At 37.6% G+C, this 71,877-nt stretch overlaps 6 protein-coding genes across 8 annotated transcripts in view; 3 read left to right on the forward strand and 3 right to left on the reverse strand.

Annotated features, from left to right (window-relative positions):
• The window catches only part of LOC121795766 (VIN3-like protein 2), a 3,947-nt gene extending 1,393 nt beyond the window's left edge, over positions 1–2,554 (forward strand). For all 3 annotated transcript variants that reach the window (XM_042194360.1, XM_042194361.1, XM_042194363.1), the window contains 3 exons: positions 1–658; positions 847–1,151; positions 1,242–2,554. The exon at positions 1–658 is cut by the window's left edge and continues 21 nt beyond it. In XM_042194360.1, the coding sequence (XP_042050294.1) occupies positions 1–658; positions 847–1,151; positions 1,242–2,407 (2,129 nt within the window). In that variant the 3' untranslated portion in view covers positions 2,408–2,554. The remainder of the gene's footprint in view (positions 659–846; positions 1,152–1,241) is intronic.
• A 5,624-nt stretch (positions 2,555–8,178) lies between these two features.
• LOC121794087 lies at positions 8,179–9,781 on the forward strand. The gene is made up of 3 exons (XM_042192088.1): positions 8,179–8,315; positions 8,953–9,104; positions 9,204–9,781. Exons 2-3 carry the CDS (start codon positions 8,955–8,957, stop codon positions 9,546–9,548), a joined length of 495 nt encoding a protein of 164 aa, XP_042048022.1. The 5' UTR covers positions 8,179–8,315; positions 8,953–8,954; the 3' UTR covers positions 9,549–9,781.
• Positions 9,782–21,242: 11,461 nt separating this feature from the next.
• LOC121793531 (peroxidase 16-like) lies at positions 21,243–23,070 on the reverse strand. The gene is made up of 4 exons (XM_042191554.1): positions 22,735–23,070; positions 22,475–22,672; positions 22,228–22,393; positions 21,243–21,814 (listed from the first exon to the last, which is right to left on the reverse strand). The coding sequence occupies exons 1-4, from the start codon at positions 22,942–22,944 to the stop codon at positions 21,423–21,425; spliced, it is 966 nt and encodes a 321-aa protein (XP_042047488.1). The 5' UTR covers positions 22,945–23,070; the 3' UTR covers positions 21,243–21,422.
• A 1,786-nt stretch (positions 23,071–24,856) lies between these two features.
• On the reverse strand, positions 24,857–29,975 carry LOC121797367 (putative glucose-6-phosphate 1-epimerase). The gene is made up of 9 exons (XM_042196122.1): positions 29,675–29,975; positions 28,947–29,021; positions 27,188–27,244; positions 26,953–27,113; positions 26,716–26,856; positions 26,012–26,114; positions 25,844–25,943; positions 25,221–25,459; positions 24,857–25,133 (listed from the first exon to the last, which is right to left on the reverse strand). Exons 1-8 carry the CDS (start codon positions 29,801–29,803, stop codon positions 25,245–25,247), a joined length of 981 nt encoding a protein of 326 aa, XP_042052056.1. The 5' UTR covers positions 29,804–29,975; the 3' UTR covers positions 24,857–25,133; positions 25,221–25,244.
• Positions 29,976–39,579: 9,604 nt separating this feature from the next.
• LOC121795768 lies at positions 39,580–41,087 on the forward strand. The gene is made up of 3 exons (XM_042194365.1): positions 39,580–39,796; positions 39,873–40,043; positions 40,698–41,087. The coding sequence occupies exons 1-3, from the start codon at positions 39,657–39,659 to the stop codon at positions 40,939–40,941; spliced, it is 555 nt and encodes a 184-aa protein (XP_042050299.1). The 5' UTR covers positions 39,580–39,656; the 3' UTR covers positions 40,942–41,087.
• Positions 41,088–41,146: 59 nt separating this feature from the next.
• Positions 41,147–48,734, reverse strand: LOC121795767 (plasma membrane ATPase 4-like). Its single transcript, XM_042194364.1, has 16 exons — positions 48,570–48,734; positions 45,320–45,439; positions 45,004–45,240; positions 44,161–44,922; positions 43,939–44,061; positions 43,759–43,863; positions 43,513–43,657; positions 43,256–43,420; positions 42,920–43,158; positions 42,799–42,831; positions 42,620–42,701; positions 42,366–42,526; positions 42,100–42,273; positions 41,839–42,021; positions 41,572–41,753; positions 41,147–41,477 (listed from the first exon to the last, which is right to left on the reverse strand). The coding sequence occupies exons 1-16, from the start codon at positions 48,624–48,626 to the stop codon at positions 41,381–41,383; spliced, it is 2,865 nt and encodes a 954-aa protein (XP_042050298.1). The 5' UTR covers positions 48,627–48,734; the 3' UTR covers positions 41,147–41,380.
• Between the last annotated feature and the right edge of the window lie 23,143 nt (positions 48,735–71,877).

Here is a 71,877-nt window from a genome sequence, read left to right on the forward strand (position 1 = left end):
AATGCAGTAAGTTGAGTATGGAACAAAAGAGGGAACTTGTGTATGAAGTGTCCGAGTGGTCAGATGGTGCCACAGAAGTGCTGCACAGCTGGACTCGCCAGGAGATATTGCAGGTCCTCTGTGCCGAGCTGGGAAAGGAAAGGAAGTACACCGGCTTAACCAAGTCGAAAATAATAGAAAATCTTCTAAAGATTGTGTATGATAAGAAAGCTATGGAACGTGGAGCTGCAAGCGTTTCAGAATCACATCCTACCTCAGAAAACGGTGAGAGGACTCCAAAAAGGCTAAGGAAATCGGATCACCCAAACCGTCTGCATATCACAGCAGGTTTCCCTGTTACTAGCGCGCCAGATGCTGAGCAAGGTAATACAGTGTATTGCAAAAACTCGGCTTGCAAGGCTAAAATAAATCGCGAGGATTTATTCTGCAAAAGGTGCTCGTGCTGCATTTGTCGACAATATGATGATAATAAGGACCCTAGCCTATGGTTGAATTGCAGTTCGGACCCTCCCTTTCTTGGTATGTCATGTGGCATGTCATGCCACCTTGAGTGTGCGTTACGGAATGAAAATTCCAGCATATCAAAAGAATGGCAGGATAAAGAGCTTGATGCGAGTTTCTCTTGCATGTCTTGTGGAAAAGTGAATGATTTACTAAGGTACTGCCTGATTTTGCTCATAGATTTAAGTTCATACACTTCATATCTGAAAGTGATAAACTAAGCCTGCATTATCAAAATCCCTACATTGTGCGAAATACCGACTTGCTCATGATGTTCTCTTGAGGTACTTACTTTTTTATGGATATTCATGGTAAATAGCTCGAATTTTCTGTTGAATTATACAGCTCATGGAGGAAGCAACTGGTTGTCGCAAGGGACACCAGGCGGGTTGATATACTGTGCTATAGGCTATCGTTATGCCAAAAGATCCTTGCTGGTTCCAAGCTTTACCATAATCTTTGTGCATACGTAGATGAGGCAGTGTCTAAGCTTGAAGAAGATGTTGGCCCTCTCACGGGTTTACCTGTAAAGAAGGCTAGAGGTATTGTTAACAGGCTCTCTTCGGGCCAAGAAATTCAAAAACTTTGTGCCTCAGCTGTGGAGTCTCTCGATTTAATGCTTTCTGAAAGAGCATCTGTTACACCTTCTAGTACGCTCTCTCTCTTTCGATCGATGCTCGTTTTAAATTACTCTACCTGGCATATTTGTTGCTCTTATTAATGTGATCTGAATCGCCTAGATTGCGTTGCACTTGCTGGGAACTTGTTGCAGTTTCAAGAAACACGCTCGTCGTCTGTTGCATTGACACTGAATTCTGATGATTCCAGCATGAGAAACATAGTTGGTTATATGCTGTGGCATCGGAAAGCAGAAGATAAGGACTATCCATCGGAGCCTACCTGCAGGCTGTTTGCACCTGATACAAAGCTGCTGCTTTCCAATCTAATCCCGGCTACAGAGTATTTCCTCAAGGTCGCTGTACTCGAGAAAGAAAGACAAATCGGGTCCCTTGAGTTTCAATTCAGAACAGAGAGCTCCGAAGATGAGACGCAGAATTTGAATTCCAAGAGTTTAGAAGAAGAAAGAAGTCAAAGTACGGCCACCAACTGCAGCAGTCTCTCAAATCCTTCCTCAGTTGAGGACGAGAACATCGCAGTCTTACCCTGCAGAAATGAGGATAGCAACAGAAGAGATAATTATCTTCGTTTTACCAGTAACGCTGATAAGCTTGCTGCTTCAAAGTTGTTTGGTAAGGATAACGACAACGATTTCTTGGATCCATGCCCGAAGGAGGGCAATGGAGATATTATCTCTTTGTCGGATGAAGAACATAATGCGGTGAATTTCAGAAATAAAGAGAAGGAGTCGTCAACCGGTCAGATGGTTGAGGAAACGAGCACCGACGATGGATCCAACACTCCCCGGACAGGCTTGGAGTGTGTCCCCTACGTCGACAGCTTGCAGATCACTCCCTGCAAGATGGACAACATGAAGGACGGATGTGGTAGGAAGAAGAGGTGCAAAATCAACGGGAAGGGTATCGACATTGTGTCCAAGAGAGACGAGGAGCCTCAAGCAGGCAGCTCATCGAAGAAGAGGAGTGGAGAGAGGCACGATGAGGATTGCCCTGGCATCGGGGACAAGGATTTTGAGTACTACGTGAAGGTGGTCCGGTGGTTGGAATGCGATGGTCACATTGACACTGCATTTAGGCAGAAATTCTTGACGTGGTACAGCTTGAGGGCCACTCCTCAAGAGGTAAGGGTTGTGAAAGTATTTATTGATACGTTCATTGAAGAGCCGGCGTCACTTGCAGGTCAGCTCGTCGACAGCTTCACGGACGTTATATCAAACAAGCGATGCTCGACGGTGCGTTCAGGGTTTTGTTTGAAGCTCTGGCACTAAGAGGTTGGAGGTTTATTGTTTTATTATAGGATTGAATTCATGCAGATATTTGCCAGCTTCATTCTTTGAATTTGAAATGTGATTGATTGATCAATCTCCATTGAAATAGCTTCTTAATCATTTATGAAGAAAATATGTTGACAGTAAGGATTTCGTTCATTTTACAAGTGCAGTAGCGCATTGCAATGGACATATATAGGCATTTGTTATGTTTACATTTGGGAGTGGGAGCGTCTGCTAAGGTCGCGGTCGACGCCGATTCTTTTCCGATCACGATCTCGGTCCCTGTCTCTATATGCGATGTACTCAAAATCCACCTTTATGTTATTTTCTCTACATATTATAATTTCATTTATAATTATATAATATAATATAATATAATATAATGAAATTCACACAAATTAATTTTAATTTAATATATAAATTAAATTCACATATAACATTATTTAAATTAAATCCACATCATAACAAAAATAAGCATGCTATTAGAAAAAAGAGTCCAAAAAAGGATGTTATAAAATAAAAACAAATTATAAAAAAAATATGGAATTAGGCTTTAAATTTATAATTTTTTATTCTAATAAAGATATTTTAATAAATAAAAAAACTATATATAAATATCAATTTTTAATTAACTATCTATTTATAAATATATACTCCCGCTGTCCGGGAATATGAGTCCCATTTTTCCAATTAAAAACTTGAGATGTTCCAGGTAGTTGACCCACCGGGTGAGGTAAGCTCGACAAACCACTCATTCGGGTGAAAAGCGGTTGGCAATCCAGAGGACTAGATTCGACCGAGTGAATCACGAGCAACAGTCGGTACCCAAACGGGTAGAGTTGTGTTGTTTTGGCAACCGATCAGGTAAAATGGCGCAAGATGGCCTAGACATGTAACTTTAAGCCTTATGGCTACTCGGTTAGGTGGAATTGAGGAAATAGAAATAGAAATAGAAATAGAAATAGAAATAGAAATAGAAATAGAAATAGAATAGAACATGTTTAGTCTAACAAAAAACTATAAAAACATATAAGAAATAATATTGTTTTATTTAACCTCCCTTAAATTCTTTGCTCATTGGTCTACTTCCCAAAGTTAAAATATAAAAGTGGAGTAAAAGTTAATTTTGGTCATAAACATACGACCAAAATATGAATTTGGTCCAAAACATTCACTTTTTGGAAAACAGGTTCATAACAAATGAAATTCTTATCAGAGTGGTCCTTTTTTACGGTTCCGTCAAAAAACTAACGGTCATACCACTGTGCAATTAGCGTTGACCATTATTTTTTTTATGGAACCTTCAAAAAAAGAATTACTTCGGCGGCATTTTTATTTGTTATGGACCTATTTTTCAAAAAGTGAATGTTTTGGACCAAATTCGTATTTTAGTCATATGTCTAGGATTTAAATTGAACTTTACTCTATAAAGTACTCCCTTTGTCCCACTCTTAAGGAGAATTTCTTATTTCATACCGGATTTATATAGTGTTGTTTTGTAGGTAAGTGAAAAGAGAATAAATTAAGAGAAGATATAGAAAGAGTGATGTTTCTATTTTAATTTATATTTTCACAATAAACACAACAAATAAAATACATAATTTTATGAGGAATCTAACAAAATCTAAATTGCATTTGTTCAAATAAAAATTTTTTGAAAATATTGTAGCATTATTTTCATATTATATTTTTTTAAAACAGCCAAATACATCCCCCTAAAAAAAACCGGACACATTTTGCTATTTCGATTTTTCTGCCATTTAAAGACGCTTAACTTTTTTCATTTTTAGCAAACGAGCTTCAATCTTCATACTCCACTAACTAATTACACTCACATTTTACTAGATAAAATTAAAATATAAAAATAGAACTCATATTCCAATAACTATTTTATTCATAGTATCTATACTAATATAAAGGTTGAGTTTTGAGGGCAATTTGGTAAATGAGAGATGTTTTTTAGGACAATTTAGGTAGCTGAGAAATATTAATGGAATTTGGATTGAAAGTAATCGATAATAAAACGGCGTTTTCAAAGCATCAATATGATAATTGTATTGGTTTCATTTCCTTAATGACATCATTATATACTAATCTGGCGTTTTAAAAAATAACCGCAATTGTCGTTACTTTTTATAAATAATAACTATGGCTACTATGTGCAAATAAGTAGTACTATAAATATAATTATCTCCACTTTAGAATTTGCATTAAATATTTGTTCAACTCTTGCTATTCAATCAACTCAAAAGTTTTGAAAAAAAAAACAGCAACACCCTAATAATAAGAAAATTGTGGCCCGTACATTAATTCTCACAATTATTATTCATTTAAATGCACAATTCTCATCCCAAATATTGACGACACTTAATATTCAGCCATCCCTATAAATCTTTTTTCTCTTGAATCCCTCGGCACTCACCATGCTTGATGTTTGAGAGCTATCCGTCATCACAATGGTATAAATCATTCGTTCTTTAATTTCCGTTTCTCAATTTTAATATTCTATGTTTATGTATGCTACTTTAGCATTTTATCTGTTTTTTATGGATTATGCTTAAACTGCAGAAGTTGTAAACCCAAAGCATTTCCGTCAATTGTCCATAACAATTCTTGATTTAGTTCACCAAGCTGCCAATTTACATGCAGCATAAAAAGGGTGCTAATGAAGGTGTGGTGTTTTTATGTGTTGTTTCTCAACACTAATAGGATTCTAATAGTGTATTCATGGTCCATGAAATCAATATGGTGTTTGTGTTTTATTGAGTATGCGATTTCTTATCATTTCTTTATAGTATATTTTTGGTAATCTTAAAACATATTTTATTCCTGTGTTGAGACATCATACATAATACTATTTGGTTTTCTTGCTGTTTTAGAGTTGAGTTTCCATAATTTTCTATATCCATTAAATAGAAAAATTAGTATTTGGCTCGATTATTTAATGCTACAAAATTATTGTATGACTACTAGCCATTTTAGGGTTTTGAATTTCCATAATGTTCTATATTGATTTTAGATTTTGTATTTTAGCCATCTGGGATTCGATTATAATAATGATAAATCAGTTTGGCTATTGAAATTCATTGGCTTCTTTTAATAAATGAAATATTTTGGAAAATTATGACATTGTATTTAGTTTTGGTTAAAATTATTTTACTATTTAATCTGTATCTATTTTTAGGCTTGGGTTTAGAGAGTTTTAAGTGTCGGGCTTAGTCTTAAAAATAATTTTCATGTACCATTATTGCAAGCAATATATATATACTAGGTTGATGATATTTGTGATTTCACTATTAATATTTTTTACAAAGAACTTTTCCAAAATTTATGAATTATTATATTATTATCATCTTATAAACTTTTTTTACGTCTTGCATACTTAGCTACTCTATATCCATATTTCAATGACTCTTTATTAATGATGATTATTATTATTGTATGTTAATATTTTTTATATGAATGATTTGAGAGTGTTTATAATGTCCATTAATATAAGAAAGTGGTCATTCAAAGTAAAAATGAACTGGGGCGGAGAGAGAATTTTATTGATATTTGACTCATTTGTAGGTCACGATGAGTATATTTTAAAGTTAAGAGTTTATGATTTAGGTTTCAAGGTTTGAGTTTTTAGTGTATAGGGTCACTATATTGCAATGAAATGAAGCTCGACTAGGAAGTGTCTCACCAATGCAATCTTAAATTATTGCAAAGTAAACTTGCTCCTGCAGTTATAACTCAACGGTTAATTCATATTTTCACAGAATTAAAATGCTTTTTAATTTTAAGTTTGATATTTAAATGTCAAGACAGTTTATTAAAATGTCAACACAAATATGTGTTGACATTTTAATGTGATCGTATTGACATTTTTAAGAAAAGTTAGCATTTAAATGCATTCTTCGGCCATGTGGGGTTAATGTGATTGAAAAAGTATAATCCAAAGTAAGAGGATGTCGAGTATTCTTTTGTTTATCATTTCACAAATTTTATTTCGCATAATGAAATAAATACGAAGAAATTAAAATTACCCGTGCATCGCACGGGCGTGATACTAGTTCTTTATAAAGTCAAACTCTTAAAACATGTGCCGAGTCAAGATGTGTTTTTAATTGGCGGACGGATGGAGTATTATGTGAAATATGATCTCCTTCAAATCTTTCAAATCTTTGCTTTACATATACCTAAAGAATCTAATTGAATGAATGAAAGAACAGATATGGATTTTTCTTTAATCCAGTCACTCCAATTCTAAGTCTTGCATCAGAACTTCAACGCCACGCTTTGTAATAAATGGAAAAATATATCATATATATTCTTAAATTTTAACAAATAGTAGTATTATTATTCAATGTATATATATCACCAAACTTAGCAGATTACAGATATATAATCCCCACGTCCACACCAAAACCAGGAGAGATACGATTATATAGCTATTCCCTATAGTAGGATTAGCTATCAAATCCGTATTAAGTTGCTACAATTTTAAAAAACAAAAGTTGATTAAAAGATATGTTACTAGCATGTGGAATGCCAAAAATATAAGTCATTATTGGGTTTTATAATATTAGAGAGACAGTTTTGATTTGGAACTTTAGCTTTTGGAGGAAAGCGGATGAATGGGAAGTTTCTCATCCCCTAATCTCAAATCTCGATGATAAATATTCTTTACTTTAATTTTATATTATTTCCTATCTCCAATCACACCCTTGATCATTTATCATGATTCCATTATCTGTTGTCCAACTCTTATTTTAATCCTTCTTTATTAAAATATTAATCACAAGGTTGGCTAAGATTGATTTAATCTATCAGACGAAAACCTGAAATTCTATATGATTATTTCAAAAATCAACTTATTTCATTTTCATTGACTGAAATAATTACTCCTTATTTATAATCATATTAAGATGTGTTTGTGACGGTGTGAATTTCGGACAATTTACAAGAAATGATTAACAATATTGTTTTAAATTTATTCATAATATGTTATTATGCTACTATTTAGAATATTAAATAATTAATCACCAATCTATAGAAATCTGAAAAGTGGTAAGGAATCCCACATTATTGAGAACGTCATTTTCACTTGATTTAAACATTGTATTAAAATAGCAACAATTAATCAGACCACTAAAAACTCTTCAGTTGCCAAAAAAATGGAAGGGATTTATACTGTCTGCAAAAAGAAAAACCAACTTTTCTCTTTCTTCTATTCGTTAATCAACCTTTATTATAATCATTATTATCACTTTCCATTTTAAATTTTTGCAGCAGCTTTTTTTAGCAAAGAAGAACTTGCCTGGCATATTTACTTCAATTGCTTAAATAGCTGAAATATAGTAATAAAAACAGAAATAGTGTATGTATATGGAGTGGGGTCGTCCTAACACAACACCTCTAAATACAATGCACAGATTAAATTAAAGAAATATAATTAATATTAGTATATGACTAGCAACAGCTAACTCATCTCTTCTTTTCTTTCTCACACACAACACATGCTCATACACAAATCCAGCCTGTCCACCTTAATTATTTTATGAAATCCCCAAGATTTTTATTTGATTTCTTGTTTCTCCAAAGAAAGAGGCATAGGACTTTGTATCCTGCCCTCTGTGCTTGGATTATTCAAACAACACCATATACATATCTTGTCATAACCCCTTAGATTTTCATTTGTTCTTTTTTTTGAAGTTGAGTTGTATTGTTCAACATTCGACGTGGGGTTGCCATTTGTATGAAATCTGGAGCATGATGATCATCAGCTGGCTGGCTTGTTTGCTTGTGGGATTCATTTCATTTTCTTGAGAATAAAAAGAAGAAAATCTTGTTCAGTTTTTGAATGTTTGTTTGAAGATATGCAATGAAATTCATACCCGAATTCGACGTTCATTTCCAGGTAATAGATGTTTACCTCCATTCTGATCTCGCACTTTGTTGAATTGAAGATGAATGCATCACGTAGTACTGTTTTTCCTTCTTCTTTTCTTTCTATTATTATTGATTTTTTTCTATATAAGGCAAAAAAAAGACAGATCTATTTTTCTTATTCAAGAATTATAAACTTGTGTTTGAAAATATAGTTTTCCTAATCAAGAATAGATGGCATTAGATCACTACTGGAATCCATTCATGAAAAAGAATTCTAAGCCTCTCTTTTTGACTTTAATTTTTCATGTGTGCAACAACTTCAAAAGGCATCTAATTTTTAACATAAAACCACTGATTTTAATACATTATCTTCTCCTCACACTATCTCAAAGTCCCAAGAAAGGAATCGATGATGTTAACAAGCATAGTTAGGCGAAGAAAAATCCTTTCTTGAAAGGACACAACCCAAATTAAAATATATCTGCATGAGGTTGTAATAGTATTGTTTTAGTACACTATTTAATCCTCAAATATAAGCAAAGAATCAATAATATTTAGGGCCCCTCTCTCTCTTTTGGCAATATGTACCACTAATGATTTGGTTTTTTGAGATAGTTTTTCCCTTGTTGAAATCTAAGTGGCCACAAACTTTTTTCTATCTTCAGGCATGACAACCAAATTTGAGCATTCCATAATAAACAACACTCCCCACTTATATTATCCAAAGCCATCTCTCATGGATAGGTTTCTTGAATCCCAAAAAATTGAATCTATGAGAAAGAAGATGCTGATGCAGGAACAACTCTTCAAGCACCAGGTACACCTCTCCCTATATATATATATATATAATACAACTTCACAAAAAAAAAAACTATAGTTAGTAGTAGCAAAAAGTGATCTAATAAATTAAATTCAGGTGCAAGAGCTGCATAGGCTATACAATCAGCAGAGGACGGTGATGCAAGAAATCGAAAACGGGCTAAAACAGCAAAAGGAGACGAGAGACGTAGCTGAACCCGAGGGCACTCCATCATCGAGCACGCATCGATTTGAAGACGATCATGGGTTGAAAAGGAGAGATGGTGGTGATGAGGTGGAGGTGGAGCTAACGCTGAGCATCGGGCATTGCACGAGGAAACGAAGATCAAAGAGCGCAGAGATTCAAGGTTCCGACGTTGCTTCTTCGTCCTCCACCAGTGTGTATCAAGAAACAAGGCGGCCGCATTGGCTGCTGCAGGATCTCAGCTTGAATAGAACATGATCGATCACTTTTTCTTTCTTTCTTAACTTACAAATTAACAGATGCTGAGATTCAGTTGGTGTTTTTAGATGATGCAATTATTTGTACAAACTGTCTAACACTTAGTAATTTATGTCTAGTTTTAAAAAAAGTGTTATGATTATTGGATAAGCACTGCGTTTTCATTTGGCAAAACTAAGAACAGATTCCCACTGTAATAATCTAATGGAATATAGAATAGTTATACATTGAAATTCGAGCATTGGAGTCAATCTGCTCAAGTTGAATTTGATGTCTTACTTCTTTTTTGCCCCATATCTACAACAAACACATCCTTTTAAAGTTATTTCCACATGGAAAGATTTAATATAATTAGATCAACAAATTTGATGCATATTAATTGGTCATGTGATTTAGTTTTATGTTATTGTTTGAATACATGCAAAATACGCATAGGGATATATTCATATCCTTTTTCTATATTTTATTCTATTGTTTTTTTAATCTCATCCATTCAATTTCAAGATCTGATGACCCAAAATAATGCCACATGAATTTAAATTAAATCATTAAAAATTTTGAAAAGGGTAAACTAGGGATACACAACTGTGTTTGTTATAGTAACTTCCTTGATTTTCTCTTCCACATATCTTAGCGGTTATTCTATAAGATTACACGCTATAATCTGTCTTCTCTCCCTAAAATTTCAACGTCTATTCTCCATTGAACACATTAAGGTCCTAAATTCGTTTATGTTTTGCAATATCGAACAAAATCGTCTATTTATTTTGTCTCCAACAACACCGATTTGTTGAAGGCCTCCGTCATTGCTTGCGTTTTACTGAACAATGGAAGAAGGTACTTATTTATTTGGCGGCACTGATTTTTACTCCTACTTGTTAACTGAATTTCCGATTTGGTGGAGTAATCGAGCATATGTTATGTTTTGTGTTGTTATACAAAGTCATGAGTAATATATTATTTGTCAAGTTTGATTGTTCGACGCACCTTTCTTGTTTCCCCAAAGGGTTTAGCAATCCTTGGGGCTAGGGTGTAGTATGTAGTAAGTATTAAATTCGTCGTCAAAGTACATGAGTTTCAGTCATTCATCTAGGGTTTAGAAATCATATCTACTAGGTAGTAGTTTTTAACTGATACACATAATGTACATATTATATGGTATAATGGTTGTTTTAGTTTCTGTAATGCACGATTTGTGATCTGTAATGTAAATGTTTACTGACCAGTTTAATTTAAGTTTGGTCGTGTATGGTTGTTCGACGCACGTTTCTTGTTTTCCCCAAGGGTTTAACAATCCTTGGGGCTAGGGTGTAGTATGTACTAAGTATTAAAACCGTCGTCAAAGTACACGAGTTTTAGTCATTCATCTAGGGTTTAGAAACCATATCGGCTAGGTAGTAGTTTTTAACTAATGCACATAATGAACATATATTATTATGTAATGGTTGTTTTAGTTTCTGTAATAGACGATTTGTGATCTATAATGTAAATGTTTGTTGACCAGTTTAATTTAGGTTTGGCCGTGTTTGATTGTTCGGTGCACGTTTTTTGTTTTTCCCAATGGTTTAGCAATCCTTGGGGCTAGGGTGTAGTATGTAGTAAGTATTAAAACCGTCGTCAAAGTCCACGAGTTTCAGTCATTCATCTAGGTTTAGAAATCAAATCGGCTATGTAGTAGTTTTTAACTGATACACATAATGAACATATATAATTATGTAATGGTTGTTTTAGTTTCTATAATTGATGATTTGTGATTTGTAATGTAAAAGTTTGCTGACCATTTTAATTTAAGTTTGGCCGTGCTTGATTGTTCGGCGCACATTTCTTGTTTTCCCCAAGGATTTAGCAATCCTTGGGGCTAGGGTGTAGGATGTAATAAGTAACAAAATCATAACCAAAGTCTACGAGTTTCAGTCATTCAACGAGGGTTTAGATATCATCTCGGCTATGGAGTAGTTTTAACTGATTTACATAATGTACATATATTACTCAATAATGGTTGTTTTAGTTCCAGTAATGGACGAGTTATGAGTTGTAATGTATATGTTTGCTGAGCCGTTTTTATTTTGCTTTTATGCAGTCGTGGTTGTACCTGAATGTTCTCCTGATTTGAAGCCCGTCGTCGGTCAGAAATTCCAATCCCTAGATTTCGCTTTTGCGTTCTACGATGTATATGCCCGCGCTGTTGGTTTTGATACGCACAAACAAAGGATGAGGAAGACGGACGATGTTACAACCTGGTATTATGTTGTAAGCAATAGGGAAGGCAAGAAGAAGTCGAACGAGGATGACCAATTGAATGCACGAGTTTCACTCATTCATCTAGGGTTCAGATATTATCTCGGCTAGGGAGTAGTTTTTAACGATACACATAATGTACATATATTACTCTGTAATGGCTTTTTTATTTTCAGTAATGGACGATTTATGATCTGTAATGTAAATGTTTGCTGAGCACGTTTCATGTATTCCCCAAGGGATTAGCAATCCTTGGGGCTAGGGTGTAGTATGTATTAAGTTACAAAACTGCTGCCAAAGTCCACGTGTTTCAGTCATTCATCTAGGGTTTAGATATCATCTCGAGTAGGGAGTAGTTTTTACTGATACACATAATGTACATATATTACTCTATAATGGTTATTTTAGTTTCTGTAATGGACCATTTATGATATGTAATGTAAATGTTGGCTGAGACGTTTTTTTGGTGATTTTATACAGTGGTGGTTGTACCCATGTACACAAGCAGTCAATTAATGCATAATACTTGGTAAATAATGTATAATACTTGATAAATAGTGTATAGAAGCAATGAAATAATGCACAAAAAAATATGACTTTCACACATTCACTTATGTACACAGCAGTCAAATAATGCATAATATTTGATACATAATGTATACTACTAGTTTAATAATGTACATATTCTTCTTCATCCATCTGCTTTCACAGTATTTATCTGGTTTTTTTTTCACTTCATTGTTCTTGAACCTCAGCTGCTTCGCTGTTGTCCAACATACGACATCAGAACATTATTTAAATGGGAAGCTATCAATATTGTGTCGCATTTTCATTAAATAATGCACCATTCACCCATGTACACAAGCAGTCAATTAATGCATAATACTTGGTAAATAATGTATAATACTTGATAAATAGTATATAGAAGCAATGAAATAATGCACAAAGAAATATGACTTTCACCCATTCACCTATGTACATAGCAGTCAAATAATGCATAATATTTGATACATAATGTATACTACTAGTTTAATAATGTACAGATTCAATCAAATAATGCACTAAGAAATATTATACAAGCAGATTCAGGAGTTCTGGTTTTCACCCATTCACTCATGTACACAACAGTCACATAATGCCTTATACTTGATAAATAACGTATAATACTTGATAACTAGTGTACAGAAGCAATCAAATAATGCACAAAGGAATATGACTTTCACCATTCACCTATGTACACAAGCAGTCACATAATGCCTATTACTTGATAAATAATGTAAACTACTAGGTACATAATGTACAGATTCAATAAAAAAATGCACAGAGGAATATTGCATTCACCCAATCACCCACGTCCCCCACAAAGCTGTCAAATAGTGTCTAATAATTGATAAATAATGTATACTACTAGATAAACAATGTACAAATTCAATCAAATAATGCGCACATGTATACTGCACTTACTAAATCTCCAATGTACACAAGCAGTCAAATAATGGATACTACATGATAAATAATGTGTAACCATTATTTAATAATGTACCCAAGCAATCAAATAATGCACAGAAGAATTTTACATTCGCCCATCCACCAATTTACAAGATCTGTCGAATAATGCACAAAGGAAGACTAATTGATGTACAACTACTCTAGGAATTTTACATGCAAATGAAATAGATTGGTGACCTGCAGCCTGTGTAGGTTGATATCTTGACGGTCGGCCTCTTTTCGACATGTTAAATCTGTGAGACGAACCACAAATCAAATCCATAAAACATTTCATCTAAATAATCGCACAATACACAATTGTAAACCAGTAAATAATTACACATTCCATATACGACAAAACCCTAACCAAAACGAAAACCCATTTGTGATTACATAAAATCGCGACTAAGGCGCCAGGTTAAAAACATTGAATTTTTGGATGAAAATTCGGGAATCGACTTGTAGACTATGAATATCGGCGTTTAACGGTTGCTATTACTAAAAAATAACTTTTTTCAACCCTACCTTGTCGACGTCTTCAACAATATGGTCGCGCGCTACGGGAGTTCGATTTGGACAGTGAATCCGACGAAAAACGATCAATTTCTGGAGATACCCAGTTGCTTCCAGTGGCGGCTAGGGATTGGAGAGTGGGTGGAATTTGGGGAGACGATTTGCAGAGATGTGAATTGAGGGATAGACGTTTGGAGTGAGAGAGAGAGAGAGTGAGTAGATGAAAGGTTGTATCAAAATCCAGCATAAATCTCGCTCCTTCCGTTTTCGACGGTTTTCAATTTTGATGTTTTACTAGTTTACCCTTATAATGCACAGAATCCCCCCTATAATGCAACACGGGATCAAAAAATGAGATTTCATCTGGTCCCTCCATCAACCTAATCTAACACTCCAAATTAAGAAGAAACTTAAATGGAGCAATTGGAGATTAATGCTCCCCTACATTTTATATATATATATATATATGGAGTACTTAATAATTTGTAAATCTAACTGGATTACATAATACGATAAAAACAAAACCTACATATACATGATAATTAAAATATATAGGTATGCTAATAATTAGTGAATCTAACTGAATTACATAATATACACTAATTGTTCAAATACAAAAAGTAATTTACAAACAATTGGCGTTTAATTCATTCTTCTCTGCGTTTTGAGCACAGCAGCAAATGCCGTGTTTTGTTACACTGCAGAGGATCCCACTCCGTATCAATGCAAAGCCAAAAAGGCCAATATAAGGGTAATTTGGTCAAACTCTAAATACGCGCACCGTCTATTTTTGTGATTTTAGAATTAATAGAGATCCCATCCTAATTTCATGGGATAGATTAATTATGTTAATGATACACTCATTTCATAATGTCGATTAGGGCTGGGAAAACATATCGAAATACCGAAATACCGGTCTTATCATACCGAAAAAATATCGAAAAATACCGAATTTTTGGTATACCGTGATTTTCGGTACGGTATGATACCTTACCCAAAGATTTCGGTAAGGTAACGGTATAAATTTTCATATACCGCAGTATACCGCTTTATACCGAAATTCGGTATATACCGTAAATTAAGGTATATACCGTAAAATATAAATATAATTATATATAAAATATAATTTATATATTTTTAAATAATAAATTTTATTGTGAAATATAAATATAATTATGAATATAATATATTCATATTTTTTAATTATAAAATATAAATAATATTCTAAAAACTCAAATTATTTATTTTCATTGATGTTGAAAGTATGGTATACCGCAAACGTACGGTATACCGAACTTTGGTACAGTATATCGAAAATGAGGTACGGCATCGGTATGCAAATTGGTCATACCGGAAATAAGGTATACCGAAGTTCGGTATACCGAAAATTTTGATAAGGTAAAGATATGATTTTTTCAGGTACCGAAATTACGGTAAGGTATACGGTATGGTGGTTTCGGTAAGGTATACCGTACCTACCGTGTGTTGATATTTTTAATAAACTATGTTGATATTGTTTATTACATCAACGGGAGAAAGTTTATATTGCATGTTTTTACTGAATACTGATATAGGGGTAACTCTTTATGGATATACTAGTGTTATTACAGTGGTGGAGGGAGAATATAATAGGGGGTACAACTGTACCCCCATACTGAACAAATAATACCTTAGGGTGTCCACTATAATGAGGCGCGGCTATAGCCGCGTTTGGGGAAAAAGCGGGGCGGAAGCGGGGCGGGTTATAGTGGGAAGGGTGTCCGCCGCGGGGGTGGACGCGGCGAGTGGGGCGAGATGCGGCGGACGCGCGATAGCCGTGTGCGCGGCGAGGACGCGGCAGGGGTGCTATAGCCGCGCCTATAGGCGCGGCGCCTATAGTGGAGACATTAGCCGCGGCGGTTGCATGCGATTTTTTATTTTTTTTTTTCACTTCAATTCACCTATAAATACACCCCACTCCATTCATTATTTTCACACCATTCAAACACAACATCTATACAAATTTCTCTCACTACAATTTGGGGTCGGAAATGAACAATTTGTGGAGAGACAACTGGAATGCTCTGATTCAACAGGTGCAACACCAGGCCGCCCAGGAGGTAGCGGCCCATTTGGCGGAGGAGGCGGAGGATGCGGAGGATCCGATCCCTCGCACCATTACTCATCGGCGGACAATCCCACGAGACCACGTCGGTGCTCACCAACGTTTAATGGATGATTACTTCGTGGATAACCCCCGTTATCCACCCGAGATATTCCGCCGGAGATTCAGGATGTCGCAGCGGCTGTTCAATTATATAGCGACGAATTTGGCGGAGCGTTACCGGTGCTTCACCCTCCGGCGTGATGCGGCTGGCCGGATCGGGCTGTCCACACAACAGAAGTGCACCGCTGCAATCTGACACCTTGCCTACGCTGGACCAGCGGACATGTTCGATGAATACCTACAGATGGGTGAGACTACTGGCCTCACGGTGCTTAGGCAGTTCTGTAAGGGGATCCGGGAAATTTTCGGTGGGGAGTTTCTACGGAAGCCCAACCCGGATGAGTGTCAGCGCCTACTTGATATGCACGGGTCGGTGCACGGCTTCCCAGGAATGTTAGGAAGCATCGATTGCATGCATTGGGAGTGGAGGAACTGCCCCGTGGCATGGAAAGGCCAGTTCACTACTGGATTCAAAAGCAAACATCCAACGATGATACTGGAAGCCGTTGCGGACTACCGACTGAAGATCTGGCATGCGTATTTTGGCGTGGCAGGTTCGAACAACGACATCAATGTTCTTCAGTCGTCGCCTCTCTTCAACGAGGAGTGCCGGGGGGGGGGGCCAGAAATCAGCTTCGTAGCCAACGGTACGCAGTACAATAGGGGCTACTATTTGGCAGATGGAATATATCCGCGGTGGCCCGTATTCGTGAAGACTGTCCGCCAACCGGTAGGACCGAAGAAACAATATTTTGCGCACAAACAAGAGAGTGCTAGGAAGGACGTTGAGCGGGCTTTTGGTGTCCTCCAATCGCGGTGGGCTATTATACGGTGTCCGGCACGAGTTTGGCACGAAGATGATGTCGCGAATATTATGTTAGCCTGCATCATATTGCATAATATGATAATAGAAGATGAAGGATTTGCGGCAGAGCGATGGGCGCCGGAAGAGGGTGCAAGTACAAGTCACGGTGTCGCCTCCGCGCCGATCCAGATGGGCGTACCACGGAGCAATGAATATTTGATCCAACGCTTCGCTGATATGCGCAGGACCACATCACATAACACAATGCAGGCCGATTTGATTGAAGAAGTGTGGGCACGTAGGGGAGGTGGTGGCGTTGTGTAAACTTGATAGTGATTTGTACTAGATTCAATGTAGTGTGTGATTTTAATTTTAAATATAATTTAGTGTGTAATCCTAATTTTAATTTTAATTTGTATTTTATTTTTATTTTTATTTTTATTTTTATTTTTATTTTTAATTCGTATAGTCGGCTTCTTCTAATTACGTATAGCCCGATAAAGTTGTTCATAATTACTTGAAATATTATAAAATAAAAGTTGATTATAAAATTTTGGGGCTATTGGAGGTGTCCACCATAGTGGCGGACACAAAATTTTGGGGCTATGGACAACAAAATTGGGGCTATTGACAAAAACTGGGGCGGGGCTATTGGGCGTGTCCGCCTTATAGTGGACACTCTTACCGAGATGATTTTAGGACTAAGATATGTTTGTGGTCTAGCGGTAACATGCATTTTTTGTCAGAAATTGACCCATATATGTTCGAATCCTTCTCACGTCATACATGCATAATTATGGTAAATGTGTAGGAAATGAATCCCATGTCGTGCACAACAGATGTTGTGCCATTTCCTACACACATAAGGAAGTAGGTAGGGGTGAGCAAAAAAATCAGAAACTGAATATCCGAACCAAACCGAAATTTTGAAATTTGGTTCGATTTTTTCAGTTTTCGGTTCGGTTCAGTTTGAAAATACAAAAATTTCGGTTTTTCAGTTCAGGTGAAAAAAAATCGAAAAACCGAATTACTATATTTTAAATATAATATTATATATATATATAGAGTTTTAATCTATGAAAAACTAGATTTAAATACAAAAACGCAGAACAATATCATTTGTAAGATATTTTTAGGTCATTGTTAGTCCATTATTAGGTCATTCTTTGTAACTCTAAACTCAAATCTTATAATATGACCTAAAACTGTTTAATTATGACCTTCCATATTTTTGGTTAGCAGATTTGAATTTTGAATTAAGTTGTAAGTCTATATATTGAGGCTCTTAAGTGGTGAAAACCATCTTGGAGAGATCAATAGTCTGGGCGGTTTTTGTCGTGGCCTCTTGCGTGAGGATTGGCCTCCTTGTGAGGATTATTTTCTTGTTTTTGTTTCATTAGGTTGATTCCATCCATTAAGTTATTTTATGTACTTTCAATTCTTTATTTCTAGTATATGTTCTTGTTCTTCATTCTCTAGCCTTTACTCTTATCAATTTGGTGCGGTGAACGTATTCAACCATGGTGAACACTCTCAATGGATTGGAGTATATATATTCTATTAATTTAATATATTATAATATATATTCTTTTACTAATATATTATACTATATAATATATATTATATATATTATTAATTCTATATTATACATATATTCTATTAGTATATATAAAATAAATAAATTACATATATATGTATGCGCTTTTTTTGGTTTTTTAGGTTTTTCGGTTTACTCGGTTTTGTTCGGTTTTCGGTCTTTCGGTTTCGTTTTTCGGGTTCGGTTCGGTTTGGATTTTGAACTAAATTCGGTTTTCGGTTTTGGTTCGGTTTGGGCAAAAAACTGAACCGAAACCCAAATGCTCACCCCTAGAAGTAGGGGTGGGTAAATGGTTCTCGGTTATTCGGTTGACCGAGAATCGAACCGGAACCGGTCGGTTATCAGTTAATCAATAACCGAAAATCATGGTGTTCGGGTTGGTACCGGTTTGACATTTTTCCCTAAGTCGGTTATCGGTTATAACTGATAACCGAAATTAAATTCAATTTTAATTTCAATTATATTTTTAATTAATAAACTTCTATAATATTTTATACTTTTAAAATATCATATCTATATTAAATTTATTTTGCACTGCTTTATGTGGCGCCACAATAGAAAAAAGGTAATTTACTTTCAAATTTTGTCAATGTCTATTTTAATTTGTGTCACTATCATTTATAATATCTCAAAGACAGTAAAGTGCCTAAACATTATTTTAAAAATATGATACCCCTTCACTTAATTATCGAAAAAAAGTTTTTAGATCATTTAAAATTTAAACTTTTAAAGTGCCTAAACAAATTTATGTATTACTAGGAAATAGGAATAATAATATACTCTCACCGTCCCAAAAGAATATGCACTTTGGGTTAGACACGGGTTTTAATACACAATTGATAAAGAAGAGAGAGATAGAATGAGTCCTACCTCAACAGAGATAAAAGAGTTTCCAAATTTGGAAAATGCATATTCTTGGGGGCGGACTAAGAAGGAAAGAGTGCATATTCTTGTGGGACGGAGGGAGTAATAATAATAAAAGTAGATGAAAAGTGAAAAATTAAAAGTTGAAGTGTTGGTTCGGTTATTTCAGTTATAACCAATAACCAGTCCATGTCGGTTAGTTAAGTAACTGAACTAGAGATTATGTCGGTTCCGATTAATTTTTTGACCAATTTTTAGTGTCTATTAACTAACAAGTCGGTTCGGTTATTAACCATACCGATTGTTTACCCACCTCTACAAGGAAGCATACCTTATTTCCTACACACCCAATTAAATAAAAGAAAAGAAAAAAGAAAAAGGATAAAAGGAAGCATGCGTCATTTCCTACACACACAATTAAATAAAAGAAAAGGAAAAAGAAAAAGGATAAAAAGAAGCATATATGTGTTTCATTCATAAAAATGTTGTGTTTTAAAGCACAGCCCCTACAGCTGTGCAAGAGGGGATCCTTCCCCAAATGTGTAACATATTTTAACTTTACTTTTTTTTCTAATCTTTTTATTACCTTTTAATAGTATTGGATACTATAGGTTGAATGAGGAGTATAATATATAACGTTCTCTTTTTTCTAATCTTTTCTTACCTCTCATAATGAAAATTTTATGTTCAAAATTAAAATTCCAAAATTGTCATTTTTGTTCAAGAAATTGTTTGTCTAATTCCACCACCCCTTTAAATTTGTCTAATTTCTTTTCTTGATCTTTTGTGTCTCTCATGTTGAAGAATTTATGTTCGTAACTATCATACTTAAAATTCTTCTTTTAATTCTCTCTCCAATTATTTAACAACCAACTCCTCTTAACTTTTGGAAAAAGTTGTCATCCTCGTTCAAAAATACTCCCTCCGTCCCGGACTACTCGAACGTTTCCTTTTCGGCACGGAGATTAAGGAATGAGTGATAGACAAAGTCAAATATTACGGCTGTAGGTGATAATTTTTACTAAAAATTGAAAGAGTGCAAATAACTTGGGACGTCCAGAAAGAAAATAAGTGCAAGTAGTCCGGGACGGAGGGAGTATGTTCTTATTCTACTATCACATTTATTGTCTAAAATCTTTTCTTTCATTTTTTCACTTTGTTCTCCTTTAAATGTTACTCACTATATAAGATGCAACCTACAACTAAAAGGACATGTGTTGAATCTTCAAGTCAATGGTAATTATTTATCGTACCCCCGAACTAAAAATCCTGGATCTGCCACTACTGGTGTAATAGTGTGTTTGTGTTGACATACCGGTGGGATTGTGTTGATATCAGTTAGAGATGCCTAAGGTTTAGTGAGCTGTTGATTAATCATGAAACCAGATATTTTGATCCGCGGGCTGGTTCAAGTTCAAAAAATTCAAAACCGAAACCGCAACGAAACCGCCGGTTCCAGGAAATTCTAAATCTGAACCGTGAAAAACCGTCGAAAAACCATGAAACCAAATCGGAGTGAAAACCGCCATAAAATCGAAACCGGAACCGGCGGTTTTCGAACCGTAACCGCGAAATACGCTCATTTGGTTTTATTTCGAGATTTTCTGAAACCATAAATGGCGGTTCCTGAACCTTGAGTATGTCTATTATCAATTAGAATGAGAAGGTAATTAAATCCATGAATTTGTTTGTAAATGTAAGTCATTAGGAATTTCAATTAGATTCATATATAAATTTGGACCTTACTGGTTAAAGCTCTCAATTGACTGGCCCACAAATTCTCATTGTTTTTCTTTATTTTTCGTTTCCCAGGCCACTCGAAAAGCTCTTTAAATTGCTTAAAAGTGAGATTGTGTACGAGGTATTTGATCAAATTATGATTGAAAATAAAATTCCTAAATATTTTTGGTTGTTTCACAATATAGTTGGTGACATATTTAACTATAATAACTTGGGTATTTGAGTGTAGCTATGAACACAATATTTGTTAGAACTCGAAAATCACATTCTTCATTCTTCACTCTTCACTTTTCACTCTTCACTCTTCACATTATTACAAGCTCAGTACAGTAAGGCACTCCAACAAATTCACCAAATACATGACTACTTATTTGCAAATATGAAACATTCAATAAAAATTAAATTTGGTATGAAAAAAAAATTTTAATTAGGCCTTGTGCAATCAATCCTAATCTCACCCTGGTTGCCGGTGAGCACCCCAACCCTGCCGAGCTTGGTCATGGCGGTGGCGAAGGCTTGGGTGAAGGCGGTGTTGCTGTTGGCGAACTGGTTCACGGTGTTCCTGGACCTGCCGTCGGTGAAGAGCACCTGATCGGAGGTGAAGAGCCCCCTCCCTCCCTGCAGGTTTTTGAAGTAGGCGTTGTCGAACGTGTTGGGCGATGCCGGGTCCATGTTGATCGCGATGCGCGGGTCTACGTTGACCGGGCACATCTGCCTCAGCTGTGCAGCATACTGCGGATTCAGCGTCGGGTCCCCCCGCCCCTGCACCCGGCTCGAGAACCGGCTGCAGTGAGAGAACCCGATCGTGTGTGCCCCTGCTCGGACGACAAAAATTTTAATGTGAAATTGATCAAGTACGGAAAGGAATAAAATTGACTGAGCATTGTTAGTAAAGGAATATTTGGACCCCACCTTATAATTGAAAAAAACTTGTCAAAATGCAAGTGGACTGGTTTTTGGACTGGTTTTTTAGAATAGACCAAAATGATAAAAGGGAACTATTGTTTTTAGAATAAGGTAGTTCGTTTAACTCGTCTTAAACTACTTACACTATTTCTATTGTAAGTAAGAATTAGAGTATTTAATTAATATATTACCGTTAATTAAATATCCCCTTATTAAGTGATTTTCATTAAACTTAAAATACTAATTTAATTTTACTAAAAAATCAATCACAAATTTACAACCGAAATAGAAAAGTGCAGGTAACATGGGACGAAGGGAGTACCTGATAATGCCACGAGATCGGTCATGTCCAGACCGTGCTCGGCGAACAACGCCCGGAGCTGGTCCAGGTTGAAGCCCGGACCGGGTAGACGGCGTTGTACGCTGGCCATGGTAGAAATTCTACCATCTCTTCTTCCTAATTCAACTGGGTAGTTTGGACCTCCAGCCTTAATTTATGAAAGAAACCATTAATTAATGCTTTAGAAAACGATGAATTATGATTTTATAGTACTAGTTAGAATGTATACCAAGTTGACAACATCTCTTGTAGCCAATGCTAATATATCGGCACATGAAACTCTGTTCCGGCACTGAGGGTTGCTGTCCACGGCAGCCTTGGCCTTAACAACAGTATCGAAGCCATCCCCGGCAAGCGAAAGGTTGTCGGGATGGTCCTTCTCTGCCTGCCCGTTAGGCGACGCGATCATAATGGAAGCGTCGCATCCCTGTAAAAAAAAATAAACTTCAAATATTTGAGACGGATGGGTGGGAATTTATTCGTACGTACCCTGACAAGGCAGTCGTGGAAGAAGAGGCGAAGGGTGGCCGGAGCAGTCACGAAAGTCTGCCGGAACTTCGCCTGCACGGCTCCGCGGACGAGGGACTCGACGTTGGGGCATGTGCTTCTGTAGAAGTCAGTTCTCAGTTGAGCATTGGCAGAGGTGGTTAGGATGGCAAGGGTAAGAGTAAGCAACACTAATGCTTTTTGATTCTCCATATTGTTGTTTTTACAATTTGGTGATTGTGGTGTGAGATGGAGAGGCCTATTTATAACTGACACATTCTAAGAATGAAAATCTTTGTTGTGACTTTTTTTACACTTAGACTATTGCAACTTGTTGAGTTGGGTTGGATTGAGGTAGGGTTGTCCTCTATTTATAAGATTAGTTAAAAGGTTGAATTATATTTTAGAGCTGACTAATTAGATGATTAATCGTTCTAAATGATTGGATCAAGCTGTGATTGTATTTACTCAGTCATTATGCATGCTTTTGTGCTAGTTCTTGCTGCAACGTGTGCTGCAATCTGTGTAAATGCACATGGACTGCTTGAATGTAAAAACCTGTGGGTTGACTGAAGGTTTTAACAAGGGAAATTATGTAAAACTCGAGAAAAATTAGGCAAAAAGAAGTGAGAAACTGTTTAATTATGTGTAAATTTTGATCAAGAGGTGAGTTGATTAATTGGCAAAGTCCTGATTTGTATAGATATCCAGACAAAATATATATGTTTCATCTTTCAATATGCTTACCTTTATAACTGTAAGAAAATATGAAACGACCTATGAATTGCTGAAATAAGACAGCTGGAGCTGCATATTCAAACTATGTTATACAATAATTATACAAACAGTAGACTTGCAATGCTAATAATTAACACATATAGTAGATGAAATATTAAGTGGACCAACTGGGACAACGATTTTATTTAATTCACTATTGAACATGATAGCGTCATTAAGGACTTCATATTTTTCCTTTTCTAAAAAAAGGAATCTTTATAAATTAGTAAAGGATAGTTGGTCTAATAACAAGTAGAAAACTCGGGACTATAACGTTGCAACTCCCACGTAGAAATTTCCATCTACACATCTTTTCAATTGAGTTAGCAAAATAGATTTGAACTAAATGTTGCTTTGATTAAAGTACAAATCAATAAATAATAATCACAAAAATTAGCATCACATGCTCGCGTGAAAACAAAAAAGAACTGTGATAAAGGTAGAAGCCAAGTTTGTACATAAGAGACCATTCCGCTCTTCAATTTCTAAAAAGAAGAAGAGAAAAAGCTATAGGCCAAATTTGTGTTGGCCGCATATAATTGGTTAAGCGAGCGAGGGAGTGACGATCTGGCCCGTGATTATATCATAATTATTATTAAAGTTATCCAATCAAATTTCGTCTAAATTATTGTTGATAAAATGCTTAATTGGACGTTTATCCCAATCGACCTAACCTCACATGCTTGACAGTGCTAAACAAAGCAAAGATTCGCTGTTGCCCATCGTTCAACCTTCTCCTTTACAAATTATTGTGATTGTGTCACTCTTTCAAACATATAACACTACTCCCTCCCTCTGTCTCACCTTCCTTTTTGGTTTGTCTCAATCAAGATGATCCATTACTTAACACACAAAATATAACTACATAAAATCCTGACACCCAAGGAATGGATCATCTTCCTTGGGACGGAGGGAGTAATATATATTTTTTAAGTTCCTACTTTGTAATAGCCATACATATATGGATAAATCGAACCAAGTGTATAATTCGAACAGCACCGACTTTTATAGGCGATGATAAAGAAAGAGAAAATTGGGCCACCACTTAAGCACCCCCCACACAAAATTAAAAATAAAAATATATATGCAGATTATAGTAATAAAAAGTGAAAACAACCCAATACAACAATTTACCGCCAGAATAAAATCAATGGGCTGATTTGCCACATTCCATCAATCAAGATAGAAGCCAATATCCACTATTCCTTACTGCTATTGGGTAGATAGATCACTAGGGGAATGAAATAATCCTAAGCACATATCAAACCAAATTTATGCTACCAATTAGCAATTATAGAAATATAAGATGGATAGAGGTGGTAGATGTAAGAACTCAGACGAGTTATAGTTAAATCAATACCTAGAGGATTCCTTTGTATATAACTTTAGCAAAGAATCATTTCAACACTCAAAATCATCTGGTTTTATGTAGGCATGCTTCCTGATTACATTTGATATGGCATTGCATGCCCAGCCAAAGCGATAGTTTTTACTTGACAAGTATATGCCCAAACAGTCCCAGTTTATCAAGTGATAAAATCAGATAGCATACTGTATTAAGGACAAGACGATAAAAGAGGTCTTGAACAGATATCGATGGCACCTTATACCTTCCGGTCAAGCACCTGCACCAACAAAATCAAGTCATTTATATGAAAATGGACTAAAGAGGATTATTAAGCATACTATCACGGAGAGTATACTAAAGATACCTGTACATAAGCAAATTAGAACTTTTAGCTGCCTTGGAGGACTCTTCGAGGATCAAGCTGCCCACTGCAATAACTTGAAGGCACAGCAGAAAGTTCTTGCCTTCCTTTCCACTCTTCACCAGGCTTCAAAGTGATAGGTTTCTCGATTGCAGCTGCCTCAATGCACAGCATATGCTTATATTCATCATCTCCAAAGTCAGCCATTGATTTTGCCTTCTTATCCCAAGGGTTCCAGACAACTTACAAACAAAACAAAACTCTCTGTCAAAACACAAAACTACGGAAAACCATATTAATGACAACAGTCTAGCCAGCTTGACGGAGAAGAAAATAATAGTAGCATTTTTTAGCAAGGCAAAGTTCTTTAGGTTTCTTCTCATAGATAGAAATCTCAAGTTTTACTACATGATCGCAAAGTCACTAGCCTGAAATTCTCTTAAAGCAATGCTATTAATCATCATTCCCCTCCAGTTTCTTAAAGCAATTGCATTGCAGATCATATAGGTAGGATCATACTAGAGTCACTGTATAAATGTATTCAAACAAAAAAAAACAATGGAGTTTTCAAAACTGGAGAAAATGCATAAAACTATAAGTATGCAAAGAGATAAAAACAACTATACCAGCATCAGAAAGACCATCTTTACGAATAACAAAAGTTCGCTTCTTCTCGTGGTCCAAAATTGCAATCTTTGTAGGTGTGCTCAGATATATTTTGTCAACCTAAGCAATATTGAATAGTAGAAAATGGTTATATTAGCCAACACATTTAGCAACAAACAGATACCTACTTCTGACTCAAAAGTGATTGCATCCCCTTGTTCAGTGAAACGCTGTCTGTTTTGCAAATTATCCAGATAATCCAGTGTCTCCAATCCTTCAACACGTACTTCACTGCAATGAATTCAACAAAATGATATATTCAGCATAGTTGAAAATTAAATGCTATGCATGTTTTACTTTTCTTGCCGGTATATATTTGGAACATATTACCATATTAACAACAATGCAAATAGCTATTCAGGGGCATACATAAATAAAAAGAAAGGGCAGTGGGCACCAAATCACAGTTCTCACTTCTCCAGAATTAAAGTACCACGAACTAGATTCACTACTACTGATCATAACTTCATATGCAATCAAAGTATCTTCGTGTAACATTAACTTATCATATTACAAAGTACATTTAATTTAATAACAAAAGAACTATAAGCATATCCATATACATAAGTGCACACTGTAACAGTGAACTTTGATGTGAAGGTTTTGGTGCCTTAAATGCCTTTGCTTCAGTAACTCCAGGCAGTGATGCATTACAAGTGTCCCCAGTCAATAGTAAAAAAGGCAGGATACAATTTCTTTACATAGTTGCATGCAAACTTTAGTTATAAGCAAATAAAATAACATAATATGAAAAGGTAACTGCATACAGTGTAAAAATCACCACTTTAGAAATAATTCATAGCTCAAATCTAAAACAAAATGGTAAAACTACCTAATATCAGAAACAGAGAAGTAAGTATGATAGGCAAATGTGAATGTGAAAGGTTTTCCATCAGGGTTGGTGTTTCTGATGCGGGAAGTCAACATCAGATCTCCAGCAGGTCCCAGAGTTACCCGTAGGCGAAACTCAAAACTGCACAAGAACCAGAGACCAAAACATGAGAGCGTCTCTAGGGGATCATAACCTAAATGTCCCACCAATAAATAAAGCATACAGTCCACAATTTACCTATGAGGCCAGATTTTCATGTCCTCTTCAGTGCTCTTCAGAAGCAAGTCTACATATGTCTTGTTGGAAGAATTGACAGGGAATGGAGGTGGAGAAGGGTCAATGGACCAGAACCTGTTCCTAGCAAATCCATGAGCCTCAAGTTGTCCAAGGTTAGAGAACTGAAAAACAGAGAGCTCTATAGGTCAGGAGCATGAACAGGAAGAGGAAGGAAGCATATTGAAGATCACATTACCTGCGGGAAGCATATAGGGATGCCTCCACGAATCGCCTTTGGAGGTTTGAAGATGGCCTGAGTAAAAAAAATCAAAATGTAGGTTAGGAGACTTGAATACACATCATGACATAGCATTGTTCACCACCATGTACAAGTAAAGCAAGTTGAAAGCAAAGAAAAAAGAAAGTTAGGATTTCTCATATAACTGACAACAACTAGCTAACATACATCAAAATGTTCCACAAATTACTTAAATCAAACTGATAGTTTAAGGGATAAACTCTGTAGTTACATCCTGCATAGAGGGGAAATGGCTTTTGAGAGCAAAATAGACCTGAAATCCACTCCCCTGAACCATTGATTAGTAATAGTACCTTCTCCAACACAAAAGCATTAAGAAGTAGGGAGAGAGGGAAATCAGACACTTCCACCAGTTAATAGTATCTGCCTCAAATTACTTAAATTGGCATGTAGGAAAAATTTTGATACATAGTGAGTTCATGTACCAAAAAGGAAAGAGCAAGAAGGCCTAAATAGCAGAAATTGCAGGTCCACAAAAAAATATTCCCTATTGTGATCAGTATTCAATAAGCTAAGCAGTGCAAGAGTTCTACAAGGTCAATCTCACCGCATCCACCAAAGCAAGAGCATTTAGTCAAACTATCATATAACTTCATCAGAAAGGCTTTAATATGCACTATAGCAAAAGAAACTTTAACTCAGCTAGTTACCAATTTGGAGTATCTTCTGTACGGAGAAATAAGATGTGCATGACAGTTTTGGTTGCAATAGCTAGTGTAGCAAAGAGCACGCAATACAAGAAAAAGCATGAAAGGGGTAGTATTGGTTTCTAGCTGTTTTATAGTATGCAGTTTGCAAAGAAGAATGTTCGATTCCTATGGTACACTAACCCTCAAAGATAATAGAATCAAACCTCAACCAGAAGGAATAAAAATTTTGGAATTTTAACTGAAGTTATCTATTTTAAAAAGCATTTTTTCTGGAGAGACGATTTTCTGAAACTTAATGCTAGGGACCAGCTAATCTGTTAAGTAATGGAGTAAGTAAAATTTAACTTATTTAGGAGCAGACATGTTACTTTCAGCAATGAAAGGATAATAATTTGTAAACGATTGTCTCTCTCATGCTCTTATTATCTCATTAAAAGCATCTGTATTAGTTAACCAGTGCACACTATAACTCACAAACAGGATAATTAATCCTAGCTAATTCTTCTCACTAATAACACAAACTAAATTAAAGTTAAAGATCCTCAAAAACATTATACAGGAACAGCAAAGCATTTTCTTGATTCTAGATTACTCTACTAACCTGAGCTGCAAAATGTGGGCTTAATATTAGACATTTTAAACGCTTATATGAAAGGCATAAATGATTTTCCGAAGTGAAATGAGATATGCAAGCAGAAAAATGGTCACTGTACAAGCACACTTTCTCACTCAGAACTCTCTGTCGAGTGCAAAAATAAGTTGCAGCAACCATATTAAGGTATGACCAAAATACATCTCAAGATATGGTAGGACAGCATAACACCATTGCATGAGTAGTCTGCACATAACAATTCTGAATAAAAAATACCAGCATTTAAGATTGAAATATAAGAATCCATAATAGTACAATTTAAGGACTTTTATAACCAGCAAGCTAAATCAAATTTCTTATCCCTTCAAGAACCTTAAATACACAAAGTAATACCAGCCAAAGTTGCCAATAGTAAATAATGCAACAAAAGTCAATAACAAGCCAAGGAGAATACCTTACTACTAACAAAAAGCAACTCTTCTCCATGCTCGTTCTTCCAAGATGTTACATGAGCACCATAAAGATATACCTATAGAGAGAAGAATTCATAAAAGCTCGAAGACATAGTAAATAAAGAACATTCAACACATATAGCCCCTGAAATAAACAAAATTCTGTTATAGCAAATTACCAAAGGAGCAGTGAGATATTTGAATGGTACATAACAATGTCTTCTCCAAGAGTAAGATACGAATCCACGAGATCATGATACGAAGAAAAATTGCTGCTACTACATTTATTTTCTTCGTTATAATCAAAAGTGAGTCCAAACTACTTTAAAATCCTCTCAGATTAAGCAATCAACTCAGTTTAAATAGATGCGCAACAATATAAACATTTGATCCAAACAATGACAGATACTGGAAACAATATAAGCACTGAAATGCATAAACCCTCCACATTGCCCTAAACCCCTACCGAATCACACTGTTATCCAAAAATGGCACTGTATAGGCACCAAAGCACAACGTAATAGTGCATCACATTTAGGAATTCACCTAAATCCGCACACACCTCATCACATAAATGTTACAGATCAAGCGAAGGTAGACCGAGATCAATCAACTCCCACTCTAACCTCACTACATCACTGGCCATTTACTCCGAATTTAATAAACACACAGCAGAAACCGCACGGAGACGTAACGGCCGAAAAAACAAAGATTAATTCAACGGCAGTACCTCGACGGAGCTGCCGCGGAAGTCGCGGAGGACGACCTTGTCGAGGCCGTTGATTCCCTTGCTTATCCGCACCGTAGGATTGTCGTTCACCGCTGGAGCCACAACCGGCGACGGCGCTGCCGAAGACATATCGTGACGTCACTGATGAAGCTCCGCGGAAAAGTGAGGTGGAATATTAATTCAATTGAATTCTCTGGATTTTGGTTGAGCAGCAAATCCTCAGTTATTAGCGAAGAAATTTATGTGACGGAAAATGGAAGTTTTTATATTTATGAATTTGCACATTCGCTTTTTGAGAGAGTGGGGCACCGCTTTATCGGTAGCCAACTCTTATTCACTTGTCTTTTACTTTTTCGATTTTTCAATTCGACTAGATTCTTGCTAATATTGCAATAATAAATAGGAGTAGTATTTAACAAAATTTATAAGTTTAGATATGTTTGCAATTTTCGACTATGTTAGTATATATTTTTCTTTTGTAATGGAGACATCATTTCATTTTTTATCGGCGATGATAATTCTTCGCTACTATATCAAATTGTACGATTTAACAATATTTTTTATTCGTTGGATAGTTACTAATAAATTTAAAATACACAACTTTTAGACTAATTTATAAATTTAAGGAATAGATCAACACTTGACTAAATATTATTGCTTTTCTCACATTTTGCTATTTCTTAAATAACCATTTTTGTCCCTTAAACCCACCATAAACTACCTTATACGGATTACTATTCCCTTTCTCAGTAAGCATTTTTTATTCATCACAAGGTTTTATATAGTTTGTGAATAAGTAATTCTTTTTTTTGCACTCAGCTTAGAATATTACTCCTTTATGTCACTGAAAAATATGAACTCTTTTCTTTCTAATCATTTCCTGAAAAGTATAAACTTTTTAATTTTAAAAAACTATTTTCTCTCTAATGAGGTGAGACTCATTCTTCATTGGCAATACTTTAAAAAATTTTTTTCTATTTCTCTTATTTTTCCAATTATATATTAAAACCCGCGCTGAATCAAATATTCTTACTTTTCGGGGACGGGGGAGTATTGATTTTCCCACCTTTATTCTTGGGCACGGGTTTTTGTCAAGAAACGAAAAAGGAATGTCCTACACACCAAGAAAGGAAAGGAGAATAAACCACTCTATTTTAGGTAGAAGAATCAAATTAATAGGGAATTGATACAATTAGGGCTGAATTGATTTTTCCTTATTTATCATACGTCTATACCTATATAAAGTGATGTATTGTACACAAATGATATACAAGAAAAGAAATACAAACCAATGACTTATGCTATCAATCTCTCCTCTCTCGATTACCATCTTTAAGATGGTATCAGAGCAGGCTATCCTCCTTCCTTCCAACGATTAAAACCCCAGCCCTGGAAAAAACCAGAAAAAAACCATGTCAGATATAGAAAACTCCGATACATAATCACCTCCAAAAATGCCAAAAACCAATCCAACAAACACCACAAGCTTCCCAATGGAATTTGCTGCCCAGTTTGCAGAATTTCTCAAACAAAGTCTCAGAATTCCCGAAAATTCGGACTAATCATCGACCTCCCAACCACCAAATTCAAACCAACCTGAATCCTTTGGAGAAATCTCCATCAAAACCAAACTTAATGGGGATAATTACCCCCTATGGGTTAATCTCATGGAACGAGCAATTGGGGGGAAGGGATTGACCTCTCATATTGCTGGAGTTTCAAAACCCCCCAACCTGCGATCCCGGCTACACGAAATGGCAGCAACAGGATCACTGCGTGTTCAACTGGATTATCAACAACCTCGAAACAGAACTTGTGAACGAAGTGTCAAGGTACGCGACAGCCAGAGACCTCTGGGAAGGTCTGGCTGTCACTTACGGAAGTGGGTCTGATTCATTTCAGATCTACGATTTGCACAGACAAGCCATGACAATCAAACAGGGCAACATGACCTTGGAAGGCCTATGGAACAAGATGCAAGACTTGTGGATATCAATTGATACTCGAGACCCCAGCCCAACAGATGTGGAAAACTACAACAAACGAGAACAGCGCCATCGTCTATACCAGTTCCTAAGTGCCCTAGACGACAGATATGCGAGCATCAAGAGGGAAATAATGGATAAAGACTCGTTACCATCAGTCCGGAAGGCGTACGGAATGGTACGAAGGCAGGCAATTAACGACGGTGTTCTCGGAGTCACAGAGCCATCAAACAATGGAATAGGCTCCGGACTCGCTGCCATTGACCGAAGCCGGCCATCACCGCAGCCCAATCAACCTTCACACACATCCAATCGGCCGTGGAACAACCGGAAGCCAGAAGTAGACAAAAGTAAGCTTACCTGCACCCATTGTGGGGGAAAGAGGCACACCCGAGAAGGATGCTTCCTCCGAATCGGCTACCCAGAATGGTGGGATGAGATGAAGAAGGCGAGGGCTGCTAGAAATCGAAATCAAGGGGGACGGGCTGCCGTCTTCACCAGCGACCAGCCGTGGGGTCACGGCGGAGAAGCGGCGACACAAGGAGGACCGACTACCGGCATCCGAACAGCCGGGAATCAATTCTGGAATCAAGGATCACCGACGGCAGCCGCAATTGGAGCCTGGAATGGGGAGACCCGTGCTACCAGCGCCGGTACCACCGGTGCAGCACCGACGAGCAATAGCGGCACGCAGCCAGCGAGGACCCAGCCGGGAGAAGAAGGGGGTGCGGCGATGTCGATTAGGGCGTCTGGAGGTAATGGGGGGTTAATCAAGTTTAACCCCTCAGTTTTTCGCAATTCCCTATTCTACCCCATAACTCCCATTTATTACATTTTAGTCCTCCTAACCTCCCAGATTTATATAATCAGCCCCATTCTACCCACTTATTAACCCATACACCCACATACTCAAAAAAATTCGAAAATAAACCGAAAAAAACTCACATGATGAAGCCCAAGGCCCAAAATAATACATACCTTGATATTGAGCCCAGTATAGAATGTACAAATTCCTTCCAATCTTTAGCTCTCTCATCTACCTTCACTGAAACCTAAGAAAAAGACTATCATTGGATTTTTTATTGTGGGGCCACGGATACCATGTCGTTCGATATCTCTGATTTTAAGGATGTCTCTAGTACTCGGAAAAAATACATTCGAACTGCTAGTGGGGAAGTTGCACATGTTCAAGGGGCGGGGACTATTACCATCTCGCCTAAATTGAGTCTTTCAAATTGTTTATATGTCTCTTCCTTGTCCCATAAGTTGGTGTCTGTTAGTCAAGCGACGAGGGAACTTCACTGTAACCTACTAATGAAGCCTGGCTTTTGCGTTTTACAGGATACGAGGACGGGGGAGATAGTTGGGCGTGGCACTGAACACCAAGGACACTACTATGTGGATAGGATGGCTCAACAGGGTACCGCGATGCTGACTCAAGGACTGACTGACAGACAGACCTGGCTTTGGCACCGTCGATTAGGACATCCATCCATAGGATATTTACGTTTGCTTTTTCCTGATTTAGCCACTTCACATCCTTTAAATTGTGAGACATGTTTTTTGGCCAAAAGCCATCGACATTCATATAAACTCAATAATACTCGAGCAAACTTTGTTTTCTCTTTAATCCACTCTGATGTCTGGGACCCGCACCTGTCACTAGTGATAATGGCTTTCGATATTTTTTGCTATTCGTTGATGATTGTTCTAGAATGACATGGGTATATTTTTTAAACTCTAAATCCGAGGTTTTTGACAAATATACCTAATTCTATAACCTCATACACACCCAATACAAACAAAATATCCAAATTCTTAGAACAGATAATGGTGGAGAATATGTAAACACCAAAATGAAAAATTTCTTCACTGAAAAAGGCCTAGTCCACCAAACCACATGTGCTTATACACCCGAACAAAATGGGGTAGCAGAAAGGAAGAATAGGATACTCTTAGAAATGACCCGGGCCCTACTCATCGAATCCCATATCCCAAACTCCTTCTGGCCCGAGGCCGTATCTACTGCAGTTTATCTCCTCAACCGACTCCCAACCCATGCCTTACACTTTAAAACTCCCTTAGACTATCTCTCCGCCTATACGAGTATCCCATATTCTCTTACCCTCGAACCAAAGGTGTTTGGATGCTCAGTGTTTGTCCACATTCCAAAAACAAAACAGATTCAAAATTTCCCCAAATGCTGTTAAGTGTGTGTTTTTGGGGTACGAAAAAAACCAAAAGGGATACCGATGTTATGACCCCAAAACACGATACCTCCATACCACCCTGAATTGTGACTTTGTTGAGACCGAATACTTTTACCACCAACTTAGCAGTCAGGGGGAGAAAAGGACACAGACTCGCTAAGTTGGCTCCATACTCCATCATCCCTACCTATCCCAAACCAACAAATCCCTACACCCAGTCCTACCTCCAGTCCAATGCCTACACCCAGTCCTACCTCCAGTCCAATGCCAGAATCTGCGCAAGATGTCGGTCCACTAGAGGATGTTAGCATACCCGTCGAGCCGACCTCATCCGCCCATGTACAGCCCGAGAGGTTCAATGCTTCTACCCTGTTAACTCCGTCTTCAAGTCCTGAGGTAAGCCCCGGTACTCATAACAGTTCCCAAGTTAGCACTGACAGTGTAAGACAGGAATACAGTGAGGCTCAACAGGAGGAGTCAAGCACGAGCAGATCGGCTCGTTACTTACCACCCAGAAGTACGAGAGGTGTACCACCAAAACGGTACTCTCCAGATTGGCAGGGGCGGAAACCTAGATACTCAATAGCAAACACTGTGAATGGACAATACACGGAGATGGCCCGGGCTTTTGAAGCAGCACTTTACGAAGAAGTCGATATTCCTCAGTCATGGCAAGAGGCGATGGAACACAAACACTGGAGAGAGGCCATGAAAAAAGAAATGGACGCTCTAATGAAAAATGGCACATGGGAACAATGTAGCTTGCCAAATGGAAAGAAACCTGTAGGTTGCAAATGGGTGTTTACTATCAAACGGCGAGCAGATGGATCAATCGAGAGATACAAAGCGAGATTGGTGGCGAAAAGATACACCCAGACCTATGGGATAGACTACGATGAAACTTTTTCTCCAGTGGCCAAAATGAGTACAGTTCGCACCTTGTTAGCCATAGCAGCTTGTAAAGACTGGCCACTACACCAGTTTGATGTAACGAACGCCTTTCTACATGGAGAGTTGAAGAAGAACGAGGAAGTGTATATGGAGGTTCCCCCAGGGTTCTTGGGAGAGTTTGGAAGAGGGCAAATATCCAAGCTAAAGAAGACTCTCTACGGGCTGAAGCAGTCACCTAGAGTGTGGTTTGGGCGATTCTGCCAGGCCATGACAAAATATGGCTATAAACAGAGTAATGCAGATCATATCTTGTTCTTGAAGAAAAGAGAAGGAAAGATAACATGTCTAATCATCTATGTTGACGACATGATCATTACGGGCGATGACATCGAGGAAATTGAAGAGCTGAAGAAGAGTCTGTCACAGGAATTCGAGATGAAAAACCTTGGGGCAATGAAGTACTTTCTGGGGATCGAAGTCCTGAGATCAAAGAGGGGAATCTTTCTAAGACAGAAAAAATATGTCTTAGACTTACTCGCAGAAACAGAACTACTCGAATGTAAGCCAGCTGAGACTCCAATCGTGATGAATCACGGTCTGAAGATCACTGAAGGTGCCACTATGACTGATCGATAAAGGTATCAACGCCTTGTGGGGAAACTGATCTACCTCGCCCATACAAGGCCGGACATTGCATATGCTGTAAGGGTGGTGAGTCAGTTCATGCATAAGCCGCAGGAAGAACATATGGAAGCTGCCCTCAGGATTGTACGGTACTTAAAGGGAACAGCAGGATATGGCGTACTGCTCGAAAGGAAAGAGAATCTGGAAGTAGAGGGGTACACGGATGCTGATTGGGCCAGTAACCCGAACGTTAGAAGGTCTACAGCAGGATATTTCACCTTCGTTGGTGGAAACTTGGTTACTTAGAGAAGTAAGAAGCAGAAAGTGGTGGCATTGTCTAGTGCCGAAGCAGAGTTCCGTGGAGTAAAGAGTGGAATCACGGAGATCTTATGGTTGCGAAGATTACTCACAGAAATTGGTTTCCCTCCGAAAGGAAAAAGCCGACTTTTTTGTGACAATAAAGCAGCCATTATTATCTCGGAAAATCCGGTCCAACATGATAGGACCAAGCACGTGGAAGTTGATCGTCACTTTATCAAAGAAAAGTAGATGGGGGTATCATCGAACTTCCATTCGTTCGGTCCGAAGAACAACTGGCGGATATTCTAACTAAGGCGGTACATGCCAAGGTGTTCAAGGAAGTTCTGACCAAGTTGAGTATCGGAGATGTCGTTACTCAACTTGAGGGGGAGTGTCAAGAAAGGAAAAAGTAATGTCCTACACAACCAAGAAAGGAAAGGAGAATAAACCACTCTATTTTAGGTAGAAGAATCAAATTAATAGGAAATTGATACAATTAGGGCTGAATTGATTTTTCCTTATTTATCATACGTCTATACCTATATAAAGTGATGTATTGTACACAAATGATATACAAGAAAAGAAATACAAACCAATGACTTATGCTATCAATCTCTCCTCTCTCGATTACCATCTTTAAGAGTTTTAGTCTTCAATAGCATAAATCCTTTTAATTTAATGCGAATTTCAAATTCATACTCCCTCCGTGCCGCGGTAATGGAAGCATTTTTTTCGGCACGTGATTTAAGAAAATTTATGTTAAATGAGTTAAGTAAAAGAAAAATAAAGTAGAAAGTGAAAAAGATAGAGAGATTAAAGGGTAAAGCAATTGAGAGGAAATGTGTTGACTTTTATTAAAAAGGGAAATGACCCCACTGCGATAGAAAGTATCGAAATGATAAAAATGACTGCACAATTATAGAACAAATAGAGTACAAGACTAGCTCAAGACTAAAACTAAAAATTACATAAAACATAGAACAAAATATTTAAATATTACACTAAAAATGATATGGAGTTCACCCCACAAAAATATTAGTACACTTAAAAGGATTTAGGTTTCATCCCACAAAAAAGATAGAACAAATTATAGACCAAGAACCTCTACAAAAAAATGATGGCAAGGCACACCTTCACAAAGCGACTAACCTCAGGTTAAGCCACAAAGCAACCATACCTCTAGGGACAGACCTAGTTCAGGCCAAGCCGCCGCTCCAGCGGGGGCTTGGGACTCCGTAACCCCACGTTGTTGTCCGTTGTTCGCCCAGATGTGTTCTCGATTGTTATATGAGATTTTCAGAAATAGAGAGATAAAGCATTGAAGAAGTAGCATTAATTGTAATTTGTTTTTGAGAGATTGTTTGATTAAAAGTGTTAAATTAGATTTAAATTTTAGTACTAGTATGTAATTAATAATTTTATATGGAGTATCAAAACTAGTTGAAATAAATAAGTAAAAACTAATCTTTTACAAAAATTATTATCCAATGAACTTCTATACGTGTATTAGAAGGAGGGTGTATTGATTTTATGTGTAGCATCATTAGTAATAATTTTTCTTTATTATGATAACATGTTTTTAAATTTCAATAAAAATATTAATTTTCTAAACTTAGTTCCACTTTTTTTATGTGATTTGATATTTTTACAAACCAAACAAATAACAAACTGAATTATATTTTTATATTTTTTTATTATTATTTTAAAAAAAATTATCCCCGGCTACTTAAGTTTTCTGGTTCCGTCCCTGCATACCTCCACTATGGGATCCAGACATTATCAACCGAAATGGAGAGGAATACTTTCAAAACTAACTCTAGAATCAAATCTAACTATCATAAAAACTAGGGGTGCTTATTCGGCTGGTTCCGGTTAGAACCGGACCGGTTGACCGGTTAACCGGTTACAAAATCTTCTAAATTCAAGAACCGGAACCAGAACTGATCGGTTCCGGTCTGGAACCAAAGAACCGGTTTGCCATCAAATTTTAATTAAATTTTTACTTGAATAAAAATTTAAATAATTCAATACCAAAAAAATTAATAATCCTACATCTAAAAATATAAATTTTCATGAATTTTATAGCTAAAAATACAAATAAACATAAGTCCAATACAAACTAACAAAGCAAAAATATTCATCATCCAATACATAAAAATTTAAGCAATTAAATACCTTATTAAAGTCCAAGATCTAAAAGTATTCGATAAGTCAATATCTTAATTATAAAATAGGGTTAAGAAACCTGAATAATAGTATTAGTATATTAAGTGATTAATAGTATTAGTATATTAAGTTATATTCTCATGAAATTATAAAATATAAATTAAAAATTAAATTAAAATTTAATCTGGTTCCTCATTAGGAACTGATCGGTTCCGGTTCTAACCGGAACCGGCTTTATCAAAAAATTAGGAACCGGTACCGGAAGTTCCTCAATTAACCGATCGGTTCCGATTCTGATTCCAGTTAACCGAGAACCGATTAAGCACCCTTAATAAAAACATCTAAAACATTTTATATTAAAAATGACATTTTACTAAATACTATAAAATTTAAATGACAATCAAATTCCATAATTAAAATACTAAAATTTCAATTTATTAAAAGCCATAAAATACGTAATGTTTATAGAATTGGCTATTCTTTGTCAAATCTTGTCCAAATGTATTAATTTAGATCTTCCTGGAGTTGGATGTGGACTTGGGCATCGCGCGTCGTTGCCCGAAGGAGTATGTGCTCGCGAAATGACTTCGGTGCACCCCGGTGTTAATTGAAGTGAAGAGAAAATGAAGAGACGAGATGCGGTAAGATTTGGGGTAGAGATGTCAAGTGGGCCGGCCCGGCCCAAGCCCGCCAAGGCCTGCCTATATTGAGACCCGGGCCCATGTCTGAGGCGGGCTGGGCCGGGCTTTTTCTAATTTTGCTAAGCCCGGCCCAGCCCGGGCCCACTTGTCATGTGGGCCCTGGGCCGGGCTGGGCTTTGTTTAAATTTTTTGTTTAAGTATTTTAAAGATATCCTAAATGTATTATATGCAAAAATAAAACATATAACTTGTATTTTTATATCTCATTAACTAAATCTAAATTTAATAATGTGTTTAAGTTCATTTATTGACTTTGTATCAATAACATTTTTCATCTTCTATATTCTATTTAAAAGTAAGTGTATAACTAAAAGAATAACTAATATTATTAGTTTTGTCAGTAGATGATGACATATGAGTTGATGTTGTATTTTAAAAGCTACAAGTATATGAACTAACTAACAAATTTAAAAAATTCTATAATTATCATCGTTTGAATACGTAATATTCTTAAACTTAAACTTCACAATCATCTTTTTTACATCTTGGATAAAAAAATTATTAACAAAAAGTAGATGTAATCAAGGTTGAATGTTTCACTCATGATTTAGTTGGAAACTTATGTTGATATTAAACTATTACTGTTTGAGTCCATTCGGAGGCACCCAAAATATTGGAATGATATAAACAAAATTAACATCTCTCGTGCACAAGATGACATGCATAAATAGAGAAATATACTACTATTAGTGATTAATCACCTAATTACATTAAAAAAACTAATTATAGAAGGTGGGCTTCTGATGGGCCCGGGTCTGGACTGGGCTTCGGATGGTCCTGGGCCTGGGTTTACAAAATGGCCCAATTGGAGCTCATCTCAACTGATGAGCCCAGCCCACGCTTCGTTTCACTGGTGGGCCGGGCCTTGGCCGAGCTGACCCAGGCCAGTTGACAACTCTAATTTGGGATTAGGATAATTGAATTGATTAAATGATAGGGGTTAATTATATTTGGAAATCCTTGTGAGTCCACGTGTCAGCATTCAGGATCGTGAGTTAGCAATTGAAGAGCCCCAAAAAATCAGTAATCCTCGGAGTCTGCTAGAAGAGGAATAGGAAGAGTTTATTCCAAATCCACACACAGTCTAACTGATAGCTGCCCAACGATGTCAGTTGCTTTAATCTCCCTCTCAAACCCTTTCACACTGAGACCAGCAACACCAATCATCCTCCCAGCTGCCGGAAATCACTTTTCCATATCCTGTCGGCACGCTGAAGGAGACCGCACCAATAATGATTCCACAAGGTAGTAATTACTAATTCCACACACTTGAATTTCTTTTCTTCCATCATCTACTTCTTCAATCTTATCATACTGGCAGGATAAGTGAGAATCAGCTCTCCAAGCTGGCTTTGGCTGCCATGGCGGCTGGGGTATTGACACTCGGATCTGTTGATCCCGCCGCCGCCGCTAAAACTGGTGGCAGGGTTGGTGGCCAAGCTTTCCGCCCATCGGCGCCACGAGCATCGGCCCCAAGACCCAACACTTCAAGGTAATTTATCCGTTCTTGATCGTAGTATTATCTCCATCCCAAGATAGTTAAGCTGCTTCTTTGCACACAAGTATTGAAAAATTGATGTTTAAAGTGTTAAAGTAGGAAAGAAAATGAAGTAGAGAAAACGGAATTGTAATAAGTTGCTAACTATTCATTCGTTGTTAACTGCTAATTATGTCAAAAGTCTTGTTATTAATGTCACGCAAAAGCATTTGTATGTCAATCAAATTTTGTTGAAATACTTGTTGACATTTATTTTTACATGTCAACAAGAAGACGGTTGACATATATAGTAAGACTGTTGACATAGTTAGCAGTTAGCAACCTAATATGACCCGCAGAAAATAGCTCTCTACTAACGAAAAAGAATACTTATGACTAAACTACCTTGGAAGGAAGAGAGTAATTTATTTTGCTTCTGACTTACTTTTGGATAGCTAACTTTTTTAGGTACAAATGATGCTTACGAAATTTGGAATTTTTTCGTTATACTCGCACAATACCTTCTCTTGATGTGCTAGCTAGGTCTTGCAGATATTTAGCTTCTTTTAACCTTGTGAGTCGCCATTATTATCAATGTACACAACGTTTATAGAACGGAGGAGCAATGCGCTATGATGGCTGGCCGACTTAAAACTTTAATGGTTGCAGGACGAATATATACGTGAACCCTCCAGTTGCGCCTCCTCTAGTGGGTGGGTATGGCTACGGCTTTGGTGTGCCATATTATGGCGGATGGGGCTGGTCTCCCTTCTCATTCTTCGCCCCAGCTCCAGGCATTGCTGTTGGCATTGGAGGGGGTTTCAATCTTTTCCTTCTCTTCATTGTTCTTGGGGCAGCTTCTGCATTTATTAGGAGATTGTTCAGATCAAGACAAGACGACGATGAATACTAAAACCACCAACTGAACCTAGATGTGGCTTGATTGTCGCAATACTTTGTCTGATCTTGGTGTTCCTATGTACATATTTCACTCTTAAAGAGACTACTACGACTGAAACTTCTTGTTTCATTGAAACAACATTCTTGAATCTTACAACATGCACATGAGTGAAGGACCATTTTATATATTAGCAAAGATAAATATGAAAGCTAGAGAGTGAAGATGGAAAAATAGAAGAACCTTAGTTATGAAAGAGTTGAAGATCAGCCCATTTTCTAGGGCAGCTTAACTGACATTACATTAAGAAACAAGAAACAGAAGAAATAATGAGGAAGCAGGCATCATGTTCTCCTCTCAAGAACAGTTTTATCTAAAAGGTTATCGTCTGTTCTTCGAAAATACTCTCTTGCCCCCGGAACAGCTCCTCGCGGTGATTTCATTAGGCTTCTGTCTAGACAGTGTAATGCTGCTGGATTGTCTCAATGTCGAGCCCCTTCAGCTTCACAACAGATTCAACGTGGCCCTTTAGTGTATGCAGCTCGCGCAGCCTGTGGAATAATGGCATACAAATTAGCCCATTTTCAAGTTTGGGCGGAAAACCATATGAATAATACATTCAACTAAAAGTTCAGTTTTTAGTACCTTGCAATCTCGGCTCTCCTCTTAGCCTGTTCTGCGATTTCTGACAACTCACGGTAGCTGCTCTTCTCGTTCAAGATATTGTTAGATTCTGGTGTTTGAAGTCCATGCAGAGTTCTTTGAGCATGAGCCCATTGAGCTTCTCTCTCTTCTTTTCCAAAATCTTTCTTGGTCGTGAACGCAGTCTGATTCAACGAGATCAGCATTAATTTTATACAATGAAGGGAATATAAATTACTTTCAGACTGCACACAAGAAATATATGCATACCTTGTTGTCAAACAGGTTTTGCCACGCCTTTCCACTCAAGACGTAACGGATGGCGAACTTCATCAAGTCGAGGGGCACGTAAAAGACAATGCTGTAAATCCAGATAACACCAGCCCATCCCCAACCACATCCTTTAATTCTTGCAAAGCCCCAGTTGGCATACACAGCTATCAGAGTTGCAATCTGGGAAAAGGCAAAGTTTTTAGAGGAGGGATAAAAGAAGGATGCAACGATTTAATGAGAAAGGTTAACGTATTTTACCAGTTGAGCAATCGCGAAAGCAGTCAAGAGAAGAAATCCAGGGCGTTCCACAAATGACCAGCTGCGAGATCTGGTCACGAAGATAAGGGCTTGGCTAACAATACTCACTTGCAAGTATACGGCAGCCATCATTTCTTCCTCGTTATCTCTGATAGTTCTGACTCCAAATTTGTCCTGCAAATTAGTTTAGGTGGTGAGGTTTGGTTGCAAAATCTTGATAAAGAGGAGATAAAGAATAGAACTAAGTTCCTTGGTTGGATACATACTGGGAAAAAGTCGGTTTTGTAGATCAGCCAAAAGAAAATGACAGTCATTAGAGCAAGATAGCCTCCAAGAACTATGCCAGTGGCAAAAATCTCTTTCAACTTCCAGCTATCAGGCAATGGAGATGGCTTCACTCTATCCTTAGAGATGGTCATAATTGTACCTGTATCCATGGGAACCATACATTCATTACACTATGAAAAGTGGGAATGTAAATTGTAAATGCAAAATTATAAAGAAATGGACTGAATCTTACCATCATTCAGAATGGCAATGATCAAAACCATGAAGGGGGAGAAATCAAACTTCCAAATTAATGCAAGGAACATGAAGCCAAACTGCAAAGAAAGAAAGAAAGAATAACTCAAGGAATTAATCTCTGCGAAGAATGAAGGCAAAAGAATTTTCTGTGTTTAAGTAGCACAATCAACGTACCACAATACGGATGGTGATGGACACGGCATATATCTGGCAAACAGAAAACGTAACGCCTTAACTACAGCTTAACTTAAAAGGTGCAGTGAAAAGGTAGGCAATATGTGAATAATAAACTCACTGTATAGTTCTTCATTCTCTGGAAGATAGCTCTGCTGGTCAGCACTGCACTAATGATAACACTAAGCCCAGGTTCAGTTAGCACAATGTCAGATGCACTTCTTGCAGCATCAGTAGCGTCAGCAACAGCAATTCCGATATCTGCCTTCTTCAAAGCAGGGGCATCGTTGACACCATCGCCTGTCATTCCAACAATATGCTTTCTCTCCTGCAGTTTCTTCACGATTTCGTATTTGTGCTCTGTATGGCAACAAAAAAAGAATGTGAATTTTCATCCCCTATCGAAAAAGCTAGAGAACTATGATACAATATGATGTAAATGGGAAAAAAAACCCACCTGGGAAGACCCCGGCAAAACCATCTGCCTTCTCAATCAGTTCTTCAACAGGAAGGTGGGCTATAGACTCATCCTTGTGATTACCCAGTAAAGAAGCAGATGGATACATGTTTACTCCCATACCAAGTCTACGGCCAGTCTCCTTACCAATGGCAAGTTGGTCACCTAGAATTTGAAAAAAACAAGAAAGTATATTATATGATGAACTCAGAAGTGTCATTTGTTTTAAGGCCACCATATCATGATGGTAAATTTACCTGTAATCATTTTAACATTAACACCGAGGTTAAGAGCTCTGCGGATGGTCTCAGCACTGTCATGTCTGGGAGGATCAAAAAGGGATAAGAGTCCAATAAATTGCCATGGACCACCCGGGGCATCCTTCGATTTCTCTGGAACTTCCTGAAAACACGAGACAATCATTGAGAAACCGGGAGTCTTGATAGGGTTGACATGTAAATGAAGGAAAAGGAAAGTCTGAATGAACTCTATTGATATCGGACCTGTCTGGCAACAGCCAAAGACCGAAGTCCACGCTCAGCAAATTTATCTATAACACTGTGAACCTTTTTCTTTAAGTCTTCTCTGCAGTTGCATAGGGTCAAAATCTGATAGCAGGGAAGAGCAGTTAGTACTGTTACAAGATTATATATAAGTTATTGGAGATGAATTATCAAGCAGACCTGTTCGGGAGCTCCCTTGCTAGCTCTGTGCCAGTTCCCTTGGTTGTCAATGTATGTCAAAGCAGTCCTTTTGTCCACCGGGTTGAAAGGGAAGAAGTGAACCTCTTTGATACCAGCTCTCGCCTAATAATCAAGTTCGTATAAAATATGAACTTTATGGACTTTAACATTTACGTTTATATGTGAAGAAATAAAGAAATGAAATGAAGAAATTTAGATTACCTCTTTTGGATCAGCAAGTGTACCAACAATGGCAGCATCAATAGCATCTTGGTTTTCAGTTCTGGATGCCCTTGCAGCAAGGAGTAGCACGTGCTCGGGATCCACACCCTTTGCAAAGACCTCGATCAAGGATTTATCAACAGTCAATTTGTTTAGGGTCAAAGTTCCAGTCTTGTCACTACACAAGACATCCATTCCAGCCATTTCCTCAATAGCAGTCATCCTCTTGGTGATAGCACCCTGCTGCGATAGCCTGTGGGATCCAATAGCCATGGTGACAGACAAGACAGTGGGCATAGCAATGGGAATACCTCCAATCAAAAGAACAAGGAGGTTATCTATCCCCTTTCTGTATGGTCTGCGCTGGATTGGGTACATCACTATGATCTCGGCCACCATACCAACAGCAATGGAGCAGATACAGAAGTTACCGATTGCAGTGAGCACTTTCTGAAAGTGTCCCACCTGGTTGGTGCTGTCCACTAGATGTGCCGCCTTTCCAAAGAAAGTGTGAACACCGGTGGCAATAACTACTGCTTCTAGTTCACCCTGTTTGCAAGTCGAGCCAGAGAAAACTTCATCATACGCGTTCTTGGTCACTGGAAGGGATTCTCCTGTGAGAGCAGACTGGTCAATCTTTAAAGGATCGCCTTCAAGAAGACGAGCATCAGCAGGGACAATATCTCCCAGCTTAATGCTGATAATGTCTCCAGGTACCAGAATAGCAGCTTCCTGCTCACTCCATCGACCATCCCTGAGAACCTGGTTTTAAACATATACGTATTGTTAATCACAAGAAACTGTAACTTAGACTAGGTGTTATGTTCATGTATATTATTATACCTTTGTTTTGGGAGCAAGACCAGCCATAAGGGCTGCAGCAGCATTTCCTGCGTTGTTCTCCTCGATGAAACTTATAGTAGAGTTGATAACAAGCAGGCAAACAATACCAACGAAATCCTGCCAATCCGGGGGCTTTCCGCCTCCATTAGCCAGCGCAATGGCCATGATAGCTGCAGCCTCCATGACCCAAGAGAGTGGATTCCACATGAAACCAAGGAACTTGAGAAATTTGCTTTCCTGTACCACATTATTTGAAATCATGATGTTGTCTCATACAATGTTTAAATCATCAAAGAAGCAAGAAACTGGTCTATACCTTCTTCTCTTCCAACTTGTTGGGGCCAAAAATTTGAAGCCTGTTGGTCCCTTCGTCGGCACTCAGTCCCTCCCTGGTGCATTTCAGTTGCTCAAACACTTCCTCAATTGGGACTTTCTCCTGTTATTTGACCAAGGAAAAAAAGGTCAGTTCTGGACATGAACTATATATCAAAATTTTTGCTATAATTATATGCATGGATAAATTGATCATGACAGTGTAACAAAAATCAGTAAAATTGATTACCAGCTCTCTCCTTCTGGCTTGTTAAATTGTTACATGATTGAAATAAAGACTTCACAATCATAAATAAGGTCAATTTTGATTCTACTATTCATTAAATATAAATAAAGATGAATCTACTCTCAAATACTATTTCAAATAACATCCAAATATTTAACACCACACTTATACAGATTATTAAAAAACGATGTCTAGTTGATAATCAACAATCACCAATTCTCCAATTGTTCTTCATAGTTGTCATTTTCATTTACTACTTCTAAAAAATTGAATCATTTCTAGTCAACTCAACTTTCATGTTACCATAGTCCTTCAACAGTAATTACTTTATTAGGCCATCTGCAACGATGTCTCTTATCCGTCTCTTAACCGTCTCATCTCTTCACTATTCATGGGCCCCACTGGGTCCCACTGTACTTTTCACCTATCTCTTAACTAAAAGACAGCACATGTATCCCTCCATCTCTTAATCATCTCATCCCTTAACTATTCATTCAATTTCATTTTTTATTTTTATTTCCAACAAATTCAATTAATAAAAAAACACTTAATTAAATAAAATAAAATTACAACTTAAAATTCTAAAAAAAATAAAAAACCACATTAATAAAATCCTAAAAAAATAAAAAATGTATAATTTAAAATCTTCCGCTCACTCTCTCTAAATTCAAAATCTCAAAACTCAAAGAAGCAGAAGAAAGAGTTGTCTAATGATGATTATATGCGTCTACTGGTTGCCAAATTTTGCCCAAATGTACTGCATTAGATCCTCGTTGCCGTCTCGTCTCGGAGAGACGAGACCGAGACGGATAAGAGACGCGTCGCGGATGCTCTTATCATTTATCTTTAATACATCAGTAACTATCCCATCTCATTAAATAAAAAAGCTGACTTTTAAATATCTTTAATCCCATTTTCCAACAACCCCACAAGAAAAAAACATTAATGTCAACAATCAACAAAGGGAGCTGACTAAATTTAGTCAGCCACAAAATGTTCAAACAATTTGAAAAATTAAAACCTTTTTAGTTGAAAAAAAAGTGTGATTGCAGAAAAAATTCACATAAACAAGTAATATTGTGAAAAAGCAAACCAATGTGCCCAAACTGTTCATTCACATGAAATAGTACAAACGGTCATGTGGGCCCCAGATACATGGACAATATAGCCATTGACTTTCTAAGAACGTGTTTGGGGCCCACCCAAATCCGCAAAGAATGGCCTTCGTTACGCAGCCAATAACAATACAGTTTAGCGGGTGCCACTTTCACATGGGCCCACACTCTTGGAATTTAGGGGATGATGAAACTCCTCAATTTAGTTTAAGGGTTAAAATAGACTTATTTTACGAATTTAATAATTTGAGAATACATAAAAACATTAACATTAAATAATTTAGTCTGGTAGTCCATGAGTAAGGGCACACTATTACATGAAAAAAAGGTCGTACTACCAAGAATTAAGAAATACACTTACAAAAGGTTGCGTTTCCCAAAACGAAAAAAATCGTGAGGTGAAACGTACCACGGATAAAGTAGCTATACAAAAATTAATTTTCACACACATCTATCACTAATTACCCCATTTTTATATTGAAAACATAGTAAGTAGAGATAAAATTAAGCAACATACCAAACTTCAAAGCCATACACGGCCAAACTCTAGTGAAATAGGGATTGTACAAAAGTGGCTTTTCCAATTTTTATAAACAGAGCATCCTTTAGAATTACTCAAATTGTTATATCATAAAACAAATTAAACGCAATTGATCCCTAAAAAAAGAAAAAAAATACTATTGTTAGGCCGATAAAGATAGGCCAACAGCTACATGTGCTAGCATAAGAATATATTCACATATCCGTTTTTAGAGCATCTCTAATGGCGGACGTCCGGTCGGACATCCGCGATAGGCGACCGGGACGTCCATCATTGTAACGAAGCAACTCGGATACAGACGTCCCGTAAGGACGTCGGATGTCCTCGGACGTCCGTGCGATGGGCGGGCGGACGTCCGCCATTGTGGCGTGGGTCGGACGTCCGGTATTATTTTTTTTAAAAAAAACTCTATATATACGGCTCGTTGAACTTTATTACTATGTAAATTTTTTTTTCAAATCATGTATGTTTTTTTTAAGGAAGTTGTTAATTTTTCCCGTTCGTATTCGTGTTGAAATTTTATTTCCGTAAACGTAAATTGTTTTATTTGTGAATTTATGATTTTTTTTATTGCGGGAAGTCCTAGTGGGAAGGGCGGATTGTGCAGGGAAAGTCCTAGTGACGTGGCCGGAGGTGTTTTTGGGAAGTCCTAGTGGATGTCCGAGTGGGACATCCGTGTCTTAGCTCTATTTCTTTCTCGTCCATTTTACACAAACTATTTTAGGATTCTTATACAACTTTGACTATATGTGTGTGTGCGTATTCTTAGCACTACTCGCACCTTTCTTTTTAGGCACGGAGATTAAGGAATGAGTGATAGACAAAGTCAACAATTACGGCTGTAGGTATAAATTGTTACTAAAAATGGAAAGAGTGCAAATAACTTGGGACGCCCAGAAAAGAAATAAGTGCAAGTAGTGCGGAACGGAGGGAGTACAACTTTGACTATATGTGTGTGTGTGCGCGTGAGAGAGAGAGACTATGTGAATAAGTACAAATTTTTGACAGAAAAAAGCGAGAGAGCGAAAACGATGGGAAACTGAAAAATGATGAAAACCATGGCACGGCGTGTTTATGTGTGTGTGGGGAAGATGAAGCAAAGCTTCTATCTAAATCTAATGGTCAAAATCTCTGAGAAACCTTTAGAATTCCCCTAAACAATCGATCCTATTTATGAAGAAAAGGAATCAAATGAAAAAACCAAAACAACACTTTATGCAGCAAGCAACAATCCGAATCGAGAAATTGAAAAAACAAATCTAGACAGAGCAGATCTTATTCCAATTAAATCAAATGAAAAAACGAAATTGAGAATCGATCAAATCAACAGAAGGAAGAAGAGAGATTATACCAGATCAACAGTCTCATTCTTGATTTCTTGGAGACTGAGTGTTTTATCACCACCCATGGCTGGCTAGATGTGAAGAGGAAGAGAGAAATGGAATAGTTCAGTGATGTAGTAATGAAAGAGCTCTCATTCCAAGAGAGGAAAATGGTTAGAAGAAATGCTCTGCCTCACACTCACACCCCCTTTTATATACTATACCTCTTCAAATATGAATTGGCTTCACCCGTCTCTCTCTAATTCATTTTTTTCTAATTTAAAATAATGAGTAATTAAAAAATCTATTCATATTTACTCCTGGTATAAATTAAAGGCACTTAATATCTGTACGTATCTTAGTATTGTCGCATTAACCTTTTCATAGCTGTATATATACTCCAGCAAATACCAATAATTGTTGATTGGCTCTGTATTTGAATCCAATGTGTATTAGTCCTATTTATGAAAAGTTATAATTATGGCTTGGCTATACTTGTGGCAAATTTTATCAAATGTATTTTTCCCAACAAAGTTAGATTTTGTATAAAATGTATTACCTCCGTCCCACGTTAAGCCGATTTGGTTGGTGGAATGTGGGGTCCACTTATCGTTTTATCATTATGGTAAAAATGAAATATGATTCTTATTATGAGACGAATCGAAATGAAAAAAATGTGACGTATGTAACTTATGTGATTAAGGTAGTATACGTATAGGGTGTCTGTATGTATAATTAAGCGCATTAACTCTGTCTCTATCTTCCTACCGGTGCGTAGTCCGTTGCAAGATGCCTTGGGGCGCCAACCTCTTCACATACGCCTGAGACCTCTGTGGGCCCCACGCATGACAAATTCTACTTCTTCATTATTGTAGTAGTAACTGTTTCCTCGGAATACACCTCCCTGCCACAAATACTACTACTACTAAATCATTTTAGTATATTCGTCTTAAAATTCCTAAATTTGGGTTGAGTAAGGATATTTTTCATGAACTGTTTTAAAATCATTCTTTAAAAAATAGAAACTTTTGAAATAGTACAGATTTTAATGCATAATTAATAAAAATAAGAGAGATAAAAAATGAGTAAAGTAAAAGAGATGAAGAAAAAAGATAATAGAAATAAAGTTAGTGGATTGTGGAGTACACTTCCTAAAATATAAAGTTTATAAAATTTCTAACGGTCTAAAATGGAAATAGTTTCTATTTTTAAGGAACGTAGGTACGGTAACTTTTAAAAAATATACAATTTTCTCAATTTGTCATAAATAGATCTTTTTTTAGCAGATTTTGATCCTACCCGTTAAATAATGAGATTTAGAACAATTTCCCTTAAAAAAATGCATTCCTTATTTTTTACCATCATATAAATTCGATGAACCTAGTAGTCGTTGTTCATCTTTGTGGTTTTCAATTTAGTAAGGATTTTGGTCAGTCCTACTTGCACTCATGTGATTAGGTGATTCGTTACGTAAGAATAATGAGTATCTAATTATTGATACAAAAGTAACCGTTCAAATTACTACTCCTAAATGCATAGTCTTATTTAAGTATTTAACACACAATGGGTTAAGGTAAATCACTGCCATATTAATGTGGACGAGATATATTAACATATAAGACGATCGTTTTGAAAATATTACCACTTGGAATAAAATATTTTTGGTTTTTGTATCAAACAAAAAACTTGTTAAGTGTATTTAAATTTACTTGCATTCTTCTTTTTGAAGTAAAACATAAAACCTTATACATATCAATGTATCATACTAGTAAAATTAAGATAGGTAGTATATTTTTGTACAGATTGACCGCCATGATAATAATAACGAATCTCTTCCAAAATAATACAGTATGTAAATGTCAACCATATATAAGATTATCTATGGAGGAAATGGCATAATTATATGTACCGAATTAAAACTATTGGAATACTACATTGTAATGGGATGTGATCAATATCTATTTCAATGATTTAAATTCTATTATCGCTGTAATTCAGTAAATAAATGTGCTGACTGCATTTATTTAAATTATCTACATACATTATCTCTCTAGCATCAGGCTAAACTAGTCGAATGTTATCTATATACTAGAAAAATACTCGGAGATCTACATATAAATACTCAATTGACTATTGTATAGGGAGTAGTATAATGTTTTATTTATTTAAGAAGGAAATAGCAAAGTACAATCGGTAACAAAAACTTATTATCATATCTCGAGTTTGGGTAATAGTGGAATACAAAGATTAATTTGGTTTATTACAATAAATATAACTTCTAATTTTTAAAAGTCTATAAAACAACGTATTCATGGAATTTCGGACCGCGCCGAGAAAAATACTAAAATACAAGTATGTCAAATTTAGCATACCTAAAAAATATTGAAAATATAATATTTTTAGTATACCGTAATTTTCGATGTGATATGGTATAATACTGAAAGTTTGTGTTAAATTAATGGTCTGAAAAGCCATAAAAAATCTTTATGCCATGTTTGTTCGACGATAAAGTAAAGTTGGCAGGGAAAATGTTTCATGGGAAAATGAATACTAGGAATATGATTTCTATTAACTGTACTTTCTCGTGTACGTAAAATTATCAAAATTTTAAATTTTATATTTAATTTAAACACTTAAATAAAAATATAATAATTATTTTTTAATAATAATAATAATAATCACATAATCAATCATTTTAAGATCATAATACATTTTTTAATAAATTAATAATTACATATAATGATAATAATTAATTGTTATTGTATTTATTATTATACTATAATTTAAATAATAAGATTAATATTTTCTTATAAGTTATTAATACCATCATCATCATATTTTTTTATTATAATAACTACTAATTTACTAAATAATTGCTATATAATTATTTAACTTACGAATCATATAATTTTAAATATTATTGTTATTATTTTTTATTATAAATTAATAACTAATCAAGGCAATCTAATTGAAATTTGAATTTAGAAATTATAAATATAATCTTAGAAGGAAGGAATAGTAATGACCATTCTTGAAAATATATCAAACAAAAAATGTACTACTTGATATTATCATTTTGTGGGTTAATTTTACAAATGATTTTAAACTATAATACTTATATTAAATTAGTTAACTATTCCTATTTTTTTATCATTTGAGGTTTAATTATAGTTCATCTGTCTCCCATTATTTGACACCAATTTTCTTTTTATTACTTTTACTTTTTATTGACACTCTTACTTTTTATTACTTTTAGTAATGAGTTTCACATTCTACTAACATTTTCCAATCATACTTTATTATAAAATATATTTTAATTATTTTATTTAATAATAGAATTTAAGTGCCACATAACTCCACCTGGGGAAGGTATATGAATATGCTACTGATTCATGGTACTATTATTACTATATCTTATCAATTCTTTTTATTATGATTTATCTATCCTATACTACATTAATAAAATAGCTAAAGATATTTATTAAATTAATTGAGGATGCTAATTTGTATTTTTAAATATACGAATAACGTTTTAAGATTATATTAATATTTGGTATCCCAACTAAAATTAGGGGAGGCAAATGAAAGCACCTACAAAGTAAAGATTAAGATAATATGTCCTTAACTTAGAACCACTTTAATTTGCATCCTAAATTATTGTTATTTTCAAATTTTTTTAATTTAAATAATTGTGTTTCAGTTTTTTTAGTTTTGATGAGTTTGAGGTTAGTTTTGTCAGCGGATATAAGATTAAAGTATCAAATATGTGGGTGTGAGAGAGTATAAGAGCATCCGCAGCGGTGAGCAGGACGCTGTCCGTCTGTCCGTGCCAGCGGCACGGCACCGCTGTTCGCCGCTGCGCTCTTGCCGCTGGCGCGGCGCTGCTCGATGCATTGAGCACGTCCGTGCCAGCGAGCAGCTGACGTGGCGCGTTCTGATTGGCCAACGGCATTTTCGTTGGAAATTCGGCTTTTTTTTAAATCGAAAATAATACCAAAAATAAAAATATATATATATATATATTTTCAGAATCCCAAAAATCTGGCCGTTTTTTTTACCGTTTTTCTAGATTTTTTTTATTTTTTTATTTTTATTATCCCCAAAATCATCTATAAATACACACATTCATCATCCATTTTTCACATCAAATCATCTCTCATTCATCTCTCATTCATATTTTTTCATACAACTTATATCTACATCTTCCTCTCTCACTCAAACCCTCAAATGGATTTCACCCATCTCATTGCAGAAGCGGAGTGCGAAGAACAAGAATACTATGAACAACATCGTGCTGCCTACAAAGCCTATGTCGCAGCGAATACCCTCACCCCTCCTCCTCAACCAACTAGATCAACTCGCCGATACATTAATTTTATGAATTTAATTATGTAATTTTTTATTTTTAGGATTTAAATTATGTAATTTTTAATTTTTAAGACTTTAATTATGAAAATTTTAATTTTTAGAATTTTAATTATGTAATTTTTAATTTTTATAAATTTGTAATATTATTTCGGTTATTTTTAATGCATTTTAATGTTGTGGAAATGTTTTTATTTAAATTGAATAATAGAATGGTGGAACCCTTGAGCTTGTCCTTGCGAAAGAGCACGGATGTGGGTGTTGTGCTCTTGCCTAAGAGCAGGGAGTAAAAGTAGCTCTGGGCCCATATCCGTGCTCGTTGGTAAAAGCACGGATATGGATGCTCTAAGCAGACTACATTTCGAGCAAAATTTTCATTACACATTCTCTTCATTTTGCATCCTTTTCCTTTAGTCCGAGATATTCATTTTTTAAGTTACACATTATTATATGAAGATAAAATTTAATATTTTAAAAAATGTTATGGGGTCATTTGATTTCCCGTTTAGACTCCTAATTTATTTTGTTAATTTAAATAAAAAATGTGGCATTTAAGTTGCATTTGGAATACAATAATTAAGATGGTTAAAATAAATTCCAAATAATATAAAATATGAAGTACTATAATTTATGATTATACTGAAACAAATTAAAATTTAATAACAATTTGATATAAATACTTAGAGGTGGCTAAGGTTTATGGTTCTAACGGTTAACCGTGAAACCATAACCGGCGATTGCTGTTACGAACCAGAACTATGAGAATTTACCTGAACTGAAACCATTGATTTTAGAACTGTGGTTCGGTTCAGGTTTGAAAAATTTCGAACCGAAACCGTGTCGGAACCGCCGGTTCTGGACGGTTCCAAACCGGAACCACGAAAAACCATTGAAAAAACGTGAAACCGAGCCGAAACCGCAAAAAATTGTCGAAAACCGGCGGTTCCGAACCGTTAAAAACTACTAGAAAATCGCCGGTTTGGAACTGAAACCGGAACCGTAACCGAGAAACACCCTCGCAGTTCGATTCTGGTTCGACAATTTCCAAAACTGGAACTGGTGGTTCCGAACCGTAACCGGCGGTTCCGGAACCTTGGGCACCTCTATAAATACTACTCCTTCCGTGGGAACCGTGAGCATATGTTTTAAAAATATATAATAGAAAGTGAGTTAGAAAAAGTTGGTAGCATGTGTGCCATACTTTTATATATTAATTTTATAATAAAATATGAGTGTAAAAGAGTTAGTGGAATGTATGGTCCACTACAAAAAAATGGTAAAAGTGAAAGGTGACAAATTTTTAGGGACGAACGAAAAAAGAAATAGATGACAAATTTTCAGGAGGAGTACTCCAATATATTTATAAAATTAACCAATCATTACATTTTCTTATTCATTCTATTATACATTAATGATTGCAACATACTTTTGTCATTCTTCACACTCAATAGTCACAAAAAAATCGCTACATGATGAATCCGCGAATTTCCGATGTTTGTAAATGCTGGTCGAGAATAAATATCACGACACGGAAATTTACGTGGTTCGATTTACTGAGGTAAATCTACATCCACGGGGAGAAATGGGGGCAGGTTTGTATTGCTTGATCTGAGAATTACAGCTTACAACACAGACTTGCTATATGATTATTTTCTCTCTAGAGAGCTTTACAGAAGTTAACAGAAGATCCCTTATCTATCTGACCTAGGTTCTATTTATCTTTTGAACCAAGATCGTGGCATGCAGCATTTATTAGGTAGTGGATGTCGTGGAGATCGTGGCGACCTTGCATGGGTCCACTATCCTGCCTGAGTTAATGACTGCTTGACACCACTAAATAGATCGTGGGTGTAGTGGAGGTCGTGGAGGCCTTTCATGAGTCCACTAACTCCTAGTTCGGTCGAATGCTGAGACCGAACTACTGAATTATTGCCGAGCAGCTTTTGCCGATCTGAGAGTAGAGCTTGATGCCGACCTGAGAGCAGAGCTTGATTAGTTGGCTTTTACCGAGCTATAGGCTAGGGCCGAACTCTTTGGTTGTGCCGAACTGAACTCTTGGCCGAACTGAACTCTTTCTTGGGCTTTGGGCTAGCCGAGCTGTCCCTGCTATTGGGCTTGTTTAGTTCGTACTCCATCACTACCCCCCCCGAAAAAGCGAAGTGAATCACTTCGGCATTCTGGATAAGGATACGGGGGAGGCTGAAGCCGAAGCAGATAAGGAGAAGGAAGCTGAACCTCACCGAGAAGGTGGAGACGAAGCTGGCGAAGTATGATTTCGTCTCCTTTCTCTTAGTTTGGTTTCTTCCTTTATGTAAAATGGCCTTGAAGTAAACATCTTTGACCGGACTAGGTCCTTGGTCTGATGAAATAAACATCTTTGACCGAACTCGTCTTTGGTATGATGAAATAAACATCTTTGACCGGACTCGTCTTTGGTCTGACGAAATAAACATCTTTTGACCGGACTCGTCTTTGGTCTGATGAAATAAACATCTTTTGACCGGACTCGTCTTTGGTCTGATGAAATAAACATCTTTGTCCGGACTTGGCTTGTCGGTCTGATGAAATAAACATCTTTGTCCGGACTTGGCTTGTCGGTCTGATGAAATAAACATCTTTGTCCGGACTTGGCTTGTCGGTCTGATGAAATAAACATCTTTGACCGGACTTGGTTTGTCGGTCTGATGAAATAAACATCTTTGACCGGACTTGGTTTGTGTTCTAATTTGGCGATTTTTGTTGCCGGGATCGAACTTTCCCTTGTCCTAATTCGGCGAATTTTATCGCGTGGATCGGACTTTCCTAGTTAACCGAAGTGGTCTTATGCAGTAAACCTCTTTGACTAGACTTGGTCGTCCTTGGTCTTATGAGGTAAACTTCTTTGACCGAACTTGGTCGTCCTAATTCGGCGAGTTTTATCGCATGGATTGGACTTTCCCTTGTCCTAATTCAGGCAAGTTTTATCGCGAGAATCGGACTTTTGTTGCAGTTCGTTTCAGACGAAGTGCTTGATTCTTAAGCAGAATTGTGGTCTTGTATCCTCTTTAGAAGCTTTGACACACAATCTTTGGCTTGTTGCAGCTCGTTTCGGACGAACTGCTTGTTTAAGCTGAATTGTGGTCTTGTATCCTCTTTAGAAGCTTTGACGCACAATCGTTGGCTTGTTGCAGCTTGTTTCGGACGAACTGCTTGTTTAAGCTGAATTGTGGTCTTGTATCCTCTTTAGAAGCTTTGACGCACAATCGTAGGCTTGTTGCAGCTCGTTTCGGACGAACTGCTTGTTTAAGCTGAATTGTGGTCTTGTATCCTCTTTAGAAGCTTTGACGCACAATCGTTGGCTTGTATGTTCTAAAAAGGGGATTAGCCTTTGAAGAACGAGATACCTCAGTTATATTTGTAAGAGACGACACTCACATAGACAGACACAACGCACGTAGAGACAAGAACAAGTAAAAAACAAAGAAAACACATAAGACTGACTGAACTGTCTCTTACAAATGGAACTTTTTGAGGTTGGAAATATGCCATGCTCGGGGCGTTTATTTTCCTGACTTGAGAGTCAATTTATAAGACCCTTTGCCGAGGACTTCTGACACCCGATATGGAAATTTTTGATGGTGGGTTAGAGTTTGCCCAGCTTTTCTGCTCGGCCGACTTCGTTGTTTCTCAAGATGAGATCTCCCACTTGAAGTTGCAGCTTCTTCACCCTTTGGTTGTAATACCGGGCTACTTGCTCCTTGTACTTGGCTGCTTTTATGCAGGCCAGTTCTCTTCTTTCTTCGGCAAGATCTAGCTCGGCTCTCAGTCCGTCCTCCTTCAGTTCTGCTGAGAAGAAGTTTAGAGTTCGGAAACTGGGTATGCCGATCTCAACCGGAATTACGGCTTCAGGGACGATTTAGTCTTCCCGGCAGGGAAAGCATCAATGGTCAGGATTACTCCATCATATTGTTGCTCGTCATCGTCTTCGGGATCCTGTTGCCTTTTCGGATTCTGAGGAAAGCAGCTCGTACCCCTCTGCTTTTTGTTTTTTGTTTTTCGGCTGCTTGCTTTGGTATTTTTTTAGCGTTCCTGTTTTCACAAGAACATCAATACCTGCAGCCAAATTTCGGCACTCCTCGGTATCGTGACCGTGGGTTTGATGGAAGGAGCAATATGCATCAAGACTTCGGCGTGTGGCCGATTTCGTCATTCGTTTTGGTTTTTCGAACATTTCGGAATGCAGTTCGAAAATTTCCGCTCTTGACTTGTTCAATGGTACGAACTGAGCGGGTGGCGTCTCAGGATTGAGACGTGGTCCCAATCTACTTCGTACCGGTGCCCTCTGAATTCTTTCAAAAGGAGTTCGGCGAGGAAGAACATGTCGGGGGTGAGGATTCTCTCTCCTGGAGGACACGTCACTACTGCGGTAGTGACTTTCATGTCTGAAGGAGGAGGGAGAATCCCTCGTTTTCTTCTCCGGCTGCTGGCTATTTTGCAGGAAGGCTAAGAACTCCTCCTGCTTCTCGGCCAAAAACAGCTTGACAACCTCATTTAAATCGGGCTGCTGGGAAGATTCTGTGCGATGACTCCTGGAGTGGCTTGCTCCTTCGTGAGAACTGGAAGTAGATGTCTCCCGAGGCCGTTTTTCAGACCTGCGAGCTAGACTTACTTCCTCACGGTTGTCACGGACAGAATTATGGGTGTTACGTGATCTGGAATGCATTTTTTTGGTGGAGGAGGATCAAAAACTCGCTTTATCACAAATTTGGTTCTGAGTTTCCCACAGACGGCGCCAGTGATGAATCCGCGAATTTCCGATGTTTGTAAATGCTGGTCGAGAATAAATATCACGACACGGAAATTTACGTGGTTCGATTTACTGAGGTAAATCTACATCCACGGGGAGAAATGGGGGCAGGTTTGTATTGCTTGATCTGAGAATTACAGCTTACAACACAGACTTGCTATATGATTATTTTCTCTCTAGAGAGCTTTACAGAAGTTAACAGAAGATCCCTTATCTATCTGACCTAGGTTCTATTTATCTTTTGAACCAAGATCGTGGCATGCAGCATTTATTAGGTAGTGGATGTCGTGGAGATCGTGGCGACCTTGCATGGGTCCACTATCCTGCCTGAGTTAATGACTGCTTGACACCACTAAATAGATCGTGGGTGTAGTGGAGGTCGTGGAGGCCTTTCATGAGTCCACTAACTCCTAGTTCGGTCGAATGCTGAGACCGAACTACTGAATTATTGCCGAGCAGCTTTTGCCGATCTGAGAGTAGAGCTTGATGCCGACCTGAGAGCAGAGCTTGATTAGTTGGCTTTTACCGAGCTATAGGCTAGGGCCGAACTCTTTGGTTGTGCCGAACTGAACTCTTGGCCGAACTGAACTCTTTCTTGGGCTTTGGGCTAGCCGAGCTGTCCCTGCTATTGGGCTTGTTTAGTTCGTACTCCATCACTACATAATTGTACTTTTTATGGGATAAAAGAATAACTAACCAATACTAAATCTATATATTATACTTTCATACTTTCGTGAGACTCGTCCTTTCGAATACATCTTTCAAACAATTTCTTGAAAGTATAATATGCTGGTTTAGTATTTAAATACATCTTTCAGACAATTTCTTGAAATATGTACCATCCCCTCCACACAACACTCTTTTGAACAAGAGAATATTATGGAGTATTATAAATATTATATAATCAACATAAAATTATAAAATTTCAAAAATAAAATAAAGTGGAACTTTATTATATAATAAAAATACCAACTTTAAAAAAAATGATTTAGAGCGGACAAAGAGAATATTACTTATCACACAGGTGTTATATAATCAAAATAAAATATGAAATATAAAAAATAAATAAATTTGAACTGTATTACTAATACGTACCTCCTGTTTCAAAAAAGATGATTTAACCAATCAATATAAATCATGACTTCCAAATTATTGTTTACGAAAATTTGGGAGCTTACGAGGCGAAATTGTTATGAATAAGTAATTTTAGTAATAGTTGATGTATTATTTTCATGGTACAGTTAAAATAATTGATAACTAATATATTTATACAGTGATTAATATAAATTTTGTGTTACACTATAATTTAATTCAATTATTGTTATCGTGCATCGCACGGAGAAAAGATGTACTGGTAGTATATTATAAAAGTAATATGTAACTAGTATATTAAAAATGCATCGTAGAAAAATATAGTAAATACTAAATAAACAATTTAATTGAAATTATTAAGTTTGATTACTTCACGATCTAAGAAGAGTATATTTCAACCCACCCCTATCCCCTCCATTCTCATTTTATAGGGTATTATTCTAAGTTTCAACACATTCTCAATATTATGCACAATAAACAATTTGCTGCAAAATATTCACACAAAATATATGTGTGTTCTTATTGATAAACAATGGTGAATGGTTAGACACACTCATACTCATACGTTTCGTCTGCGTCAAATTTCACTCATTAATCTAACAAAATTATTGACCATATATTGATTTTGCAAGACAATTAGACAACCAGAGACGTGTGGATCTGATTAATTATTTCCATATTAGCATAATATAGCTGGCGAACATTTATAAATGACTAATATATTCTTCACTATTTTAAAAGGTTTAAATGCATTAATGTACAAGACATTTAAGTGATTTTCGTTTTGAATAGTATGATTTACATGGTATCCATTTCTTAACAATTTTTCAATTACAACTAAATCAAAACGGTGCGGCGATAACGACTTTGTTTTAAGCAAATTTTATTTTGTTTTCCACTTTAATTAAATTTAGATTAAAATAATTTAAGCTTGAGACAAGATTATTTTAACAATCTTATAAAAATTAACCCGAATCATCGTTCAGTATTAACGTATTCGGAGTTTTGGGGAAATTTATAATAATTAATGGGAAAAAAGAGACCATGTAATGTTCAATTGTTCATGTTTTGTTGAGAATATTAAAAGTTATTTTTTTAATGAAAATCACCCCGAAGATTGAATGCAAATATTAACCTTTAATTAGAACCAGTTTGATTGTTTGGAAATAAATTTCATTTTTTATTAATTGCCATTTCGAAATAAAAGTCAATTTTTTTTATTATTATATGCCTTTGGATTTAGTTAGTTTCAATACCTTTCGACATCCGTTTCTCTGTGTTTGCAGCTTACAAGTCACGCCACGCATCAGAGAAATTGTATGGTGAACATAAAACAATTTGGCGTTGTGGCGTCGAAGGTCGGATACGGACGTCCTGTGAGGACGTCGGGTGTCCTCGGACGTGCGGGCGACGGGCGGGCGGACGTCCGCCATTGTGGAGTGGGTCGGACGTCCGGTAATTAATTTTTTTTAAACTCTATATATACGGCTCGTTGAACTTCATTTCATTCGCACCACTTGTGTTAACAAGTTTCTCTCTTCTTTTACTACAAATTTCATTTATACTTAATGGAGAATGATAGGAACTCCCCTGCCACGAGCGAGTCGCAGACTCCGGCATTTCCCATCGACCTGGAGGGAAACGTTAGCGGAAATGCGACAACAATTCCGACAATATCGGGGATGGGTGGAATGGGTGGGATGATGTCCCCTTATATGTACAATTGGATGAGTGGGATGGGTGGTATGATGCCCAGGGCTGCGGGGATGGGGGGCATGACCCCAAATATGATGATGCCGGGGATGGGGATGGGGATGGGGGGCATGACCCCAAATATGATGATGCCGGGGCCGGGGATGGGGATGGGGGGCATGACCCCAAATATGATAGGGATGGGTGGGATGATGGCGGGGATGATGCCGGGGGGAGGGGGTGGCAGGGGCCCACAAGCGGACGATGTCTATCGGCCAGTTATCGATATGCTGTCTACTGATACCCCCTCCACTTATGTTCCGGAGACTCAGTTCACCAGCTTGGAAACTTTCTCTTTAGAGGAGTTGGGGCTATCTCCAGTCAGGGAGACTCCAGGCAGGGGGAAGGGACGTGGCAAGGGCAAGGGGAAAGCCCCGGGCTCTTCCTCGCGAACGGTGGCAGAGGAGGAGGATGAGGATGAGACGGGAAAGAGGACGGTACGGAGCCCGTGGGAAAATGTCGCGCTTGCGAAGGCTTGGGTTTCAGTAGTCGAGGATCCCTATGTCGGTGCCAACCAACATATTGACAGACTGTGGTATCGCATCGCTGAAGCCTACCACACACACGAACCGGCTGGGGCGAAGCGTCGCGTTCCCGAACAGTGCCGGAAACAGTGGGAGCGGTTGAGGCCTAAGCTTAGTCGATTTGCGGGCCTCTACCAAAACAATCTCCGCCAGGCAAGCAGCGGTATGTCCGAGGAGGATATCCGGAACCGTGCCTTTGCTCAGTACCCCGACAGAGCCTTGAAGTTCAAACAATTCGATCAGTGGGAGGCCTTTCTCGTGGTGAAGGATTCCTCAAAGTTTTGTGGGGGAGTCAAATCGGGCTGGGCGAAGCGGACGAAGATCAACGCTTCTGGTGAATACAGCAGCAGTGCTGGTTCGCACGAGCTCCCAGAAGCCGACGAAGTGTCCCCGCTACCTCAATCAGACTCTTGCCGCCGTCGTCGCCCGGTTGGGCAAAAGGCTGCGCAGCGGAGGGCTAGGGGAAGCAACAGCGGGTCGTTCGAGGTCCAATCGGAGGCCCCTGCTCCCCCAGAAGATATTGACCGACTCGCCCGCGCGCAGTTAACGACTAGCTTGGTCCGGACCATGCATAGGTGGCATAGCACGACCGATCCGGTGTACAAGAGGATGTTGAAGGATGTCATCGGTGGATGTCGGCGCGATTTGGGGATGCCACCCATTGGAGATGATGGCGCCGAGATTAGCGGCGGGGACGACGGGGCCGGCACGGGCCACGGGGCTGGCATGGGCTACGGGGGCGGCACGGGCGACGAGGACAGCGCGGAGTGAGCCGGGGATATTGGACTATGTATTTTTCTTTTTTTGAATGACTATGTATTTTGTTTTTTTTCTAACTATGTTTTTTTTATGTTTTATGACTACGTATTTTTGCCCGTATTTTGTTTTTCCGTATTCCGTGTCAAAATTATAATTCTGTTTTTACGTAATTACATTATTGTAATTTTTTTATTGCGGGAAGTCCTAGTGGGAAGGGCGATGGGAAGGGCAGATTGTGCATGGGATGTCCTAGTGACGTGGCAGTGGGATGGGAAGTCCTAGTGACGTGGCAGGAGGTGTTTTTGGGATGTCCTAGTGGATGTCCGAGTGGGACATCCGCCCACTGGAGATGCTCTTAGTACTTTATTTGAATACGAAGTTAAATTTGTCGAAATACTCCCTCCGTCCCATAGAAACAGACATTTTGGTATGAGCACGGATTTTAATGCATAATTGGTAAAGTAAGAAAGAAGGAGAAAAAGTAGTTGAAATTGTGTAGTAGATAGTGGGGCTCATAAATAATAAAGTAAAAAAGAAGGAGAAAAAGATTGCGACTATTTATATGTGACGGACGGAAAAGAAAATATGACATATTTCTATGAGACGAAGGGAGTATATCTTTGCATAAGAATGTTTCATATAGTCTTGGATAGTTCATAGTTGGATTTGAGTCTATTGGTACACTTTTAAATTTATACTGTTCTCCATCCTTGATAGTAGTATATTTTATAAGGGTAATATTTTTACCATTCCTAAAAATTACTACTATAATCTTTCTAATTTAGAATATATTTGAGTCATATATTATCTCTATGCATCATTTATTTACAATTTTTACCATTACTATCCAACTAAACGGAGTACAATAATGTAGATCATCACACTATTCACTAACACTTATTTCACTATGTTTTCTCGTTCTCTATCTTACTTTATCAATTTTGTATAAAACTTGTGCCTCGCCAAAAGTTTACATTTATCGGGGACAGAGGGAATATTCATTTGCATATAAAAAAATCACAAAATATAAATATGCGTGTATTAACCTTATAGTAAAGCAGTAAAGTGATTAAAGTTTGATGTCAATGATCTTGGATTCACTATAATAATACGTGTTTACCTTTTTGCATAAGGTTATTTTAATAGTTTTATAATTTTAATAAGAATGAACTATATAAATGGTACCTGATCTTTCACTTTTGCACATAAATAGTACATGATCTTTATTTTATATCGTTTTTGATATCCCGTGACAAAAATAACCATAGGTACCAAACATGTGATTATTTTGTTATGGAGGATATTTTTGGAAATTTCAATTAAATAGAACCAAATATGTGATTTTTTTTTTACTTCCTTTCTTATTTTTTTCTTCTTTAGTTTATTCTTCTTTCTTTTTTCTCCTTAGTTTATGTTTCCTCTTTTTTCTTTTCTCTTCTTTTTCTTCTTTCTTTTTAAGTGTTTTATACATAAATCTAATTGCATTCATAATATAAATCAATAACAAAATACCTAATTAAATTAATTATTTAAAATAATTAAATCAATTAAATATTTTTAATTAAATTATTTATACTCATTTTTGGGTTTGAAACACTTAACTAAAAATATTCAACTCTTTATCATTATGAACATAATTCACAATTTTAAATTTTGATTAAGACTATATTGATTAGTTATTAATTTAATATAAAATAATATTATTATTTATTAATTACTACTAATTTTTACTATTATAACAATAATATTATTATAATAATTAAATATAATTATAACTATAATTATGATTAAGTATATTTAAATTATATTAAAAAATAAATTAATTATTAATTTATAACGTCAAAATAATAATATTAATATTGATTAATAATAATAGTATAAAGAGTGAGGAGAATGAGAAAAGATATTATAATATCACTTTTGGTACTAGTTTTGTCCATGCCCAAAATATCCTTTATGACACAAATGGAAAAATGAATTTGTTTAGAGAGTATTTTGGGGTGAAAATTGCATCAGGTACCAAAAATGTGATTTATAGGTACCAAAAACAATATAAAATAAAGATCAAGTATCATTTATGTGCATAAGTGAAAGACTAGGTACCACTAATATAGTTCACTCTTTTATTAATGAACACAAAAATTTCTACTAAAATTAATACAATTATGAATTTGCCTCTTATATGCTATTGAACTATCCTCTTTAATTTATAATAACATACATTAAATGACTTAGCATATTCGTCAACACCAAACATAATTATACAGTTGGATCAAAATAAAATTTGAGCATAAATCATTAATATTAAAAGTTAATTCATCAAACCTAATACAAAATAGACCTCTTATTCATCAACATTAAGTAATATAATAAGGAGTTGTTTGGTATGCAAAATTATATTTTATAAATAAATATGTATTGTGTTTCGTTCATGAGATTTAATCTACAACTTAATTTCAGATTAATAATTAGCAACTTCAACTAAAGTAATCTCACAATTTAATTTTGAATGAGTCATGATAACCAAACGACGCCTAATGATATAATATAAAGGCTGAAATAATCATACACACATTAGAGCATCTGTAACGCAAGGGGCCGGGCTGCATCTCGCGAGTCCCGGCCCGTCCCGAGCGTTGCACGGAGGAGAGTCACGGCCCAGGCCCGTCCCGGGGCCGCGTTCCCGGCCTGTCGCGCGTCTCGCGTCCCGGCCTGGGACGGCGTTGCACGGTGACGGGCCGCAACTGTAGAGTCCCGGCCCAGCGTTACACGCTCCTCGGGCCGGGCCGCAACCAATTTTTTTTTTAAATTCAAAAATTTTTTCTATAAATACTACTCCATTTTCATACATATTCAACTTCATATTCAACTTCAAATCTCTTCCTAGAATTCGAAAAAATGTCTCCACGTCAAAGAATATTCGAAGATCAAATGTCCCGGTCGTTAGCAGAGGCGCTACCGGCAATCCAAGAAGAAATCAACAACGAAGTTGAACGCTACCAAGCTGTTATTCAAGCTTGGAACGAACAACAAACCCGGGTACCACGTACCCGGATGTATATTCACCGAGACCGTGAACAAGCTGCCTTGCGGCTTTTCACGGATTATTTCTCTAGAGATCCGCGATGGAGTGATCAGATGTTCCGTCGCCGGTTCTGGATGCGGAGGCCGTTGTTCCTACGCATTGTCAACGCAGTTGTAGCTCGTGACCCGTATTTCTGCCAAACTACCGATGCTGTGGGCCGGGAAAGTATATCGACGTTGCAGAAATGCACGTCTGCCATTCGTCAACTCGCTTACGGAACTACATCAGATATGTTCGATGAGTATCTCCATGTAAGCGAGCCTACTGGCCAGGAGTCCCTCGCTAGATTCTGTCGGGCAGTCGTCGAAGCATTCAAGGATACGTACTTGCGAAAGCCAACGACCGACGACGTTAGGAAGTTGGTCGACATGCACGAGCGGGCCCACGGCTTCCCGGGGATGCTTGGAAGCATCGACTGTATGCACTGGCAGTGGAAGAATTGTCCAACGGATTGGAGAGGACAATACACTAGCGGGCACAAGGGCACACATCCCACGATTGTGTTGGAGGCCGTTGCCGATTGCAGATTGTGGATCTGGCATGCCTACTTTGGTGTCGCGGGGTCCAACAACGACCTCAATGTGTTGAACGAGTCTCCATTGTTCAACGACTTGTGTGCTGGGCGAGTACCGAACGTAGAGTTCACGGCCAACCACCGTCGGTATAGTATGGGGTACTATCTGGCAGACGGGATCTACCCTCGATGGCCCGTGTTCGTGAAGACTATCACAGCTCCGACAACCGATCGGAGGGCAATGTTTGCCCAAAGGCAAGAGGCGGCTCGGAAAGATGTCGAGCGTGCATTCGGAGTCCTCCAAGCGCGGTGGGCTATCGTGAAGGGAGCGGCCCGTGGTTGGCAGCGGTCAAACATCGCCGACACAATGTATGCATGTATCATAATGCATAACATGATCGTTGAGGACGAGCAAGATAACGTCACTTTGTGGAGCGACGATCTGCTCGCCAGCACCGGGAGCAACTACGTTGTCACCGAGCCGCCCGTGCAGGGCTTTCCTCACGACATCCGCAATGTCATGGCTCGTTCAGCTGCGATGCGCCAAGAGGAACAACACACTCGCCTCCAAGCCGATCTAATCGAAGAAATTTGGACTCGCACCAATGTTTTCCAGAATTGACGTTATGTCTTTATGTATTTTATTTTCAGTTTTAAAATTTCTATGTTGTAATTTTGCAGTATTCGATGAAATTAAATTTTCCGTGTTATAAATTTCCAGCGTTTTTTATTTTACGAGTTAAATAGGTTGGAGTTGTGAATAGTGTCATTTATTAGTTGCGGCCCGGGCCGCAACCTGCAGGGTTACAGCAGTTGGGTCCTGTGCCGCAACTGTAGAGGAATGATGACGTGGAGGGGACTTGGGGCCGGAAATGGGGACGGGGTTAATGATGCCCTTAGAGCATCTCCAGTGGCGGACGTCCGGTCGGACATCCGGTCGGACGTCGCGACGGGCGACCCGGACGTCCGCCATTGTGGCGTTTGGGGTCGGATACGGACGTCCCGTGAGGACGTCGGGTGTCCTCGGACGTCCCTGCGACGGGCGGGCGGACGTCCGCCACTGTGGCAAGGGTCGGACGTCCCGCTCGGACGTCCGAAATTTTTTTATTTTTTTTAAACCCTATATATACGGCTCGTTGAACTTCATTTCATTTGCACCACTTGTTGTTAACAAGTTTCTCTCTTCTTTTACTACAAATTTCATTTCTACTTTTAATGGAGAACGATAGGAACTCCCCGGCCACGAGCGAGTCGCAGACTCCGGCGTTTCCCATCGACCTGGAGGGAAACGCCAGCGGAAATGCGACAACAGTACCGGGAATGGGACAGATGGGTGGGATGGGTGGGATGATGTCCCCTTATATGTACAATTGGATGGGACAGATGGGCGGTATGGGCGGTATAATGCCCAGGGCAGCCGGGATGGGGGGCATGACCCCAAATATGATGATGCCGGGGATGGGGATGGGGGGCATGACCCCAAATATGATGGGACAGATGGGTGGGATGATGGCGGGGATGATGCCGGGGATGATGGCGGGGATGATGCCGGGGATGATGCATGTGGGAGGGGGTGGCAGGGGCCCTGAACCACTAGCGGACGATGTCTATCGGCCGGTTGTGGATATGCAGTCTACTGATACCCCTTCCACTTAAGTTCCGGATACTCAGTTCACCGGCATAGACACTTTCTCTTTTGAGGAGTTGGGGATATCTCCAGTCAGGCAGACGCCCGATGATATGAGCGGGGGCAGGGGGAAGGGACGTGGCAAGGGCAAGGGGAAAGCCCCAGGGTCTTCCTCACGAACGGTGGCAGAGGAGGAGGATGAGGAGACGGGAAAGAGGACGATCTGGAGCCAGTGGGAAAACGTCGCGCTTGCGAAGGCTTGGATTGCAATTGTCGAGGATCCCTATGTCGGTGCCAACCAGCATATTGACAGACTATGGCATCGGATCGCTGAAGCCTACCACACACACAAACCGGCTAGTGCGAAGCGTCGCCTTCCCGAACAGTGCCGGAAACAGTGGGAGCGGTTGAGGCCTAAGCTTAGTCGATTTGCTGGCCTCTACCAAAACAACCTCCGCCAGGCAAGCAGCGGTATGTCCGAGGAGGATGTCCGGAACCGTGCCTTTGCTCAGTACCCTGACAGAGCCTTGAAATTCAAACAATTCGACCAGTGGGAGGCCTTTCTCGTGGTGAAGGATTCCCAAAGTTTTGTGGGGGAGTCGAATCGGGCTGGGCGAAGCGGACGAAGATCAACGCTTCCGGTGAATACAGCAGCAGTGCTGGTTCGCACGAGCTCCCGGAAGCCGATGAAGTGTCCCCGCTACCGCAATCAGACTCTCGCCGTCGTCGTCGCCCGGTTGGGCAAAAGGCTGCGCAACGGAGGGCTAGGGGAACCAGCAGCGGTAGCGGGTCGTTCGAGGTTGAATCGGAGGCCCCTGCTCCCCAAGAAGATATCGACCGCTTCGCCCGCGCGCAGTTAACGACAAGCTTGGTCCGGACCATGCATAGGTGGCATAGCACGACCGATCCGCTGTACAAGAGGATGCTGAAGGATGTCATCGATGGATGTCGGCGCGATTTGGGGATGCCCCCCATTGGAGATGATGGCGCCGAGCTTAGCGGAGGGGACGACGGGGGCGGCACGGGCGACGGTGACGGCACGGGTGACGGGGGCGGCACGGGCGACGAGGACAGCGCGGAGTGAGCCGGGCCCATTGGATTATGTATTTTTCTTTTTTTGAATGACTATGTATTTTGCTTTTTTTTCTAACTATGTTTTTTTTATGTTTTATGAATATGTATTTTTGCCCGTATTTTGCTTTCCCGTATTCCGTGTCAAAATTATATTTCCGTTTTTACGTAATTAAATTATTGTGATTTTTTTTATTGCGGGATGTCCTAGTGGGAAGGGCGGACATAGGAGGGGATGTCCTAGTGACGTGGCAGTGGGATGGGAAGTCCTAGTGACGTGGCAGGAGGTGTTTTTGGGATGTCCTAGTGGATGTCCTAGTGGGAAGTCCGCCCACTGGAGATGCTCTTAGAGACTTGTGTACATGATAGATTGACTTTAGTGGGTGGGCCATGCCATCAAGAATTATGGACTACCATAAAAGAAGCTATTTTATTTAATGATTCTTCCATTGTCATGAGTAATGACAATAAAACAATAAAACAATACGAATGGTGGTAATTAACTCATTTATATCAACCATTCATCCATTGAAAATTCTATTTGTCCCCACAATTGAATTAAAAGCTGCCTAAGTAAAGTTATTCAATTTTGTTTAATGTTTTTATATTTCATGTGTTTCCAATCTCATTTGTCCCTCTTTTGCAATCTTCAATGTTCTTACCAATTGAAAACGCTTTTAATTTCTATTACAAATAAACCCGCTTACCTAAAATTACTATACAAAATATCAATTATTTTTCCAAACTTTGAGAAAGACTTGTTGCGTGGTAAGCCAAAAATCTGTAGTCAAACCTTACGGGGCTGGTTTATGAGCAGACTCGTGGAGAGCCAGATTCTAGTCAACTAAATATTTATTTAATTTTTATAAACTCATCAAAAAAATTATCATTTGTATAAATAATTATGTAAAAGCCATTTTCAACAGATTAAATTGCATAAAGTTTTCATCGAAGATTTTTTTTTCTTGCATTTGTTCAGTGTATAAAGTATTTAAATTTGAGACCTTTAGTCATAAAATACTCACTCAAATTATTCTTAAAGAAATCAAAGTTTATATTTTCTAAAAGTAACAAGTTGATGATACTAAAACCTTTGTCTTCGTTTGGTACATGATAATGAAACTGAAATGGAATTCTATGAAATTGAATTTTAAAGAATTGCCGTCTAATTCAATTTCAAATTCCTTCTTCACTAAAATAAACAATTCTTCTGTCCCACCATTATTGAACGAACCTTATTTGTTTTTTAGATGACGCACCTAAAAATTAGTCATTTCTCCTTTGGCAAAATATGATATTCTCTCTTAGTTTATTATCTCTTCTACATTATTCTCTCATCACTCTTCTACTTTATTCTCTCTCCACTCAACTATCATTTATTTAAAAAATCATATGCCTAAAAGAAATATCTTGCTTATGGCGGGACAAAAGGAGTAATTGATATGAAAATGAATCTGATAGAATTGCATACACACATCTATATACAACATACACACAATACACACTCACTAAATACACACACTGCACGCACCATATACATACTAGAACTCTTCACACGACATGCAACACCCCACACTTAATGAATACATGAACAAAACACATTGCACACACTTACTGAATACACACACAACACAACACACATAAGACACACATTACACACACTACATGTGCGCGTGCGCACACACACAACACACGCGGTATAAATACCAAAATCTTTTTTAGTTCTCTCTTTTTAATGTGTTCTTTATGTTAATTTATTTTGTATTTTCTTTTTTATTTTAGTAGGATATATTTATGTGTTTCGAATATTTTTTATTTTCTCTTTTTTTTTCTAGTTTTTTTTCTTTTTCTTATGTTATGTTTTATGTCTTTCTATTACTCCCTTTGTTCCTGAAAAGTATGAACTATTTCCTTTTTAGTCTGTCTCCGAAACGTATGAACTTTCTAATTTTAGAAACTCTTTTATCTCTAATGAGGTGAGACCCACTCTCCACTAACAATACTTTAATTACTTTTTTTTCTGTCTCTCTTTTTGCTTTACCAATTATGCATTAAAACCGTGTCGAACCAAATATTCATACTTTTTAGGGACGGGTGATACGCTCAGATTTTGCACTATTTTAAGGCCTTTATTTGGTCCGTTTTGAGTGTAAAAGTTGCACTACATGTCCATTAATTGCATATTTTTTCTATTTGGTAATTTGGAGATAGCTAAAAGTCGAAGTTGGAAATCTGGAGCTTTCGAGACGTCCAGCGGTCCGTTGCAACCAAGCCACCGACCGCTGAGTCAGTAGCGGTCCGCTCCGGGAAAGTTGTGCTGAAAAGAGGAACACGCCCAGCGACCGCTGGAGTGTGCGCAGTGACCGCTCCAAGAGATCTAGAAGCTACGAGATGATTGCCAGCGACCGCTGAAACAAGTGCAGCGGCCGCTGTTCAAGAGGCAGAAGATACAGATCAACCCACAACGACCGCTGACCAATGTGCAGCGGCCCGCTGCGCGGCCCACAGAATTGACCTACTTTCTCCCCAAGATTTACCATACTTGGCTACTTTTTGCCTTAATTAATGGGACACTAATTTATGGCTATATATACCCCCTCAAACCTCTTCAACAAGCATCTTCTTTTTGCTACATAATTCCAGAGCATTATATTTAAGAGTTCATCTCTGTTCATCAAAGTTGAAGGGTTTTGAAGAATGATTCAAAAGAAGATCAAGGCTACAAGGATTCAACATTTGGGTTTTATTTGCTTTTGTTCTTATTTTCTTTATGATTTCGCTAAAAACTATGTCTTTAGATTATTCTACCATGTGTAACAAAATTCATAGAATTCTAGGGATGTGTTAGTAACGACTTGGTTATACAATTTCTTTTATTTAATATCCTTTTTGTTCTTACTTCATTTCTATTCTAAGTTCTGGATAATTACTTCACGTTTGAGTGACACATTCTGTGATGATTTAATTGACTTGCTACATAATCGTGAGATGAGGTTGGCGAGTTAGATCGACTTAGTTAACACTACAATTAGCTTCCCTTAAAACGACACTGTTAATTGAGAGTGAGGACTTTTCAAGGGTCTTAGGAGCTTTAGGGAGTTACAAATCTAGGATTGACTACCCTAGAGAAGTAATCTACGTTTGTATCGCATGAGCAAAACTTAGGTGACTCGTCCTACTGAAGTAAGAACTGTGCTAGGGTGTCGTAGTTGAAATTTGTATAACCATATCTGTGAAAGCACATCCCTGGAATTCCCTTATCTCATCTGATTTATCTCTGTGTTTTATCTGCTTAAGTTGTTTAATTCTATTTTTAAAGTTTTTATTTTCAAAAATTCAAAAAGCTTTTGGTTTTCCAAATAGTAGAAGAAGCTTAGTAGAAGGTAGACAGTCTGTGATTGTTTTCCCTGTGTTCGATATCCAGTACTAACCATTAGCTATACTATTTATACCATGTATACTTGCATGTATTCTTAGTGCTATTAAAAAGTGCATCAACGAGGGAAGTATTAATTCTGAGTTAACTCTAAAAAGATCACTAGAGAATTTGTTTGCATATTTTCACTGCCTAACAAAAAAATATATCACCATAGGTCCATGGACAAAAACTTAATTACATTTGAGGTAATTTCGCTCTAATTTTAGACTTTTTTTATCCTTTTTTATTCTCTAGTTTCAAGGGATAATTTTGTCTTATGTTATCCTTTTGGCCTTACGTCTTACTTATGTTACATCTTTGGCCTTTATTATGTCACTCCCTCC

The sequence above is a fragment of the Salvia splendens genome, chromosome 3, assembly GCF_004379255.2.
Source record: "Salvia splendens isolate huo1 chromosome 3, SspV2, whole genome shotgun sequence".
In the NCBI taxonomy this organism is placed as follows: domain Eukaryota; kingdom Viridiplantae; phylum Streptophyta; class Magnoliopsida; order Lamiales; family Lamiaceae; genus Salvia; species Salvia splendens.

Excerpts from the sequence above, each read along its gene's own strand:
- LOC121794087 (XM_042192088.1), top strand. The coding sequence starts at position 8,955 with ATGACAACCAAATTTGAGCATTCCATAATAAACAACACTCCCCACTTA. Across the intron at positions 9,105-9,203 it reads AACAACTCTTCAAGCACCAG|GTGCAAGAGCTGCATAGGCT; the intron begins GTACACCTCTCC and ends AATTAAATTCAG.
- LOC121793531 (XM_042191554.1), bottom strand. The coding sequence starts at position 22,944 with ATGGAGAATCAAAAAGCATTAGTGTTGCTTACTCTTACCCTTGCCATC. Across the intron at positions 22,673-22,734 it reads TCCACGACTGCCTTGTCAGG|GGATGCGACGCTTCCATTAT; the intron begins GTACGTACGAAT and ends TTTTTTTTACAG. Across the intron at positions 22,394-22,474 it reads CAAGAGATGTTGTCAACTTG|GCTGGAGGTCCAAACTACCC; the intron begins GTATACATTCTA and ends TCATAAATTAAG.
- LOC121797367 (XM_042196122.1), bottom strand. The coding sequence starts at position 29,803 with ATGTCTTCGGCAGCGCCGTCGCCGGTTGTGGCTCCAGCGGTGAACGAC. Across the intron at positions 27,245-28,946 it reads TGCTTTTTGTTAGTAGTAAG|GCCATCTTCAAACCTCCAAA; the intron begins GTATTCTCCTTG and ends TTTTTTACTCAG. Across the intron at positions 26,857-26,952 it reads ATGAAAATCTGGCCTCATAG|TTTTGAGTTTCGCCTACGGG; the intron begins GTAAATTGTGGA and ends GTTCTTGTGCAG.
- LOC121795768 (XM_042194365.1), top strand. The coding sequence starts at position 39,657 with ATGTCAGTTGCTTTAATCTCCCTCTCAAACCCTTTCACACTGAGACCA. Across the intron at positions 39,797-39,872 it reads ACCAATAATGATTCCACAAG|GATAAGTGAGAATCAGCTCT; the intron begins GTAGTAATTACT and ends TCATACTGGCAG. Across the intron at positions 40,044-40,697 it reads CCAAGACCCAACACTTCAAG|GACGAATATATACGTGAACC; the intron begins GTAATTTATCCG and ends TAATGGTTGCAG.
- LOC121795767 (XM_042194364.1), bottom strand. The coding sequence starts at position 48,626 with ATGGGTGGTGATAAAACACTCAGTCTCCAAGAAATCAAGAATGAGACT. Across the intron at positions 44,923-45,003 it reads GTCTTGCTCCCAAAACAAAG|GTTCTCAGGGATGGTCGATG; the intron begins GTATAATAATAT and ends GTTTAAAACCAG. Across the intron at positions 41,754-41,838 it reads AAAACCTGTTTGACAACAAG|ACTGCGTTCACGACCAAGAA; the intron begins GTATGCATATAT and ends TCGTTGAATCAG.